Raw genomic sequence first — 57,542 nt, forward strand, 5'->3', positions numbered from 1 at the left:
GTATAACTAGGGAGTTACGTTCCAAAAAATTGCTGTGTTATGCAAATCCGTGTTATACGAAACAAAGAACTAGTGCGAAAAGGGGGGTTAGGTTCCAAAAATTAAAAAAACATGTTAAATCCTTATTTAAATTGGATTTATTATTAATTTTTTTCATAGGTAAAATACTTATTTATTATTTAAGTAAATATTTTACCAAAGGATTATTCATTTTATATGATCTCAGCATGAGCATCATCAACTGGTAACAGTTTGTGGGTGCATTCGTTAATAGCAGTCGCTCTGCAATGGGAGTGCACTGCTGTTTGTAAGCATTTAGGAACAATGGTGAAAGAAAGATGGCAGTGCCCGCACTATTGATACTATCATGTGGAGGAATCTATAATTCTAAAATGAGTTTTTAGAGGCAAAAGAAAGGTCTCGATTGTATAATTACAAGGAATATTATCATCTATATATTCAAAAATCAATGAATAATTACATGCTTATTATTCTCATGAAATAGTAAAGCAATAAATTAATAACCTTTATTTTATTGAATAAAATAAAACATGGAATTGTCTACAAATAAAGTAATATGTTATAGTGTATTGGATTAAATTTGCAATAAAGACTTCAAAATGTTTTTCATGGAATACTTGAGGCAACTTTTCAAACATCTGTGCTACACAGAACACTGGTTGAGAACCCATTCTAAAAAAAATTGTGAGCGTGGGATGTTAAGGTAGTAACTGATACTAACTAGGAAAATGGAAGGGAAAGAAGGTCGCGCGTCGCGTGGAGAGACAGCAGGAAGTGCTGTGGTAGGCGGACTTGGAGGCATGATTCCTCTCATACCCTCTTTTGCCGGAGATCCAGATGGCCTTAAGGTCACAGATTTTTTTGAGTCCTTAGATGAGATTGGTAAATTGACAAATTGGACCAAGGCGCAATGCTTAGGAGTAGCTAAATTGCAATTAATGGGGATAGCCTGAGATTTTGCATGGAAGGTTGCTATGATGAAAGATGTAACAACTTATGATGAGTTCAAAAAGCTTATGATCAAAAGATTTGAAAAGGAACCTATCTCTTTACAATTACAAAAGTTTCATGCTTACGTGCAAGCACTGGGAGAAGACGTGCAGACTTACACCGTCTGCTTGCAAACCTTAGTGGTAGAAGTTATTAAAGAGCAACCTAGTGATTATGCACAGGAATGGGAAGTTGTAAAACGGTGCCAGCAAAAAGAAAGAGACAAACAGTTATTAGTGCAGTTTATGAGTGGACTCAATGATCGAATAAAGTGACACGTGATGTCAAAGGAACCTGATACCTTCGATAAGGCAATGCGAATAGCTATTAGTGAAGAAAGTATAGAACAATTGACGGGAAGACCCTGGGGAATAATAAGAACTGTAGATAACACTAGCGAAAAGGATACTAACCATAACCCTTTAGAAGAAACATTGACGAAAATTCAGGAGCAACTTCAACGACTGACACCCTCGAACTATAGTAGAGGAGATCCTCGACATGGACCTCCCCATGGTTGGCGTCTGCAGGATTATCGAGACTTGCAACGACAATATCAATCTTCAGGGGGACTAGGCGATGACCCCTGAGGGCCCCGAGATACATACTTGGATAGAACAAGGAGGGAGAATCAGGACCTTACATATGCCCCTTGATATGGAACAAGGAATTTAATGAATAATCTTAGATGTCGAGGGATCAAACGAGCTTGATCAATATCGCCTAAGAGACAAGCATATGGGCGAATTAATAAAGTAAACTAGAGGAAGCTTAGAAGAGGGACCAATCAAGGATCTACTAAGGGTCCCCCGTATTCAAGGAGGGGCCACTTCCAGTCACCTGGAGAAACAAATCATTTCCGATCATCGACAAACAAATACCTAGCAGAAAGCGAGACGCAATTAATATATAGTAACCAAGGGAGAATTAAATCGCTGGGCCGTGATTTCGAACCAAATTTATCTTGTCATATCAATGGATATTCTGTTCGATTGGCCATAGATACCGGCTCTAAAGTAACGCTTCTTTCCTATGCTCTGGTTCAACGAATAGCTCGAGTACAACTTGATAGTACAACTTGATACCAGCCATGGAATCATAACCTATGGAGCCATAGACGTTTGTTTTGAAATTGGCCCTTTATGGTTCTCATACTCTTGCTATATAGTTGATAATTTGATTACCCAACCATTTGATAGATTATTCAGAAGAGATATCATTACCTCACAAAGATTAATGATTTGTTTAGCAAGAGAAATATTAATCCTCCCCGAGGGAGAGGAGATCCCTTTCCAAAAGGGGCCCGAAAGGAAGAGAACAGCAACATTAGCACAGGTGGATAGAAAACGAAATCGTAAGGGCGCCTATATAAATTTTGGAAAATGCACGAGCCCCAGGCAGTCTTCAATCCCAGATATTTATAAAAATAGACCTCCGGAACCAAGATCCACAGAGAATTCAGAACCAACTCGAGAGGTAGTTCTATTGACAGATTGTAATCTTTCCCCAAGAACAGAAGTAATTACAATGGGCCGAATCACCAGAGTGAAGAAAAAGGGCCAAGTTGGAATTATAGAAGCGGGGACACTGCAGCAAGACAGAGTTGTGAGAGCAGATATACTAGTTAAAACTAAGAAGGGAGGACAAGTGCCTATTCGCATAACCAATTTTTCCACTCAACCGAGGAAGATTCCTAAGGGAGAATGTATAGGGACCTTTCTTCGAGCTGAGGAGGACAAACCTTCCCCAAATTCGAAGCCTATCAACCTATCACCTAACCCAAACATTACCAAAGAGGAATTCAGTCGACTATTTGATTGGTCCCATATCAGAAAAAAAAAAAAGAAAAAACCATTACTAGATTTATTATATAAATATCACCATGTATTTGCTACCCACGGTTACGACTTAGGATATTGTCAGGTAGTTGAACATGAAATTAATACCAGAGATGCTTCTCCCATCTATCAACCTCCATATCAGATACCCTATGCTCAGAGGGAGAAAATGAAATCATTGATGAATTACTAGAGAATGATATAATAACCCATTCAAAATCACCATGGTCAGCGCCAGCATTATTGGTTAAAAAGAAGGACCCAGGACTATGGCGTCTCATCATAGACTATAGGAAATTAAATAAAGTGACTAAAAATGATCCATACCCCTTACCTTTGGTGCAGGAAGCTCTCAGCTTGATGGGACAAGCAAAATACTTCTCCACCATGGACACCCTTTCAGGGTTCTGGCAATTAGCCCTAAAGGATAAGGAGAAATCAGCATTTTCTAGTCCCGACCGACGACACTATCAGTGGAATCGTATGCTGATGGGTTTAGCAGGGAGCCCTGCCTCTTGGCAAAGAGCCGCAGACTTTATCCTTCATGGGTTAAAAGGAAAAACCTGCCTCGTCTATATGGACGATATCTTAACCTTCAGCTCAGACTTTCACAGCCATTTAACACGGAACAGATCTTTCAATGTCTGGCTGCTGCTGGCTTAAGATTAAAACCAAAAAAATGCCATTTTTTGCAAAGACAGATTAAATTTTTGGGACATGAGGTATCAGATGAGGGGATATGACCGGACCTGGATAAAATCAATTGTGTATTGACTTTTCCTAAACCTGTTAGCAAACATGATATCAAATCATTCTTAGGCTTAACCGGATATTACCGACGTCATATAAAATCTTATGCAGATATTGCTAAACCGTTAACGAACCTATTAAAGAATGATGCTCAGTTCCAGTGGGGGTAGGAGCAAGAACAAAGTTTTGAAAGACTAAAAAAGATAATCACTTTGGCAAGTATTATCACAGGAAGATGACAAAGGGGAAATGCCCATTGTAAGGAACCAAGTCTGAGCATTATTTTTATTTACTTTTATTTTTGCTTTTTATTATATTTTGTTTGGGGATTGTGTTTTGTTAGGATGAAGGTTTCCTCACTATTCACCTTAGAAACTTAAAAAATAAAGAGAAACCAGCTCACCAATGAGAGAAAAGCACTGTAGAAAAAACTCGCGCACACTTGCGCTCCCGAGCAGAAAAAAGTAAGTTCGCACCGAGAAAAGGGGGGAGACCCCACAAGCACAACTTAGGGACTCGCTAAACCTTAAAGAATAAAAACATCCCGAAAATTGTCAAAAAGAATAATGTAAAAGGTTAGCGAGTATTGTCAGAAAATAGGCTGCCAGACAAATAGAAAAAGTTTATTGTTAGCAAATAAGTATGTAAATGAGGGGAGTGATTGCATTCAGAGTTGTGATGTCACCTCACAGTATAAAATCCGAATCTCAAGTGAAGATGGACGAGGTGAGCTTCTGTTAGCAACGAGCTTGGTGAGCTTCGTAGCAGCAAACGAGAGAAAGGTGTCCGATAGGATAAAATAGTTCCAAGGCAATTTTGAAGTTATTCGATTTGTGGATTGACGATTAGAGAAAGTCTTGAGAATTGAGGAAAAAGGTTCCTAGTATATTGAGGCGATGATTAGGATCTTTAATTCATAAGAATTCTTTTACATAAATTAAGTCTTTGATTTTTGTCAAATTCCAAAGGGGAATAGAATTAAGTTAGAAAATAGATTGATTTGAGTTTTGTCAGGTTGATTCTTATTGATTTTCATTGAATAAATTGTTATTTGATTTTTACTCAATTTTGTATATAGTTATTACTAGAACTTTTATTAAATATTTGATTTGTTATTGACAAACTGTCATTATTTAATTTGGTACACGCTTAAAGTCCAGGCCTGGCACACTAACGCGAATCCGCGTAAAGTACCCGTTAGGGAACGGCTATTTCTGGCACGCAGTCGTGTCGATAATCGTCAGCACGCAGTCGTGTCGATAATCGTCGGAAAAATAATTTAGTACTTTACAACATTGCCTGTGCAAGTTGTATATTACAGAAGCCCGAAAAGAATTATAGCACTACGGAGAAGAAGTGCCTAGCAGTGGTATGAGTGACAAAATATTTTAAACCATATTTATACGGCAGGAAATTCACCATTATAACTGATCACCGCCCATTGAGGTGGCTTATGAGTAATAAGGACTCTAGTTCAAACTCTCACATCGCCCAATGGATTATATTTTTACAGGAATTTGACTTTACTATAGCCCATAAAGCAGGAGATTGCCATAAAAATACAGATGCATTAAGTTGTATTCAACAGATTACCCAGACGTAAGAACTTGTACCTATTTACTCCAAAACCCAAATTCAAGACGAGATCCAAAATGGAATTCCATCATCCAGAACTTAGAAAATATTATTACTGTTCATCCTAACCTTGAGAAATTTTTCTTGGATGAAGAGGAAACCCTCTATCATTTACAACTTACCCATCAGGGGGATACTTTGGAACAATTAGTTATACCATCCATCTTAATACCACATATCTTACATACCTATCATGACACTCCAATTGGCGGTCATTTGGGACCCCAGAAAATGCAACAAAAACTTCAACCCTTATTTTTTTGGCAAACTATGAACCAAGATATAAAGAACTATTGTCAAAATTGTCACAGAGAGTGGTAACGCAAATCCATAGAGTTTACCTTATCAACTGCACACGGGGAAAGCTAAAAGGGTTCAAACCCTAGGCTCGATTAGGACGGATACGTCTGAAGGCCTGGACTGGAGGCAAGCCACCTCCAACCTTATGAACTCGCTCTTTAAGCCAGATGATCCCGAACAAGACACATCAGAACAACGGGAGATTCGCCGGAGTGTTAATTACTACAGATGTGAGGAAAACAGCAACCCATTTAGTAACACAGAATTAAAGTGTGTGATTGGCAGGATGAAAAGGGGCAAAGCCCCAGGGAAAGACAACATAACTAAGGTGATAATATAAGAAGCATACGACATCATAGAGGAAGATCTTCTAAGAGGATTTAATGCCTGCCTAAAGTACGGTATATTTCCGACTGATTGGAAAGTGGGAAGGTTGGTCACTATTATCAAAAGTGAGGACAAGGATAGAGGAGATCCGAGATCGTACCGCCCAATTTGCCTCCTCCCACTTCTAGGGAAGGCGCTAGTAGGCCTTATAAGGCTTCGGCTAAAAATAGACGTGGTGGACAGGACAGAGGAATGTCAATATGGTTTCAGAACAGGTCGATTGACCACGGATGCAATCCAAAGATTAAGACAGGTAGTCGAAACCTCGGACTCTAAGTATGTGTTGGGAGTCTTCTTCGACATAGTTGGCGCTTTTGACCACCTATGGTGGCCGAACATTTTAGCTGAGTTGGCAAAACGGAAATGCCCACAGAACCTATATTGGCTATTAAAAGACTATCTGAATGATAGGAAAGTTACTATTATGGAAAACACTGTAACGAATACAAAACAAATATACAGAGGATGTCCCCAGGGCTCCCTTTTGGGCCTGGACGTATGGAACCTCGTTTTTGACTCAAACTTACGGAACTTAAATGAACAAGGATTCCATACTATCGCTTACGCCGATGATGAGGTGATAATCTTAGAGGCCAACAGCAGAAGAGAACTAGAAGCACAAGGACAACACCTAATGCAAGTCCAGGAAGAATGGGCCAAGGCCCACAAACTACAATTCTCAAAAGAGAAAACAGTTATGGTATTGTTAAAGCCCTGGTTAAAGGGAAGCATGAGTGCTCAAAGACCTCCAACTATCAAGCTTAGCAACAAGACAATCAAATTACAGGATACAGTTAAATATCTTGGTGTCACAATAGGAAAGAACCTTGATGTCACCGAACATATAAAGGCTATTAGTAGCAAAGCAGCTAAGCACTTTAACCGCCTAGGCAGAGTGGCGAAGGCGGAGTGGGGACTAGACCATAGAGCAATGATCACGATATATAAAGGACTTTTCGTCCCAATCTTAAGTTATGCGGCTGCAGCGTGGGTCGATAAAATCAAGGCCCACGGGAGAAGAAAATTGCAGAGTGCACAGCGAACAGCACTTCTGAGGGTTCTGAAAGCGTACAAGACCTGCTCCATGGCAGCATTGCAAGTGGTGGCCAATACGCCACCCATAGAGCACGAAATTTGGAGGGCAGCAGCCCGACACTACATAAGAAGAGGTGAGAACTTCAAAATTTATGATTGCCAATTCGGAAGTGCCAACACAGAGGAAGAAAGACGCGACAGAAGACAGGAAGTAGATAAATATTTACTGGAACTATGGAAGCACGAGTGGAATAACACCAATAAAGGAAGATACACTTTTCAACTTATCAACGATGTTTGCGAGAGACAAAAGATGAAATGGATTAAAAGTGACCACTACATAACACAGTTCATAACTGGACATGGAGACTTCAATAGCAAGCTTTATGGCTTCTCACTCGTGAATGATCCACTGTGTGAATGCGGACAAGAGGACACAGCGATGCGTGTACTATTATACTGTCCGATTTTTGACACCGAGCACCGTCAATCAGATGTACTTATGGAATTAGCATTGAACCAAGTAGAGACAGATGAAGACATAAGGAAGATCTTAAGCAAGAAAAATTTCAAAGAAGTCAGGAAGACAATGAGAACAATCCTCATCAAGAGAAAGAAAATAAGAAACCATTCGACCTAACGTGCACCCGTGGAATAAATAAATAAAATATTGAAGACATTAATTGTAGGTAGGGAATGCATCAAGAAAAGAGGATAGACCGCTGGTATACCTAGGGCAGGGTACAGCGGGGGTGGCCGGAGGGTGTCCTCCTACATGTCAAAATTGTCAATGATGTGCTCTACATAAACAAAAGGATAAATGAACTGAAGCTGAGTTACAGCTATTTCCTCCTTTAACACATTTATTTGAATGTACTGCTATGGATATAGTAGGTCCTTTACCCATTACCAATAACAGAAATAAATATATATTCGTCTTTGTCGATCATTTTAGCCGCTATGCCGAGGCTATACCTCTGCCTAACACCCTTAGTAAAACTATTGCTAAAGCCTTTGTTGTTAATATCATCTTGAGACATTCCACCCCAGTACAACTTCTTACTGATAGAGCTCCAAATTTAATTTCAAAAATGTTCAATGAGGTATGTGAATTACTTCAAATTAAACGACTGCTTACAACAGCTTATCACCTAGCCTGCAACAGAATAGTTGAAAGGTTTAATAGAACTCTCATTGACATTATATCACATTATGTTTCGAAGGATCAACAAGATTGAGACGAGTGGATTCCTTATGCTTTATTCGCCTATAATACCACAGTCCATGCTTCTACCAATGATAGCCTGTTTTTCTTGCTATATGGAAGGGACCCAACATACCCATTTAATCTCATTACCCGTCCTACACGAACGAGATATGATGTGGAAGAGAACTTTGCCGCAGAATTGCAACTACAAATGTCTAACGCACATCGGGTTGCTCAAGAGCACGCTGAGCAAGCTGCTAGAGAACGTCAGAAACAACACCGCCGTACCCATAAAATATCAACCTATCGAGTGGGGGATAGAGTTTTCCTTAACGAGATCGCTCTCTCTCCAGGTCTAAAGAAGCAACTGGCACCCAGATGGTCAGGTCCATTTCGCATTATAACTAAATTGAGCCCTGTTACTTTATAATCGAAATATCCATACCAAAACAACCCTCCATGTCCACGCTAACCGTTTAAAACATGGCACTGCCCAGCAAGAATTAGGAGAAATGAATGAATCTGAAACTCAACCAATCCTAACTTCAAATTCAGCAAAATCCAAAGAACCATTACCTTCCACTTCCATGTTCATAGATCCATGGGATGAAGTCATCCTCACCGAGATACAACAACAGACAGAATCGGAAAGAGGAGACGAAGAAGACGTAACTACCAACGAAGAAACGAGAAAATCTGAACTAACTCCTTCACCTCCTTATGCCTTGAGAAGTCAAGGACCGGTAGAGGAACAACCTTGAATCCTTCCCACTCCTCAACGAAGTCAAATTCCTAAACGAAAGGCTAGCCTGCCTAAGAATGGAGTCAACACTCAACCAAAGGTAACAAAACAAGGGACTTAACGTAAGTGAGAGAAAAAAAAATTGAAGCTACCCCTCCCACCAGTCATCCGGAAGTTATCCCACATGCAGCTCGTACTCCTATATTTCGTTCTCCTTCATCCCACTCCACTTCCCATCCTCCCCACCAGTCCAATCCTAGAAACTCAGCCTCATAACTTTTCTTCATCCCTTCATCTATATATCGTTTGTATTACCATACAAACCATGTTATAAATATTATATGTATTATATAACCAATATCTTTTTTTTTTGTAACCAAAGTTTATCTTTATTAAAACAACATTTATATTTACCTTTAACCACATGTCCGTGTGTTTTATTTTTAACTGCATAACACAAAACGAGAGAGAGAGTGTAAAACCAAATCTGTATACTAGTCATTAAATAAACAATAATAATCTTTGTTTTCATAACTTGTACTCCTATTACCAACATGTAAACAGTAAAAAGAGAGAGAGTAAAAGTCCAACTTATTGATGTTCTTATATCACCATATAAAATTGAATTTGCACCTTCACGAACAAGCCCGATTTTCAAAAGGCCAGAGTGATGTGAGATAGCAGAAATTCCTATATTAGAACTAGTCTTTAAAAGTAACGTTGCGCGAGTTACGCAACAATTGTTGGTCTTAGCTACCTGATAAAGTCTCCCATTACATTTTCTCGAAGGCAACATGATGCTTTCTCGTGAACTATTAACCTCTGCACGTCCGAAATCGTCCATGAATATCACCAGAGACGGCCGAAAAGAGTTAGTCGCCATTTTAGTCCTCGGAGAGGAAAGAAGTCATCGCCCATTTAATCGTCGTCCATTTAATCATCACCCATTTAATAGTCGCCTATAGGATAACCTTTTTTCTGTGTGTGTCAGTGCACGACAGAGCCTGGATAAATCAAAAGGGACATTTTGACTGGATATTTCACCCCTGGATACATCCTGAAAAAGCCCATAAGAAGAACTATTACCTTGTTCTCCGATTCAACACGACCCGACCGGGATATCTATTACTGAAGGTATTTATCACCACGCGAACCTTATGTGAACTCTCTCTCTCCGCAACAAAACTTTATCCAATTTATTTTTAAATAAATCCTTGTTAATTGTTAAGTTTATCTGAGTCACTTCCACATGTTGTCTCTCCATCGGTTAACCTTATGAATCCGTCTGTCCACGTACGGGTCTGCTCGTGCAACGGTGTGACGTAATCGCCATCTCGGTTTCCGTGTTCCGCTAAACACGGTGGTGTCAATCCTGACAGGGCACTAAGGAGGTGCCAACTCGAAAGGTCACAAAATACTGTTTTTCTAAAAGTATACAAATAGTGTGTTGTTAATCAAAAACACTTGTCTTGAAAGAAAAATTTTTTATATTTGTGTTTAATTTTTTCATTATATTTATTTATACAATAAATTAAATTTTGATAATGTTTTCATTTTTGTGTACAATAAATGTAATTTTTGACTAAATTTTTTTAAATGTTAAGGCATTTTACACATAAGAGATGGTAGTAAAAATAAATCAATCTTTGTGAATTCAATGTTCTGAAACATTGTTGTTCAAACTATGGCTCTCAGAACAAATCTGGCCTGTGAACACATATGGCACATCACTTGTAATAGGCTTACTTTATATATATTTATGGAATACATAGAATATTTGAGGAATCAATGACTTTTTTTGACATATAGTAGAGTCAAAATGACAACGTCCATGCTTCCTAATGCAACTGAGTATGCCTAACGGAATTTAGGGGAGAAAATAAAAAAACAGCATTGCATGTGCCTAATAGAAAATAGGCAGGCCCACCAGTGACCAATCGGTCTTCGAACCCATGACTGAACACTGGGAGTTCAGTCATGGGTTCATGCCTCACTCAGACAGGCTGGCCACATGGAGTTTTCCGGGTTCTCTCCAAGTCTGTAATGCCTAAATAGGGGCCAGTTTCCCTTAAAAATCCCTCCCGGAAGGCATCCCCCTAGGCAGATAGCCCAAGTGTTGTGTTGCCATAACTTAATAAACGAAACAAACAATAGAAAATAGGCACAAAAATGAACAGAACACAAAAACAAAGCAATCACCATTGATTGCTTTGTTCTTGGATGCCTTTCCATGTCAGCAAGTGCAAGGACACTCTCCATACCTGGCAGTGCAAGGATCACATCTCCCATGGCCAGCAGCTACAAGGATTGCCTTTCCTATGAGCAGCAGGATCATGGAAAGATTTGTCAGGTGCAGAGATGGCAGAGACAGAGGTGTGTCCTGGGTACCAAAATTTCAAAATCGTTGTGTGGGCAAACAATAAATTCATAAGAAAACTGTCACACACAAGTATGAAAAATCATATTATGAAATACAATATACATTATATTAATAAAAAAATCTAGCAATGAGTTGCATAACTTTCCCAGCTTTTATAAGATTTTATTTTTAAAATAACATCTGTATTATTAATCGAAATAAATAACTAAAATTGTATTTGGTGCCATCTGTTAAGATTTTCTTATAAAAACTTTATATACAGTAGAGCATCGATTATCCGAAAGTCAATCATCCGAAAGAATTCCAGTCGACAAATTTAAATTTTTGCCAGTGCTGTGGCACTGCAATCTTTGGCTATGTCTTGGGCTACTCAAATATTTTACGTTTTTGATACTAAACTAACTTCTGAAGTATAATTTTTTATTGTTTTTATATTTTTCAATATATTTATTTTGTTTGTATAAAATAAAAAAATAATTTTTAACAATACAATAGTCTTCATTAGGCTTAACATCGATGAAAATTCAACGCAAAGTGACACACAATGGAGAAAAATGTCAAGATGGGATAAATTAATATATTTTTTCGTATATAATTGGTTATCCAAAACATCAATCTTCCGAACAACCACAGTCCCCAATTGATTCAGATAATCGACGCTCTACTTATTTTTAATTATTATAAAATTGTAAAATACTTAATTTTTAGGGTAGAGACGAGTTTTATAAAACATTGCTCTACGTATTTTTAATTATTATAAAATTGCAAAATACTTAATTTTTAGGGTAGAGATGAGTTTTATAAAACATTGTAAATGCTAATAAGTAAAATCTTCATTAAGCCCAACAACTCCATCCTCTTGATCTTTCACAACCAAAATTTAATAGCATCAATGCTCCTTTATATACAAACTACCATGCTAAATTTCATTTCTTTATCTTATCCTAAGATATTAAGTGAAATAGACACAAACACACACATATATCCATAAACTGTTTTTGCCATTTTTTTTTTTTTTTACTTTTTTGGGTTCAGGGGTCTCAAAACATGGAGATTTGCAAAAAACTCAGAGGATCAAATTTGACATGATTCCATTACTTTCCCTTGTTATTTATATATAACAGGAAAGTAAAAGTGATTTCAGAATTTTTAAATTTGTAACAGACTAATGAGAAGCTTATCCAAAAGGCATCACATTTAAGTTTGTCCCTGGTGCCAAATGCTCCAGCAACTTATATAGGTATCGAAATAACTTCTTTTGCCGCAGCAAGTGAAAAGTTCACCGGTCTGAATCCGTCAGATACAAAGCTAGCCTCTTCTGTGCCTAATAACTACAATTACTAGAAATTCTGGTTTTACCAATTGACATTAAACATGTCAGACATGTTAAAACAATTAAGAAATATATAACTTAAAGGTCTATTAATTATTATTAATATTCAGTTTCCTTTCAGATATTTTGTATATTTATTCTATTTTCAGTCTGAAAATGTAATTAGCAGTGTGTTGTTATACAATTGGAACTAAGAATCTCTTACATTCTTCTCCATACAAATATACAGTATAATACAAAATGTTCTATTTTTGGCATGCTTTTTTAAATTTAGTCAAAACCTGGAGACAACCTATGGTAATAGGTTGAAAACGTTTGTTAAATAAAAATTTCTCTCTCAGCAAACCTGAAGTGTTGTAATAAGATTGTAGTCTCTATCTGCTTATTATTCATACCAAATACACTTGCACTTGGTATGAATAATGTTTTCTTATTTTGTGCACTTAAATATATTGTCATTTCGAATATTCCACATACACAAACAAATTGTGTAACGAAAATTCTAATTTAGTTATCTTTCTCTTAAAATTCTAAATACATTTAAAAGATTGACATCAATCATCTCTTTAAAATTTTCGTCGAATTTATTTATTAACAAAATATAAACAAACACATTTAATTCGAAAATAAATCAAAAATTTTATTTAAAATAAATCATTAGTAAACGGTATCTATTACCATAATCAAATAGAAAAGTATATCCAAAATCAAAACAGTTATTGCGTAATACGAAAACATTAGTAAACACGTTAGAGACAAGTAGCCTCATTGGACGGCGCATCAACTACGACATTTGTCTGACCAATCACCCGAAAGTACTCAAATCGATCTTAAGGCAATGTCCACCAATATATTCATTCATATAGCGTATATATATATAAAAATGGCTCAATTTGTTCAATTATTTTTATATATTTACAATAATTAACTTCGTTCTCTGAAGATAAACTTACCAAACATTCTAAGATGCATATTCGTTATAGGATTATACGAACCGCAAGCTAAGAGCACAACCCAACAGGGCGAAGACATGTTTACAAGTCAACTAACCCGCTCGATTTCAGCGACGACATGTGGTAGCAATTGCTTTAATTTTTTTTTTTTTTATCTGTTAAATTTATTAATAATAATAAAATTAAAATACCGTTTTAATTGTTTGTAAATAATTAATAGTTAACATTTATTTATTAGTTTCTATAATTAATAAAATGTTGCACGAATATAAATTTTAAATGTTTCTAAAAATAAATGATGGAGCTATTGACCTCAATATTCTTGAACATTAGCATTAAAATATAAATTACATTACTCTATTTATGTAATTTTCTCAGCTATTCAATTAATAAATTCAAAGAAAAATTTAAATTAGATAATTTTATTCTTTACACTTATATATATTTATTTTAAAAATTTATAAGAATAATTTCTACACTAAAGTTACTTCATAGAAAATTATTTAGTCTGCAATTTTGTTGATTTTTATTTTAAAATTTATAGAATCGTGTAAAATCCTAAAATGTAGTAGCAAAATGGCCATACTTTTACACTAAAAAAAATCTTAATGTAATTTTGTTTAGTGATGTAACGAATATTCGGTTACTATTCGGTATTCGGCCTATTTTTCGCTATTCGGCCGAATACCGAATACCTAAAAACAGGAGTAAGAAATAACAAAAACACAGTAAATTAATCATTTTGGTCAGTGGCGTAGCGTGGGTGTCAGCCGCTCGGGGCTGAGGAAAATTTCGCCGCCCCCTTATTTAGGTATCTCAATCTAAAAGACTAAAATTCAGTTTCGTCACAGGAAAAAGTAATGAAAAATTCCGTGCTAGTGTTGCCACCTTTTTAAAATCGCCGACCCTGACGGCAGGTGAGGTTTGTTCGAACAGAAGTTCCTGACGCATGCGTATATCATTTTGCAATGAAGAATAATTTGCAGTGCATGCTGGTTCTAAATCAGTTACAGTTAGGGACTAGGGAAACTTGGGCAGGAGTAACGTAAGTAATCTAGTTCAGTGTTTTTCAATCTTTTTGAATACGCGACCCCTTTACAAGTTAAAAAATTCTGGCGACTCTCCTAGGGCCATATTAAAACTATATCAGTGATTTTAAAAACTATGTATTTAATTTTCTTTCTGTTGAGACAAATTATTGTTGATTAAAATGAAAATTTCAGCAGAATCGACAATAATTTAACACACATAAAGTATGAAACTTCCTTTAATTATAACATCAGGCACAGGGAACTGTTGACCATTTTTTTAGGATCTGAATTTTCAGCTTCTATTTTTCTACTTTTTATTTCCTTTTGCAAATCAGCTCAACACTTTTTCCGCTATCATTTTCTGGGGTGGGCCGTAATTCTCGCTGAAATTGTAGTTTTTTTTTACTGTAGTGTAGGACCTACAAACACTTGTCTTTTTCTTCTACCCGTGACCCCCGTGTAAGGCTTCGCCACTCACAGGTTGAAAAACACTGATCCAGATGACTTAGCCCTATTGGATATTGGAGGTGTAGATGAGTACGAATGAATCGAACAAGTAAAAAAAAAAAAAAAAGGTCGGACGGCGAGTAGGATGGTAACACTATTCCCACTATTCCGTGCTCATTTCAATCGGTCCGAATCGTAGGTGGTCGAAAATATGAAATAAAATGGTTCAAATTCTTACAAGATATTATTATTATTTATTGTGAAATTTTGCCGCCCCTGCCGCCCCCCTACTGATTTTGGTATTTAGATTTAATGTTATCGGGTTAGTGTTGTTTGTTTATATTTATTTATAACTTATAACATGCACAAAATAAAAAAGAAAATAATATTAGTCACATGTATTCACAATTTATAATTACAAGGATCAGCACACGTACACACCTATTCGTTCGAGAATCGTCATACATCTGAGGGTCTGACCCTGCATATCCTTCTTTTTAAGCGCTCGTCTTTGCTCTTCCCTTTCTCTTTCCTCTATCGCTCTAGTCCACGTATGCCTATGCATAAATCATAATACGCGCTCACGATACTTTCGATTTGTCACTTTTCCGTCGTAGATTTCCCATTTTACAATTATGTGACTCATAGCCTGGTGATAAAGGAGAAAAGAGACAAATAGGACGTCAAATTAAGTCACAGTTATGATTTCACAGATTCGAGACAGCTTGGTAGCCCGAACAGCCCCAGGCTTTCGTCCGTGCACGCTAAGTGATTTTCATTACAAGCATTTAGTTTTCCGAAATCTATGACAACAATTGTTTGGCATTGACGGCCGCGAATTTCGCGCCAATAAGCTGCCTCGACTTGTTCGATTATGTTATTTACTGAATTTCATATTTATTTTCACATTTTCACGGTCCTTCTCTGTTCTTTTTCCGTTATTTACACGTGAAGGACTGTAAAAATGTGAAAATAAATATGAAATTCAGTAAATAACATAATCGAACAAGTCGAGGCAGCTTATTGTTATCCACACTTGATATCATCATTTATCACATACTGTCATGACGCTCTTGTCTGTCCGCTACAACTATCAAGAATTAACGCGATTGGCGAAACGTAGTGACAGCGGGCCAATAGAGAGCAGGGTCCTTGCCATAATGCGGTTTGCGCGCCAATTTTCGTACGTGCGTTAATCGAGCCGAATAGTTTGGCCGAATATTCGGTATTCGGCCTGAGGCCGAATATACTATTCGTTGCAACATTAATTTTGTTCTTTTTGTTCAGATTTAGTTAATATGTCCAGCAACGTACTGATTTTATTTTTAAACTAGCTGCAAGGACCCGCTTCGCTGGGCAAAAAGTAACGATAGTGAAGATTAAGATAATTACATTATAGCTAATCTTACCCGTTTTCACAGAATGCAAGAATTAGGTCCCCGTTTCCACACTAATTAGAGAATTTTTACGTTTAGTCAAACGAACTATTTTCAACGTTTCTGGAACGTTCACAATCGTTCTATAATCGAACCAATATTCGAATTTTATGTTCGAATTTAATTCGAACAAAACATTCGAAATAGAAAGCCACTTTCAGCCTCATATCTCCCGCACCCTTATAGTTATCGAGACGCAACCACCCCTATGCACGAATGGAGACTTGAGGCTACTACCACATACAAACACCATTCACGTGCTGTGTGTAGTTTTTGCGGAAAAGTGAAATATAGGGACATACATGTCCATTTATATATATATATAGATAGATATGAAAATGTTTGACAATCTCCAGGAATATTCCTTTATGCTCAGAGGAAATTGTGGCGCTGCAAGGATGACAATTTTAAGACAAGAGCACGAAATTTTATTAAAAGAATAAAATTACATTTTACACATTTACAGTAAATGTTCACTGTAAGATCCTTCTCGGTCGATCATATTTTGCAATCGTAAAATCGAGTAATCAACTGCCGCACGTAACGTTTCAGGACGAATCTTGGACACATGCACTACGGCTTCAGCTCCGATAGGAGTAAGTTACACATGCCCCTGATAAACACGATCTTTCAAATAACCCCACGCTACATTTCCCCTAAAGGTGAAAACCTCAACTAATTTACCCTCGTAAATCTTTTTCCGTGATCTGCATTGCATGTGTACAGAATTTCATTCGATTCGGTTCAGTAGAGTCGGCTCCACCCATGTCTAAGTACTGTCAGTTTAATTCTAACCACCCTGTATTTTTAAGAATTGATGTTTTAATTATTACGAAAGTTTGTTATAACTTTATTAAACATTTTATAATTAGTATGAAGAATTATGTACTACTGTGATCAAGAAGTATCGGAAATAATTCATTTAAATTGAACTCATGCAAGTGGGCGCTGTCGTCGTTTTGTACGACTTTCATAGATATCTAGCAGCAATCAATACGTCATCATCTGTTTTCGTTTGCAAATAAACGCTTGTTTTGAGTGTAAAGAATTTTTGCGCCAGCGATTTTTCAAAATGTCGAGTGTAACTGAACAAAGAATATCAATTAAATTTTTCTAATTTTCAATTAGAGATTCAGACTATGTACAAAAAATTATTTAATTTTTGAGTCTATCAATTAATCCTTTTTCACACACCATAGAAGTAGCCTTTACATTGGTTTGAAGAAATCACTTCATAAAACGAATAACAATAGGTAAAATTTACAATTAAAAACGATCAGACGTCAGCCTTTCATTTTAGGTATCTGACGCCTTAACATTAAAAATTTAGTAAATCTTCTCACCAACTGCCAAGTTTTATACCCTCTGTATCAGGTTCCTGATACAGAGTTCATCATGAAATTGTAACTATATGCAAATCAAAGATAACTCGTATCCACCAATAGAGGGCTTGAACCTGTTACAGAGGGTATAAAACTTGGCAGTTGGTGAGAAGATTTACTAAATATTTAATGTTAAGGCGTCAGATACCTAAAATGAAAGGCTGACGTCTGATCGTTTTTAATTGTAAATTTTACCTATTGTTATTCGTTTTATGAAGTGCTTTCTTCAAACCAATGTAAAGGCTACTTCTATGGTGTGTGAAAAAGGATTAATTGATAGACTCAAAAATTAAATAATTTTTTGTACATAGTCTGAATCTCTAATTGAAAATTAGAAGATAAATATCCTGAGTTCATCATGAAATTGTAACAATTAAATTTTGTTTTCGCAACGGAATTACTGCTACAAAAACGTTTGAAATGTTACAAAAAGTCTTTGGTGACGATAGTACAGTACATCAAAAACAAGAATTTTCGAGTGGTACAAAAAGTTCAAGGAAGGCAGCAAACGCGTAGAAGATAAACTACGCTCTGCTAGACCATCCACTTCAACTGATAAACAATACGTCGCTCGAATCAGAGATTTGGAGCTCGATGATCGTCGTTTAACAATTATGGATATTATTGACTATGTTCCAGTATCATTTGGATCTTGTCAAGCAATTTTATAACATCATTAGAGTTTGTGGCGCGTCATCCCAAAAACGTTGAATTTTTAATTATTTTGTCATTTTATAATAATTAAAATTATACAAAGTTTTTATAACAAAATCTCATAACAGATGGCGCCACACAAAATTTTATTTATTTATTATGATTAATAATATAAAAGTTATTTTTTAAATAAAATCTCATAACAGCCGGGAAAGTTGTGCAACTCGTTGCTAGATTTTTTAAAACTCTCCGTCCTGTAGGAAAAAGAAAACCTTTTTTTCAGGCCCCTCTGGAATCGCCTACATCTATAATGGAGCGGCTGAGTTGTGAGGAATGGGACTGGATATATGTACAGTACATGTACAGTATTGTACATCCGCTCGAGTGTACCTACCTTTTGTGCAACCTGTGGAATAGCAGAGGAGAATGGGGTAAAAGTGCGCAGTGGGGATATAATTAGTTGTATAAATGTCAGGTTGACATTACTGAATTAGTTTATAAGTTCTCTTGCTGAATTGTTTAAAACTTAATGATAACCGATTTGGCGTGAGTAGTTTTGAAATCATGACGTAAGATTCATTTTTTCTCTTTTTTGATATAATATTTTAATTGTTTACATACTATATTTCATAATTATGTATAAACTTAAGAAAATCATTTCTTAGATTTTTTGATAGACTCGTTTCTCGTGTGCATTACGGTGGAATAAACATTTAGAAATGTTCTCGGTGTAGATGGTAGTATCTGTTTTTGAAAAAAACGATGTGGGGCAAATGTTCGCATGCTAATGTGAGGCAAAAATGCACATGAGAACTTGTTTACAGATGAGGATTTTGCGCCTTGTGCAGTAAGATATACATGTTGATAAAGAAACAAATATCTGCAGTATTGGATAGATAAATAAAGAAACATCAACTGGAAGAGTAGTTGCAGATGCAAGGATTGGAGAATATACAAAAATTATTTGAATTTAATGAAAAGTTTTCATTTTTTAAATTAATGTTATTTTTTTATTAAATTCTGTTCATCAATACACACTTTGTATAGCTTTTCGTAAAAATCTTATCCTACAAACTTTTACCCTACCATGTACGCAGTTTTTCCCCACTGGGGAGCAAAAATGCTCTTTTGTAACCTTTTGAAAAATTAGTTTTTGCTCTGGGGACCTGGGATAGAATCCAGACGGGTCGAAAAATCCCCAGGAATTTTCCGGGGAGTGATCCGTCCGGATATGTCGGGCCCCATCTCTCATCACCCATCAGTTCCATTGTGGGCTTGGCCAAGCCCACAATGGGCTTGCTAAAAGAGGCCCACAGGGTGGAAAGTTAAAAAAACTTTTGAAAAGTTTCTTTAAATGACATATATTCAAAATATCGATAAAAGTCATACGGAATCTTAAAGAAGACAGTTTAAAAACTGTTATACATATATTTCAAGATTCTCACTCTTCTAAGAAAGAATTTATATTGTATAAAAAAACTAGTGCGTGCTATTTACTCATTCTCCTCTACAGAGGCCCTCTACCACTCACACTAGCCATAATAGCCAACACTATAAAGAACTATTTGAGGAATTCAATGGACGAAGAGAGACTAAATGTTTTAGTATTACTTTCCATAAAAAATTCAGAAGCGAGAAAACTGTATTTGTCAAAGGCAGAGGATATGCTGCACTTAGTGTAAGTCTATAAAAAATTTAAGAGGCTAGTGTTCATTATAAAGTAAGCAGGCTTACAGTGTACTAATGTAGCTACTTAATTTATTCATTTTGAAAGAGTAGTAATTACTTTATAATTTTGTGTATGTTGGGCTGTTGTGAAAAAATAAAGCCCAATGAGAGCTCGTTTTAGAAATGTTTCTCAGTGCTACCCATATGTATTTATACCACTGTCTGGACGGACCACCTCTAAGAAATTTCTGGGTTTTTATACCACTTGGATTCAATCTTGGATCCCCAGAGCGGTAAACTGGCACCTCGGACACACGACCAGCGTTGGTAATTTTTGCATACAATAAGATTGTGATTTCAAGTATACACACAGTATGTACTGTACTGTACTGTACAATAGACTTAAACTGAACATTTGTGATAAATTTTAGTTTTACAAGATTAATATTAATTATAACCAAGTAATTATTTTATTATAAGGTTAATAATCTTTTAAATGGTTATTAGTTTTTTTTTATTATTCTAGAAATGCAGGATAAAACAGAATGAATATGGTATGAATAAAAACAATGAAGTCGCTTGATTGGATATTGATTTTTGATAATTTATTTCACTTCTTAAAATAATAAATAATTCAAATTATCAACCAGTCCACTTTTAGTTCTTCTTGTTCCAGTTAATGATCGAGTCCCAGATAAAAATAAAATTCTAGATGAAAAACATTTAAAATGTTTAAGTGTCTTTAACTGCTGTAGTAGCCAAATGCTTCTTACATATCAACAGGAAATTGAGATTTTCCTTGAGTTTAGTGCAACCTCTCGGATTGATTATACTTTCGTGAATCATTTGTAGGACACTTCTTTCTTTTTCACAGTTCAGGTTTATGTAAATACGGCGATTGCAAATATGGACATAATGAAGGCGGACGATAAAGCGCAGGATTATTTTTTCATCGCGGAATCTGAAAAGATCTTTTTTTTTTTTTTAGTTTCTTCTTTTATCAGTTCTTTTAGTTTTGAATCTTGTATTAATATTTCTTCAGGAAATGTTTCATATGACAACTTAAATTTTCTTAACTTCATCTCAGATTGAGTCACACTCAGATTCAGCAATATACATTTCAGATGTAGGCCTATTCGATATCTTTATTTTCTTGAATTTGATTATTTTCTGTTCAAACATTTTGTTGAAACTGTTATATCATCAAACGAAATTAAATTAAATTTTCTCATTATACTAATCGAATGTGATTCTATGACGAGTATATTTAATCCATCAATCAATAAAGAATACAATGATATTTTGTTATCCAGTAACAATAGTTTTAATTTTAAAAAATAATTTCAATAAAATAAATTCTTATTGAATATTAATAAATTATATATATATATAATGTTTAATAACATAATGATATTAGATAACATTAAACATTCTTGAACAATTAAAATAAAAAAATATTCAAAATAGAACCGCAATTGAACCTGTATCTCAAACATATCTATCTTGAAAACCTCTTTGTGTCGAAATTTATCTTTTTCTCTGCATTTTCAGCCTAAATTCAATATATTTTCCACATTTATCTCAAATAATTTTCTCCCAAAACCTCTAATCTGAAATTATGGACTGAGGAGTCAAACAATATGAAGTTTGTATTCACAATTGATAAATACTAACTTGATAGCAATATGGGCATCATGCAATATCTGAAATACTTCTTCAATGCGAATGTAATATTTAAACTTACATCCTTTTGAAGACACGATTAATTTTTCTATTTCACTTAAGTTTTTGACTCTTACTTTTTGTATCATCGTCAAATATGCTGATTTTAAAATATATTGATTCCATTGTTTAAATTTTTACAAATACTTTTACATCGTATTTGTTAAATGTAACCATTTCAGGATAGAAGAGTTCAATCCACCAACTACCCAGTGAACCATATGCAACAGACCTTGGCAGACCAATGCCATGACAAGGGTACAACGCCATACAGAACCTACTGATCAAACTTCTATCCATCACCGAGCAATCTCTGGACAATGACCATATACTCCTACACCCACCAGGAAGATAGCATTCTCCTCCTGAGGTATTTCTGCTAGTCGGTGTTTGTAAACTCTCTCTTCGATTCAAGATGCGATCTCTCAGATAATCTCGGCACACACTCATGGCATAGGTAGTAGAATAGTTGCGATGCCTTATAATATTTGACAATATCCTCATGTAATCACCATATTCAGACATATAGCTTGTATTTTCTCATGTATCCTAGCTTAGATATATATATATATTAAACTTTTGTTGTTTGTTAAACCTGTTTGCCTGTCTCTCACTCAGGAAGTGGACACCCTCTCAACTTACCTGCGTGCACTCCCTACGTGACCCTCCTACTCATCATTTAAGAATCGAGAGTTATGATACAATTTAGCATTATCCTAACTGGTTTCAGTCCTGACGTCAGATGGATCCCTCAATCCCACCGACAATTTATCATAGAGCCATCCCACAGACATAGAGATCAAGTTTTACCAACCCATGCCAATTAAGTGGTCACTAAGGATAGCCTCCTTGGCCCCTGGCTAATCTCACACAATGTTGGCAATAGTTACCATAAACTCTGCTTTTGTTGTAGATTTTTATCATTGTATGTAATCCAATTAAAAAGAGCCAGTAAGGCCAAAATGCATTTTGGCCAGTAAAGTGTTAATTAAATACACTGGGAGTATAATAAACCTGGTTCATTGGTTCTAGTTAACTTTGTTGTTTTTTGTATTTGATGAGAGTTTGAATTGACATAAACTAAAATTAAAACTAATTACAACAAATAATAAAATTAAAATTTATTATTTACATTTTATATTAAATCTTTTTCATTCCTAATAAACCATGTGAGCCTGAAAAACAAAAAAAATATATTTTAATTATCAACTGCTACAAAAAGTATAAATTTGTAAAAATAACAATAATAATAATAATTTATTGCATTATGTAAAATACAATACTATAAAACCAATTTCACAAATAAAAACTTCTTATTAAAACATAAAAGAATAATTCATACTAAATCATAAAACAAGTTGTATATTAAATGTCTTTAAGAATTTAAAATGCTTGAAAATGTTGTAACAGTTATAAATAATCTAATGATAGAAGACATTAATTATCTAAGTTCCTAATCTAGTTTATAAACAGAAGAAAATAGCATTATTATTATTATTATTACTTTTTACATTTGACTGAAGTGTGTCTCATACTCTAACATAAGCACATGAAGCAGAGTTACCACTGTAAAAATGATCTTTAAAATAATCTCATAACAAATAATTAGTAAAAATAGATTTTCAAAGGTAAAAAAAGATTAATAAACTCTCTGTTGTTGTTAATCTGTTTTTTTCTGTGAATTTTGTATGAAATAGAGTAGCTATTGACATTATAATATAAACAGCTACATCATAAAATGAAAAAACTGTCTTAAATAAAATCAATGTAGACAGTATTTAACAGCCATAAACATAACTGTGTTAATACACTATTGGTTATGTAAAAGTTATAATTAAAGAATATTATAATTTCATTATAAAAAAAATTACACAAAAAAAAAAATAATAATAATACATTCATACAAAATTCAAATTTTGCATGCATGTATAAATATATTTCATTTATCAATAGTTAACATGTGTTACTATCAAACCTGTAAAAAATAATATAATTATATAAAAATATTGTCTAATATTCTGTAAATAGATATTTTCTTGAAACATAATTCATTTTATTGCATTTAGTGATGCAAAATTATAAAAAGATACTTTACTAATTGTTATTAGGCCATATTTATCCACATGAAACACAAAATGGAACACAATAGGAAATATGTTTTGTTAAATATACATTTAACAATTCAAATAAATAACAATTTATAAAATTGAAAGTTTTATCTCTAGCAGAAATTAGATATAGGAATAAATATCTATGAAGTGGTTACAAAATATAATTGAATTTTATATTCAGATAAGTTTGCTAAATATAATATTATGATATATTTATAATATTTAGTGTTTGTTTTAATAATGTAATTATACCTAAAAACTTAGAAAAGAATGATTTCATAAAGTGTGATTTATTTGAAAACTGAAAAACAATTCTAATTTTACAAACATGTTATTAATAAATATTACTAATACATAGATTAAAACAAAACAATTTTTAACAAAATGTAATATTAGAAGAATTTTAGATTTTCTGCAGATTAGTTTATTTAAAGTAAAAATAAGTCATACTTATTTATACATTTACTTTTACATAGTACAAGTTATGTTATATTACTATGAAGAATTTATTAATATAAATTCTTGCATAATATATATTATAAAAAATTGTCATATCAAAAATCTTAAAATATTAAAATATCTATTTTTCAACACAAAATTTAATCATAACATTACCTGGCAACATTGAAAAACATTTAAAAAAAATCATTCACTTACTTGCTTAAAATTCTTCTTTCCTTTTTTTAATTTTTGTTTATGCAGCTTTGGCTTTCCTTTATTTTTTTTCATTTTAGTTTTTTCCTTTGAATGACTTGGCTTTTGAACTTTAATCCTGTTTATGTTTAAATTTGTAGATGATTCTTTTTTATTTGAAGAAAAAAACTAGTAATAAAAATATATGTATTAATTTCTAAATTTTTATTGAAAGGACATATTCTTTTTACATATTATTCTCTTAATGAAGTAGTAATTTTTGTTTAACTGTGTAATTGCATAAGGTTATATCTAAATTTAAATAAAACCGGAAGCAAGGGCTAGCTTTTGGTCCGAGTGGCGCAACTGGCAAGTGCACCACATGGCAAGTGGAGGTTGTGGGTTGAAGCCTTGCCCCAGGTCAGTTCTTTTCTTTCTTCCAAATTATTCTAAATTATTTATTAAAATATTAAAATTATAATTATTAATTTATNAAACAAGTTGTATATTAAATGTCTTTAAGAATTTAAAATGCTTGAAAATGTTGTAACAGTTATAAATAATCTAATGATAGAAGACATTAATTATCTAAGTTCCTAATCTAGTTTATAAACAGAAGAAAATAGCATTATTATTATTATTATTACTTTTTACATTTGACTGAAGTGTGTCTCATACTCTAACATAAGCACATGAAGCAGAGTTACCACTGTAAAAATGATCTTTAAAATAATCTCATAACAAATAATTAGTAAAAATAGATTTTCAAAGGTAAAAAAAGATTAATAAACTCTCTGTTGTTGTTAATCTGTTTTTTTCTGTGAATTTTGTATGAAATAGAGTAGCTATTGACATTATAATATAAACAGCTACATCATAAAATGAAAAAACTGTCTTAAATAAAATCAATGTAGACAGTATTTAACAGCCATAAACATAACTGTGTTAATACACTATTGGTTATGTAAAAGTTATAATTAAAGAATATTATAATTTCATTATAAAAAAAATTACACAAAAAAAAAAATAATAATAATACATTCATACAAAATTCAAATTTTGCATGCATGTATAAATATATTTCATTTATCAATAGTTAACATGTGTTACTATCAAACCTGTAAAAAATAATATAATTATATAAAAATATTGTCTAATATTCTGTAAATAGATATTTTCTTGAAACATAATTCATTTTATTGCATTTAGTGATGCAAAATTATAAAAAGATACTTTACTAATTGTTATTAGGCCATATTTATCCACATGAAACACAAAATGGAACACAATAGGAAATATGTTTTGTTAAATATACATTTAACAATTCAAATAAATAACAATTTATAAAATTGAAAGTTTTATCTCTAGCAGAAATTAGATATAGGAATAAATATCTATGAAGTGGTTACAAAATATAATTGAATTTTATATTCAGATAAGTTTGCTAAATATAATATTATGATATATTTATAATATTTAGTGTTTGTTTTAATAATGTAATTATACCTAAAAACTTAGAAAAGAATGATTTCATAAAGTGTGATTTATTTGAAAACTGAAAAACAATTCTAATTTTACAAACATGTTATTAATAAATATTACTAATACATAGATTAAAACAAAACAATTTTTAACAAAATGTAATATTAGAAGAATTTTAGATTTTCTGCAGATTAGTTTATTTAAAGTAAAAATAAGTCATACTTATTTATACATTTACTTTTACATAGTACAAGTTATGTTATATTACTATGAAGAATTTATTAATATAAATTCTTGCATAATATATATTATAAAAAATTGTCATATCAAAAATCTTAAAATATTAAAATATCTATTTTTCAACACAAAATTTAATCATAACATTACCTGGCAACATTGAAAAACATTTTAAAAAAATCATTCACTTACTTGCTTAAAATTCTTCTTTCCTTTTTTTAATTTNTCAATGACATACAGTGAAACCTCGGTATACGACCTTAATCCATTCCTGATGTTTGGACTTATACCGAATAGGACATATATCGAACCAACCTTTCCTATATGAAGTAATGTAAAAATGATTAATCCATTCTCATGTAAAAAAAATGACTGGCTTTAAACACCTCGCTTTCCTGGTTAGTTCCTACTTGATTTTTCATGAGATCAGCATGTATCTTTTTAGCTTTCTCGCAAATAATTGCTTCTGATATGCTGTCACCAGCACACTTTTATAAACATATATGAATAAAAATTTAAGGTAAAGTCAAATTTACTTCATAAAACAATCATTTTTGTAATCTTTTCAACTTTTAAAAGCATTATTAAAATCTCCAAACATCTTGAAATAATTTTTCCATAAGAAAAAGGTGAAACCCATTAAAAATAAACTTACCAAATGTCTTTTAAACAAGAAAATAACTTATTTTGAATGCAGTCATAATTTTCAAACTTTATTTAAGAAATCATAAATAAAGGTTTTGATTTCTTGAAGCAGCTTGAATGTTATAATTTCATTTGTCAAATGTAAAGAGTAGGGGAAGAGTCAAAAGCACCTAATTTATCAACTGACTCAAATTTGATTGGTATAAAATATCTACATCTTTTTGATTGTCTTTCTTCACTCTGGATTTTCAAAATATATAATTTAAATTCTTCAACTAGGCTTTTGAATATCATTCATTACCTAGCATTCTGATAATTAAGCTGCACTCAAGTAATTAAGATTTTTTTGCTGAAATTTAACTAATTTTTTATGATATACAATATATCAAATAATTTAAATTAACTTAATACTCAAAATGCATAATAATTTGCTAGCATGAATACTTCTTGCTTATCATTTTATTAAATAAATAAACTTATGACAGACTAGTAATTTTATTACCTCCAATCTTTTTTTCAAATCTGCTTGAGATACTCCCTTAGCAGCATCAGATCCAGCCCTTATTAATCCTTCTGTTAAGAGCTTCAAATTTCTGTTGTCTTTTCCTTTTTTCTGTTTTTCTTCTTTATTTTTTCTAATATCTTCAGGACTAATTGCCAGACTCACATTTAATCTTCTTCCATCCAAAATAATATTCTGAAATAAAAATATTTTTGTCACTAAAACTATTACTTATATAAATAACTATATTTCATATTGTATGTAAGCTATTAAATGTTCTTGTTAATCTTATCTTGTCTTTTGATTCGTTTGCAGTTACAAGAAATAACCACATAGAGTCTCTCAAGTCTTTGTAGATATAACAAACACAGAAATAAATAACACAAAATAAATTGTAGCTATGTGTCGATTCCGTGCGACACATCCGAACATGTAAGCTGAACAAGTGTGGGGGGGAGTGAGTAATCAAGAGTTGCATGGCACTCAAACAAAAGATGAATCGACGAGATTTGAAAATCGTGTAACTCCGGGGTAGCTTAAGTCAAGGTATTACTGTATTTTCGAAAAATAAGGTTTCCGTGCAAAACAGGTGATAGAAGTAAAAAAGTTTAATGAAAGACATTTATCATTTGACAGAGAATAAAAAAATGTTAATCTCTTCTCCAATGACTGAATGTGTGGTTTCAACATGATGGTTGCTCAACTCATTATTCTTCAAATTTTCAATGCAAATTTCCAACCTAACCTATCCTACAAATTCTAGGATGAATCTAGGAAAAAATTAAATATCAAGTTATCTACACAGATTTTTATGAACATTTAAAAAAGTTACCTTATTTGGAGTAAATATATCAGGATTATTATTCAGATTCCGTAATGCTTGAAGTGCATCTTCATGTCTGGTAAAACCAACAAAACCAAATCCTTTTGATATCCCAACACCTTTTTCATCCAGATTTTTAAGATTTCTCATAACTTTAGCCTAAAATTACACTTTGTTTTTAACATAATAGAGAAAGGAAACAAAACAGTACTAAATGAAAACTTACACTTATCACTTTTGCTTGAGGTCCAGCAGCTTTCAAAAATATTTTCTTGAGTTTGTTGTCATCCACATGTGAAGGAAGATTATGAACACATAATCTCACTGGTGAAATAAAATAGTGGAGATTTTTCAATAACCTTTTCTTGTAAGCTTCTAGCTAAAATATAACATAAAGAAAACATTATAAACAAATAAGTATGAAAAATTTAATTTAAAATATTATGTTTGAAAAGTAAAAAAAAATATAATTTGTTNTTTTTAAATTATTTTTTCACTCAAACATTGCTATCCTGCCTAGTTTAAAGACATTTATGCAAAATATCAGATCTCTTGGGATTAAGCTTCCTTTCTCTCATCTATCTGAAACTTAAACTATCAATTACAGTAATACCCCGACTTACGCAAACCCGGAGTTACACGATTTTCAAATCTCGTTGATTCGTCTTGTGTTTGAGCGCCACGCAACTCTCGATTACTCACTCCTCCCACACTATTGTTCAGCTTACATGTTCGGATGTGTCGCACAGAATCAACATATAGCTACAATTTATTTTGTGTTATTTATTTCTGTGTTTGTTATATCTACGGATACTCGAGAGACTACTATGTCATCCAAACGAAGTAGAATTGATTCTTCTGCATCAAACAAGAAAAGAAAAACTTTATCTTTGGAATGTAAAGTTAACATTATTAAAGACTTTGATACAAAAGTGAAAATTTGTGAATTGGCAAAGAAGTTTGATCTACCGGAATCGACGGTCAGAACAATTATAAAGGATAAAGAAAAAATTCACAAAGCGGTAAAAAATGCTCAATCTTTAAATTCAAGCATCATTCGTAAACGTCACGGTATTATCCCTGAGATGGAAACAATGTTAAAATTATGGTGTGATAATCAAGTAAATGTGAAAAATTGTATAATAATATAATTTGTTATACATATGTATTATCTAAGATTTTATTAAACATTTTTTTCTAAATTATTGTTGTCTTTAGTCTTCTGCCCCAATTAAAAATTATTTGTATGTATTTATATGCGAAATTATACCCCGACTTATGCGAATTCGACTTACGCGGTTATCGCTCGGTCCCACCTATCGCATAAGTTCGGGGTATTACTGTACTAATTCTCACCAAAAGCTGGATAACACTACTGATATCATTCACAATTTTGGCTAGAAACATCTTACTAATCAAATTAATCAACAAGGAGAAGTTATTATGAATATCTATCATCTCTAACTTCAAATATCTAAAACTTTTTGAATTTGCAGATACTATATTAGTCAGTGTTATTTCTAGTTATTCAATCACAATCATAACTGTATGCATCCCAATCATTACCAGGATAGATCCTTATACTTACAAAGATTTTTAAAATTCTTTTAGAAATTTGTGCTCTCATAAAATTATACTTTTAGGTGGTTTTAACTCCAAAAATATTCGATGGATAGCTGGTCTTGTAAAGTACTATATTATTTTTCCGACTTTCCAGCGATTATCGACACTACTGTGTGCCGGAAATAGCCGTTCCCTAACGGGTACTTTACGCGGATTCGCGTTAGTGTGCCAGGCCTGGACTTTAAGCGTGCACCGAATTAAATAATGACAAAGTTTGNATAGTATTGAATTAATACTCCATAAAACAAATCATTTAAATACTTTTGTACAAAAAATACATTGTTGTAATTGCTTTTCGTATGAAAATTATGACCATGTAATATGTAGAAAATTAAGTGATTTGGTAAGTGCAAAATAATAACATATATACCCAATAATAATATAGTAGAAAAAATAATACATATAAATATTGCAATCATTATTCATGTTTATTATTTATTTGAATATAAAACACAATCCTTTATCTCCTCATTATATCTTAATGCCGTATAACTTATAATATTCAATTGTGTAATTTATTTTCATATATTTATTTATTTTATTATAGCAATTTACTTTTGCTTTCTTTTAGTTTTTATCAATTCTAACACTATCTACATTTAATTCTCATTATTTTCACTTTCATTCTATTTAAATTTGATTTTACTGCTTTTGATTTTCAAAATCATTCAAGTTGCATCAATTAAATAAATATAGATGTACTGTATTCATAACAACAACAACTTTATTTTTTTTAAATATTGAATTTACAACAAAAAATTATTATTAAAGGTTCAGAAATTGGTATATTAAACATAATGATAGATAACATGATAATGCAATTTATATTAAGTGCTTTTTTTATTCTTTCAGACCTATGGGCACTAAGAAAGCTTTTCTCAGGTCCATTATGGGTTTTGGCCAGCCATAATGGGGTAGGTGGAAAAAACCACCCACAAGATTCCTGGAGTTTTTCGGCCCACAAAGATATTCCAGGTGCTCAGAACGATAAGGAGACCTGGGATACAGAAACTTTATTTTCTGACATCATAAAAATAAAAGATGTTGAATATGGTTATCAACAAAAAATAAAAAGAAAAGAATTTAGAATCATCAATAAGATATGATATTACAAGAATACAAATTATATTTTATGAAAAACTGGCATAATGCAATCCAATATGCAAAATACAAGTACAGTATGCAAGAACAGAGTAAACCAATTTTACTGTATTCTTGTTTAAAACTACTTACAGTTTTGTTTTCCCCTGAAATCTCTTTTTTTTAAAAATATGATATATGTGATTGGAATTTAAAATATTTAACTTTATGCATAAAAACAAAAATTGTAGTTTTAATGAAAAAAAAAAAGCTTGTAATGACTTTAAATGCAATTAAATAAAAGTAACAGATTTAAAGCATCATTCTCTAAATAAATGCTATCAGATTATATTTTATCATTATTTGTTTTAAAGAAATAATTGTTTGAAACAATATTATAAAAAAATCCACATTAAGAAAAATACATTAATTCAACCATCCTTTGATTTAGACATCAAATTTTTTAAATTTATTCAAATTTTTTTCAAAATCTCTTTCCCAACTTCAGAAATACATTAAAAATAAAAGTTAACATTGAAATATAAAAAAAAAAATAGTTTTATAAACATATATGAATAAAAATTTAAGGTAAAGTCAAATTTACTTCATAAAACAATCATTTTTGTAATCTTTTCAACTTTTAAAAGCATTATTAAAATCTCCAAACATCTTGAAATAATTTTTCCATAAGAAAAAGGTGAAACCCATTAAAAATAAACTTACCAAATGTCTTTTAAACAAGAAAATAACTTATTTTGAATGCAGTCATAATTTTCAAACTTTATTTAAGAAATCATAAATAAAGGTTTTGATTTCTTGAAGCAGCTTGAATGTTATAATTTCATTTGTCAAATGTAAAGAGTAGGGGAAGAGTCAAAAGCACCTAATTTATCAACTGACTCAAATTTGATTGGTATAAAATATCTACATCTTTTTGATTGTCTTTCTTCACTCTGGATTTTCAAAATATATAATTTAAATTCTTCAACTAGGCTTTTGAATATCATTCATTACCTAGCATTCTGATAATTAAGCTGCACTCAAGTAATTAAGATTTTTTTGCTGAAATTTAACTAATTTTTTATGATATACAATATATCAAATAATTTAAATTAACTTAATACTCAAAATGCATAATAATTTGCTAGCATGAATACTTCTTGCTTATCATTTTATTAAATAAATAAACTTATGACAGACTAGTAATTTTATTACCTCCAATCTTTTTTTCAAATCTGCTTGAGATACTCCCTTAGCAGCATCAGATCCAGCCCTTATTAATCCTTCTGTTAAGAGCTTCAAATTTCTGTTGTCTTTTCCTTTTTTCTGTTTTTCTTCTTTATTTTTTCTAATATCTTCAGGACTAATTGCCAGACTCACATTTAATCTTCTTCCATCCAAAATAATATTCTGAAATAAAAATATTTTTGTCACTAAAACTATTACTTATATAAATAACTATATTTCATATGTAAAGATTGAAAAATATTATAATTCCAAACTCAGTTATAACAAACTAAACAATTATAACAAATTGAAGCTTAATTATAACAAATATATGGAATTTTGGAACTAATTAAAGCATACCGTAATAATTCTGTTACATGTAGGGATAGTATTACCAGTAAATAGTTTACCAATAATCCAGTAAAAAAAAGTAGACATGTAACAATTTTTTGAAATCAAATATTTATTTGTAAACACTTTCACACATATTTACATTTCTATATATTAAAAACAGAAGCATCATATATTTTTATTCAAACCATAAAAGTAGTTTACATTATTTTCCTTTTTAAATTATTACTTTAAAGTTCTTTACAATTTTTAAGGTATATATTACAGCATCATGTTGAACAGTTTTGCTATTTGTTTCATAACCTTACTGTAAAATCCAGAGTGCAATAATGATTTTAGTTGACAAAATGGAATACATTTATTTAAACGTGAAAGTTCATACTGTCCACTTTTTCTCATGACAACTAAAAAATTACAAACAAAAAGAAACAGTACACCTTGTATAACTCCAGCAATATATTTAATTAACCAAAAACATTTTTGACCTACTTCCATAGGCCTTCTTCACTTGAAACATCAAACATAAATGAAAAAAGAACAAAAAGAACATTCCAATAACATATTAAACGCAATGGGAATAATTTAAATTAATGGAAAGAACATTCTAAAATCAATAGAACATTCATACAATTCAAATGCAAGGTACATAAGAAATAAATAAATAGATAATAGAGAAGTTGCGGCCAAAGTTTTCAATGCAAAAGCGTGTACGTCGGACATTCAGTGCGGCCTTCCTATAAGTCTAGAAGTTTGACAATGGCATTTGGAAAGTCAGTGGAATCATGCTGAATGTTCCAAATGCCATTATCAAACTTCTAGACTTACAGGAAGGTGGCGCTGAACATCCAACATACACATTTTCATGTTGAAAACGTCGGCTGAAACTTCTCTATTATAACCAAAACTTAAAAATATAAATATAAGCAAACATAAATGGTACAAAAATAAAATAAAAAATAAATAACAGGGGACCAAGCTCAAGTTAAAGCTTGTATAAAGATTTCCATGACATCAATAACATGTCAGCATTCTTATGATTGGTACAAAGTGTTTTCTATTAGCTTTAAAAATTTCTAACTCCCAAGAACTTGATAGAGTTAGAGCTGCTAACAGACCTAAAGATCTTAGCCTCATCTTACTTTATCCATACATGCTGCTAAGAGACATAAGCCACTAAAACCACGGTGTTGAGATTTTTTCAATGACATACAGTGAAACCTCGGTATACGACCTTAATCCATTCCTGATGTTTGGACTTATACCGAATAGGACATATATCGAACCAACCTTTCCCATATGAAGTAATGTAATAATGATTAATCCATTCTCATGTAAAAAAAATGACTGGCTTTAAACACCTCGCTTTCCTGGTTAGTTCCTACTTGATTTTTCATGAGATCAGCATGTATCTTTTTAGCTTTCTCGCAAATAATTGCTTCTGATATGCTGTCACCAGCACACTGTTTTTCAGTTATCCAAAGCAAAAGCAATTTCTCGACATGATCTAATGTCTTTGATCTCTGTTTAGAAATTGATTTAACCCCTTTCGCAATGTTAACAGATTCAATAATGTCTTTATTTTTCACAATTGTCAATATCGTCGTTCTCAGAATACGGTATGCAACAGTTAAAATCTCAAACACACATGCCACCTTCATATTTCTCAACAATCTCTTTTATCAGTTCCATTGTGATTCTAGTAATTTTTTTAGTTTTCTGTTGCTTTTTCATTTGCCTTTTTGCAATTCATGATTAATAAAAATAATAAAATTTTACTTACAAATTAAAATCAGAAGAAATTTAGCAAAGTTATAAACTGTGGCACTGCAAACATCTAGTCTGGTCAAGTACACCGATGGTGCTACTTGTTCATATATGGCGTGTATAATTGAATTAAGTTGTATACCAAACAAAAGTTGTTTATCTAGCAAAATTTCTTTCGTCCAAACAGGACGTATTCCAAATTTGACATATTCTAAAGCAGACATATACCAAAGTACCACTGTATTTGTATTCCTTAATTCTTTGTAGTAGAGTGCATCCAGTAGCTCCCACATATATTAATTGTGTGTTGAAGTGCTGGTCCTCAAGTGGAATGACAAACACCTGAGGAATTGGTGTAGTTAAGTACATCTTTATTGTTACAGAAAATTCCAAAAACCATTGAATTATGCTTATAGACAAGGTTTACATTTTTCATTTTATTCAGTTCCTTGTGTATTTGTCTTAATATGAAAACATAGTGTAAACATACCCTTTTCTTACAGGCTGGTTGTGAAGACAGTTCTTGGTGTTTCAAAAATGTTATTTAAGCTTTGTACCAAATCAGTAGAAAACCCTATTGTTTGGCAACCTTCCCAATATTACCCAGTTCAATGTAAGTGTGTAAGTGTCTATGACATTAGTGCAATAGGTATAATTTTACCATATTAATGACCTGAATGCCAAGAATTTGATGGAGAATGGATCAAACAAATTGTGCAAGAGGAAAACAGGTTGATAAGTAGGCTTATTGTACATATCACTGTAATCCCATCATTTCTGCAAGTGAGATATATATCCAATAAATGAACTGAGATGTTACTCTCTTGCTCTAAGCATACATTTCAGAACAAACATTGCTTGAACTATAACTTTTGTTCTTTTAACCATATTGGCAATCTCACAAAATCTTTGAATTTAGACCATTCTTAAAATCTTCTTGTTAAAATCAATGAAAAGGTTTTCCTTACTGTTGATAACAAGCTATGGAATAGTAATTTACTGGATATTGTCTACTAGCCCTTTTTCATTCATAAATTATAGAATATTTAACTTCACACCAGCTCTCTAGAACTTATACAGATCTCAAGATGTAGTTGAATAAATGTTACATCTCTTAACTTAAGAAGAAAGTTGTTTTATAAAAAAGAAAGAAAACCAAAATTAAATCCATACCAGGAGCAGAATCATTTCTCATACAATTTACAGCCTGATCTAATTCAAATAATATGCAGTAAACCATCCAAAACAATCCATTTCTGAGTTAAAATCAAAAATCATAATATTCTCATTTTTTTCAGTATATTTTTTAAAAATGGTCAACCATTCATCTTAGGACAAAATGAATTAACTCTTTTCCAAATGTTAAATCTGTAAAATTTAATAAATGGTTAACTAGCTTTCCAAAATTTTCTCTCTCTTTTTTCCATTTAAAATATTCACCTAAATTTTCTGAGAAATTTCTTTTAAAAAAATGGCTGACAAATTAACACATTAAAAAAATATTTTATAAAAGACTAAAATGTCTTTCATCATGTAGAATCACCAAGAAACAGTCTTCCATTGCAGGGACAACCTTTTATTAGAAAGAAATTGTTTCTCCCAATTCATATAGAGCTACATTATTTTGTTATTAATAACAAAATAATGTAGCTCTAAACAAATGCAATGTAGCTCTAAACAAAATAATTGCAATGTAGCTCTAAACAAAATAAAACAGTTTTATATTAATTAGGAGAAATAATTCCTCAGAAAACAAACTTGTGCATTGGTGTGCATCTGAACAAATTGTTTAACATTTGTTCTACTTTTACATTACAAAGCTGCTGTTTACCTTGATCCTGTCACATTCAAACTTCTTCATCCAGCTTTTACTCAGAGAAGATTTTCTGAATGATTTTGCCTTTAATTTTTTATCAAGAACATTTTGTATAAACTTTGCAATTCACAACAGCATGTAAATAGATTCATCCATATCCCTCACCTATCTTCATATAATGGAATACTATGGCATGATATAAAGTTAGTTATATTTGTGCTTTCTAACAGGGAGACTTATGTGCTAATGTGCTTCTGAACTTTTCACTTATCATTCATTCTACTTTTATATTACAGGTTAGTAACTTTTTAATACTATCTTGTTCTCATATATATATTTTTTTTTTATTTACACACCAACACACTTCACATTTTTGTCTTTCTTATTATCAACAATTACCAATAATTTTATTTTCTATCATTACCAATTTACAATATCAATAGAGTAGTTTTTAATTATACTAGTTATCATCTGCCATATTTTTATTTAATTTTATTTATAATCAATATTGTCATTTATATTATTGTTTTATCAACATATACTTATATTTATTGGGCTGCAATTTGAAAATTGCAGCCCAATAAATATAAGTAAATGTATTCCCACTGTTCTCTGACTGTCTGTCCTTTGTTAATCTAGAGAACTGAGTTAGATAGATAAAAATCAAGACCAGAAAGGAAAGCTTTGGGGCTGGAGACCTTGATTAACCTTATACAAATTTCTGATCTGGACTGAAGTCATGTGATTTTTTTAAAATTAAATGATGATTAAAAATTGCAGCCCAGCATTGTGACAATGTCACAATAAATAATTGATTGTTTATATTTAACAAATTTTATATCATTTTTATTGTTATAATTTTTTTTTTAATTATTTTTTCACTCAAACATTGCTATCCTGCCTAGTTTAAAGACATTTATGCAAAATATCAGATCTCTTGGGATTAAGCTTCCTTTCTCTCATCTATCTGAAACTTAAACTATCAATTACAGTAATACCCCGACTTACGCAAACCCGGAGTTACACGATTTTCAAATCTCGTTGATTCGTCTTGTGTTTGAGCGCCACGCAACTCTCGATTACTCACTCCCCCCACACTATTGTTCAGCTTACATGTTCGGATGTGTCGCACAGAATCAACATATAGCTACAATTTATTTTGTGTTATTTATTTCTGTGTTTGTTATATCTACGGATACTCGAGAGACTACTATGTCATCCAAACGAAGTAGAATTGATTCTTCTGCATCAAACAAGAAAAGAAAAACTTTATCTTTGGAATGTAAAGTTAACATTATTAAAGACTTCGATACAAAAGTGAAAATTTGTGAATTGGCAAAGAAGTTTGATCTACCGGAATCGACGGTCAGAACAATTATAAAGGATAAAGAAAAAATTCACAAAGCGGTAAAAAATGCTCAATCTTTAAATTCAAGCATCATTCGTAAACGTCACGGTATTATCCCTGAGATGGAAACAATGTTAAAATTATGGTGTGATAATCAAGTAAATGTGAAAAATTGTATAATAATATAATTTGTTATACATATGTATTATCTAAGATTTTATTAAACATTTTTTTCTAAATTATTGTTGTCTTTAGTCTTCTGCCCCAATTAAAAATTATTTGTATGTATTTATATGCGAAATTATACCCCGACTTATGCGAATTCGACTTACGCGGTTATCGCTCGGTCCCACCTATCGCATAAGTTCGGGGTATTACTGTACTAATTCTCACCAAAAGCTGGATAACACTACTGATATCATTCACAATTTTGGCTAGAAACATCTTACTAATCAAATTAATCAACAAGGAGAAGTTATTATGAATATCTATCATCTCTAACTTCAAATATCTAAAACTTTTTGAATTTGCAGATACTATATTAGTCAGTGTTATTTCTAGTTATTCAATCACAATCATAACTGTATGCATCCCAATCATTACCAGGATAGATCCTTATACTTACAAAGATTTTTAAAATTCTTTTAGAAATTTGTGCTCTCATAAAATTATACTTTTAGGTGGTTTTAACTCCAAAAATATTCGATGGATAGCTGGTCTTGTAAAGTACTATATTATTTTTCCGACTTTCCAGCGATTATCGACACTACTGTGTGCCGGAAATAGCCGTTCCCTAACGGGTACTTTACGCGGATTCGCGTTAGTGTGCCAGGCCTGGACTTTAAGCGTGCACCGAATTAAATAATGACAAAGTTTGTCAATAACAAAATCAAATATTTAATTAAACTTCTAGTAATAAACTATATACAGTATTTAGTAAAAATCAAACAATAATTTATTCAATGAAATTCAACAAGAATCAATCCGACAAACTCAAATCAATCTATTTCTAACTTAATTCTATTCCCCTTTGGAATTCGACAAAATCAAAGAATTAACTTATAAACAATAATTCTTATAAATTAAAGATCCTAATCGTCACCTCAATATACTAGGAACCTATTTCCTCAAACTCTCAAGACTTTCTATAATCGTCGATCCACAAATCGAATAACTTCAAAATCCTATCGGACACCTCTCTCGTTCACTGCTACGAAGCTCACCAAAGCTCGTTGCTATCAGGAATTCACCTCGTTCGTTTTCACTTGAGTTAGAGGCTTTATAGTGTGAGGTGACGTCACAATTCTGAATGAGCTCACTCTCCTCATTTACATACTTATCTGTAACATTAAATTTTTCTTGTTTATCTGGCAGATTATTTTCCGACAATACTTCGCTAACCTTTTACATTATTCTTTTTAACAATTATCGGGATGCTTTATTCTTTTAAGGTTTAGCGATTCCTAACTGGGTTGTGGGGTCTTCCCCCCCCTTTTTCTCGGTGCGGACTTACTTTTTTCTGCTTGGGAAGCGCAAGTGTGCGCGAGTTTTTCTACGGCGCTTTTCTTTCGTCGGTGAGTTGGTTTTTCTTCTATTTTTAAGTTACTAAGGTGAATGGTGAGGAAACCTTCGTTTTAACTAAACATAAGCCCCAAACAAAATATAATGAAAGCAAAATAAAAGTAAAATAAAAATAAAGCTCAGACTTGGTTCCTTACAGTCTCCCCTCTTACTCTCAATCTTAGTATTATGAACAAATTTTTTCTAAATGATATTTATTATTTTTTTGATTTCAAACAATTTGTGTTTTTCAACATGTGAGAAATCTTTTCTTAATCTAGTTTCTTTGTCTTAACATCCATATCATTATTAACCCAATTAGTAGTTTTAAATCCAATCATTCTATTGTTTTGCCAGATCTTTCTATTTCTCATTCCCTTAAAATACTCAGTAACTTTACTTTAATTCCAAAATAGAAGGATTTCCAATGGAAAGATACCTCAAAACAATTATGTTCCATACATTTGTCTTTTCTCATTTAGTCTAAATATACCTTACAACTAAAACGTACTGTTTATTTAAACAAGGTAAGTCCAGAAAGTAAGTTCCATTTGTAACTCTTGCTGTAGCAGTGCTGCAATTGCAATTATGTGCATCTGCACTGAGTTTGTTGATACATTAGCAAGATTTACACCACAGGTTCTCAAACTTATTTCAACCACCACCCACTTTGAGATTAAAAAATCTAGTGCCCCATATTTTTTAATTTACATTTTTACATTACCATTTGTTGTGTATCTTAAAAACAGTTATTGCAAATATAATGTTTAAACATGTATTATTATATGGATAGGATAAATAGGGTGTGACCAATATCCTATTTCTGAGATCAAAGAATGTTTCAATGAGAAGAAATAAAACTCATGTTTAATCACTGAGCCTTCTACTGCCCCCCTGAAAGTCTCCAGCACCCACAAGGGGGCGTTATCGCCCACTTTGAGAAAGGATGGTTTACACTATTTGTAGACAATAAGTTATTGCAGAAATTTCATAGTTTGTGTTTATAATGTTCAAGAAAATTGAGACAACTGTTGAATGTGAGATGCACACTGTGATTCACTTTTTAAATGCAAGAAACATTAAACCAGCAGACAAATTCACTGACAAATTTGTACGTGTATGGAGAATATGTAATGAGTACTTCAATGAGATGGAAATTCTGACAAATATCATGAAAACATGCATCATGATGAACAAAGTGGAAACCCATCTTTGGTGACTGAAGACTTACTGCATGAAATTGAAAAGAAGAATAAAGATAATAGATGATTCATCATGTCATCTGTCATTGCATTTTCTACAAATTTCATGTTCTTTATTTCATAAAATTGTATTGAAAAAAATTGCATTTCTGCAAACTGTGTGCCTGCCAGGTTCCAAAATGGCTTACAGAAGACCACAAAAAGAAATATCTACGCAGTACCTTAGAATTTTTAACATGGTATTATCATGTTAAAAATTGATGACTTTTTAAGCTCTATCACTGGGGATGAGACTTGCTTATGGTGCCTGAAACAAAATGACAGTTCATATAGTGGAGGCACACTTCATCACCAAGAAAGACAAAAGCAAAATCAATGCTGACCACTGAAGATCATGTGCACAATGTTTTGGGACTTATAAGGAGCATTGCATTTGGATTTTATGTTGCCAACAGAAAAAATAATGCCAGCAGCTATTGCAAAACACTTAGGAAATTGCATTGTGCAATACAGAATAAGCAAAATGCATGTTAAGCTAGGGTATTGTTTTCATTCATGATAATGACCAGTCTTCACACTGAGAATGCAATGCACCAACTCTTGACATCTTTCAGCTGGGAACAATTTCCTCATCCCTCTAGAGTCCAGACTTGACACCTAGTGACTTTCATCTCTTTTTGCACTTAAAATCTTTTTTCTTGATGGCCAGCAATACAAAACTATCAAAAAAGCCAAAGATACTGTTACCACATGGTTTGGCTTCTCAGGATAAAGATTTTTATGATCAGGAATATAACAACTTGTGTCCCACTGTAAGTGCCTCAATAGTGAAGGCAACTATGTTAAAAATTATTGTAAGGTGTGTACATAGTGTACATAATAAAAACTTACATTTATTTTATAATCCATGTGTGTGTTTTATTTATTACCTAATGGAACTTTCTGATCATCTTTGAATTTTTTACGCCACTCAAAAACATGCATTCTGGACATGGCTTCATCCTTGTAAGCCTCATGGATCATGTCCAAAGTCTCAATAGTGAATTTGTTCAATTAAGCGCAAAATTTGATGGCAAAACACTGCTCAATGGTTTGCTGCATCTTGACTCTTGACATGAGCATTAAACACACTTTCACTTCGGGTGCACTTCACTTTCACTTCCAAGCTTTTGGAGTGTGTAGATTACACACTCCAAAGGCTTGGAGACAACTGAGTTGGGTCTCATAGCTTATGTGACATCCCCACCACTGAACCCGCCCATAGAAACCATCCTCCATCCATTCCCATTAACAGGAAAAAATCAGTTCAGATACTTATTGGACAAACACTGTATAATAAAACAAAATTTTTAAATGAATATTTAAAATGGAAAAATGTTTATATTCAAAAAGATGGATAACCATTTATTAAATTGTACAAATTCAATATCATTTTGGAAATGAGTTAACTCAATTTGTCCTAAGATGAATGATGGTTGACCATTCATCTTAGGACAAAATGAGAATATCATAATTTTTTATTTTAACAAAGAAATGGATTGTTTTGGATGGTTTATTGCACATTATTTGAATTAGATCAAGCTGTAAATTGTATGAGAAAAGCTGCTACACCTGGTATGGATTTAATTTTGGGTTTTTTTTTTTTTTGGTTTATAAAACAACTTTCTTCTCAAGTTAAGAGATATACAGATCTCAAGATGTAGTTGAATAAATATTACAAGTTCTAGAGAGCTAGTAGTCTGTAGTTAAATATTCTATAATTTATAAATGAAAAAAGGGCTAGTAGATTTAAAAAATTTCAGGATTTCAGGAATAGGAAAACTTTCTAAATATTGATACAAAGATTTTCTTTCTTGTATACCATGGGAGATCAATTAAATACATTTTAAAAATAAAATTACTCTGATCTTTCAACAGTCCTTTTTATTAATATTGAAGAGATGTACTTACATCAGATGCACTTCAAACTATATTATCTAACAGTTCCTCTTCAGTGGTAAAAACACAAAGTAAACAACATTACTATGTTATTTACTTTGTAATATGTATATGAACACTCTGACATATAAGAGTGCCAAGATACCTATCCAGAGATAGGTATCTTGGCAACCTTTGTATTTAAAAAATTCAAATTCTTAAAGTAGTTATTCTGATTTATTTGTATATAATTATTATTATTATATTTCATATTAAATATATATATATATTTAATATGAAATATAATATACATAATGATGTATTTATTATGTATATTATATTTCATATTAAATATCATTTCCAATTTAAAATTTATTATTACATAATTAAAGATTATTATTTAAATAAAATAGTTATAATTTAACTGATTAAAAATTTAATACTTATAGATTAATATATAAATATTTGTTAAAATGAAAATATATTTTGTATTCTTCAATTAAATGGTTAGGTTAAGAGTAGATTATAAACAGACTTGAAAAATATACTAAAGAGCTTACTTTATCTGGTTGCATTACTTCAGCTAAACATTTTTCTGCATCTTCTTTATTTATGAATTGTACAAATGCAGTTCCTTTAGGATAATCAGTTAATTTATCAATGCAGAGAAGACAATATTTAATTTCACCAAATTTAGACATAGCTTCCTTCAGGCTATCTGCAGTGGTATCAAATGATAAATTTCTAATAAATAAAGTCTTTCCTTCATGAGCATCATTTGGTCTTTGTGGCTTTACTGTTTTTATTTTCTTCTTTGGTGGACTTTCTTCTACTTCCTCTGAAAACAATATAAATAAATGATCTAACAAACAGAATTTGAACTTAAACAGAAATCACAATCAGAATTTGTCATTCATCTTTTTTTAATCCATTCTGATGAAATTTTGTCAAATAATGATGAAACAAAACATGAATTTTTATGTACAGTACTTAAGATCTGCATGTATAAAAATAACAAGAAAAAAATAAAATTAAAACAATTATTTATTGTGATATCGTCACAATGCCAGGCTGCAATTTTTAATCATATTCTTAATTTATTTAATTTAAAACATACATTCTCCATCTCAAATTTATAGTGTCTTGCCCCTGTACATCAGGGATTGCACTTTTCCTGATAACAACAGTCATGCCAGCCATCTACATAACTCCATACAGGGGAAAATTTTTAAATTGAATTCATGTGATTTCCAGTCTAGACCAGAAGTTCATATATAGTTAATCAGGGCCTCCTGTCTCTAGCTTTCCATATCTGATCTTGACTTTCATCTATCTAGCACCATTCTCGAGATTAAGGAAGGATAGACAACAGTAGGAATTTACAAGTCTACAATTTTTTCAAATTGCAGCCCAACAATTATTTAAATAAAATATTGTAATAAAATAAATTTCAAAAAATTATAAAATGTAATTTTTGGAAATAAAAGCATTGATAAAATGCAAAATATGATCTATGCAATGACATCAACAGCCAAGTAAGATTTTAATATGATGAAAACAAAGAATTCCAAAGTACCAAACAATTAAATGTAACAGTGATATCAAAGTGTATTTTTTCTACATGAAATAAACACAGCTGAAAAAAACAAACAACAAGCAATTTTGAAAAGTAATTAAAAAGTAATTTTTCATATTGTTCTTTCTTCATAAAACAAGAATTTTGCTATAAGAAATCATCATAATATCCAAATTGTAATATATAAAAATTTACATTGCCCACTTTAGTGCTCCTTGCAAAATTTGGTCACAGGTATGAATTTCAAGTTATTCCATTTTATAATAAATTGCACAAAATTGACAATCTTCCCTCATATGCTAACTTCTTTAACCTAACATTTCTTCCAAGCTAGTGTTAAGTGTCCATTCACCCAAAAGTGAATTAATTAATCATTCTACATCAAAAGAACACAAATCCTAAGATCATTATTTATTATTTTTTAAAGTGGAGAGCTAGCACTAAGAATTAAAATAATTCTTATTTTTTTTTCTTTTATGCTTTAAAAACTTAAGTCTTCACTAACAAGATAAATATTGTTTTTCGTTCTGGTTTTAAACTATATAAATCACTGTAATGATTTTATTTTAATATAACATAACAAAGCATTGAATTTGTAAAAAACTTCTAAAAATACCATATTTACTTACATATAAGACAAGGTTTCTATTCATTTTTTACTGCTTCAAAAACCCTAGGTTGTCCTGTATACACGAGTGAAGAATTCTTTGCATTTTTGCAATAATTTTTATAAACCGTGTATTCACATTTTTTACTGGATATTCACCCTCTGGTATTTAAAAACAAAGCTATTTTATCTCAGTCATTTGAATAGTTCTTGTGTATTGTCAGGAGTAAAGATGAATAGCAATAAGAAAAGCAAAGCTTTCAAATTGAATTCCAAATTGAAATTCCAAAATCGGCCTATCAACGGCCAAAGAGTTCGTTCCCTGAATACTGGGAGTTCGTTCTTGGGTTCACGCCTCACTAGAACAAGCTGGCCACATGGTTTTCTGAGTTTTCTCCATGTTTGTAACATCTGAATAGTTATGCAGTTAACCTTAAAAAGACCACCTGGAAGGCATACTTCTAGGCAGATTGCATAAGTGTTGCATTGCCATAACTTAACAAAACAAACAAATGAAATTCCAAAATCACACAGAAGTCCAATATAAGTTTTAATCCATTTCCACGTGAAAACAGTTGATTATTCGGAAATCAAATTCGGAGAGACTCATATGTGTAATCGATGGAGAGTGTATTTGACTGTTAAGAATTGGCAAAAAAGGTTCCCGACTGTCCAATTTACATGAACAAATTATATTGCCGATTTTACAAGACTTTTCCTTAAAGTTTAAAATGCTAGTAATTTTTGTGGGACAATGCATGCATTTACAGGCATTTGATATTTTATTTGTGATTAAATGAAATAAAATTAGAATTGTATTAATATATCTAATTTTCTTTATTTCGATCTTTAAAGTCACACACTGTCCTATATGCAAGATCGTCTGATATGCAAGTAAATATGGTATTTAAATTAAATCCAAAATTTAGGTAGAAGATTTGTAATATTTTAATATTTCTTAGATATTAAAATATTACTAAAAGTTTATTTCTATCAACTAAATAATTTATAGATAAAAATAAATATTCATATCATAATAATATTCAAATTAGCATAATGGCATGCTTGCATACAATATAAAATTTAAACCAACAAGTATTAAGTTAAGTTCTACTAATAGATTAGAGATAAAAATACTATAGTCTTATGTTATAATTTCTGTAAGACTTTCTCTTTTGAGAATGCTTAGCATAGTCTGCATGAAAGAATCTATTAATTTTAAAAAATTAGCAATAAGAACATACATTGTTATCTTCAAAATAAAGTTTAGGAGATGCAAAATCATGTAAGATAGGTAGTGCTTGCGATATCATTTTCAGTACTTTAATTTTTTATTTACATTTCTAAAATTGTTTGACTGAAAGACATTTTCTTGTAATGTTTTATCATTTCTAAATTTCCATATCACTTTGTGCAACCTTACCATATATTTTGCAATCTAACTTTTGCATTTTAAATAGCTTTGCAAAAATTATTTTACCATCTTCTTGTGCAAAAATATTATAAACAATTCAAATTCATTATTAACATGTACATTTTACTCATCAACAAAAATTTTTAAGATATGAAAAGTCATTTTATAAAATTTAAAAATGAATTTTTGACATTTTAAAGTTTTAAAAATTGAATTTTTTCAAAAATTTCTTCATTTTTATTTATCATCATAAAGTTATGTATATTATATAACTACAATCAGATTTAATTTAATAAATATAAATATTATACAACATTAAATAATTAAAATTTCAGTTTTTATAATATTCTACTATATTCATAAATCACCTTTTAAAACTGAACTTTCATCATCATCTGAACTCTCATCTTCACTATCATTTCCTGATTTATCTTCATCTTCTGATTCATCTTCACTTTCCTCATTATCTGTAGAATCACTCTTATTTTTAAGGTCTCTTTCATGTAGCTTTCGTTTTTTCCTAACCAGCTTAGTTGATTGTTCTTCACTTTCTTCTTCTTCTGAGGATGTCTTTTCCTTTTCTACATTAAAATTACTGTGTGTTTGATTTTTCTGTGACATTAACTTCTGATATCTGTCCTTTGCTACTGCAAAATCAATTGCAACAGGTCTTCCTGATAAATGAAATAAAATTTGTTTTAACTGACAAGAAATGTAAAATAATTTTTGAAATATTTCAATTATTATAAAATTACAATATTTATCATTTACCTAATATTTCTTTTGCATTCAATCCATTAATAGCTTTGATGGCAGATGCTGTTTTCTCAAATTCAACAAATGCAAAGCCTCTCATTTTTCCATCTAAATAAAATATAAAATTAAGAGAAATATAGTTATAATATGAAATGTCAAAATATAAAAAACTTTAAAAGATAGTTATAATGTACAAAAACAACTGGGTAATGATTTTTCAGTAACTGATATTTATTCTAATTATCAAATACTTTAAAAACAACAATTAAAAAAGAACAGAATATAGAATTATTTGCATTATAACATCAACAATTGTGATTTATATACAATAACAATTTTTTGAATCATTAATGTTGTCAGTTGGATGATCATGAAGCAAAGATATTTGCCTGTCACTATGAGGAATGAAACAATTGTAAAGTTGAACCTTTACAATTGTTTCATTAGTTTGGGTCCGATATGTTAAGGCCTTACTCCTTACTACTCAATCATTCTAATGCAGTATTGGTCAAAACCATATCAGGTACAAAATAGAGATTCCCTTAATGCAGGGGTCACCAAACTACAGCCTGTGGGCTGAATCCGGCCCGTGAAGTCAGTTCATCGGACTGATTGCCACACTGTGCCACAAATGAGCTAAAATATAATTACATAGACGGTTTTTTTTCAACCTCTGATGGTCCATAAAACAAAGACAAGTGTAAATAACAAAATTAATTTATTAACAAAAGTTAGGTGCAAACATGGTTACTTTTTGACATAACCTCATGAAGATTGAGGCATTTGTCATATCTGTGGACAAGCTTTGCAATCCCCTCTTCATAGAATGTTGCTGCCAGCGACTTGAGATGGCCAGGAGAGGGACTTATGTCGCCTCTCCTGGAACCAATTACTGACGTAAGGCGAGGTATACCTGTACAGTAAATTAATTTTGTTATTTACACTTGTCTTTGTTTTATGGACCACTGGATGTTGAAAAAACCACCCTCGTATTTATATGGAAATATCATAGATTGTAGATAAACTTACTATGTAAATAAAATTAAAATAAGTGTAAGTAAAAATGCCAAAATTGGTCTAAACTGATTTTTTCATCTGACAGTAATATAATTTTTAGATAAATTGGTGAAATAAAAACTTCAACTTTTTGCAACTTTTAATATCAGAGTTTTTTTTTTGTATAAGTACCTGCAATGAAGTTTCTAAGGAAAGCAATTACAAGCTTGTTGCAGTGATCGTGTTTGTGTATTGGTAAATAAATATGTTGGTTTTCTTTATTTTTTGTGTATTCAGTGTGCTGTATTGAACAAAATGGTTATGGGGCCCATGCTCATCATTCTCTCAGTTATGTAGCCCACTATGAAAAAAGTTTGGTAACCCCTGTTTTAATGTATTGTAGATAAAGAGCTAAAAAATGAAATAATTTTAAAAATGAATTAACACAAGACAATATTTGATGAATAGTAGTCAAAAAAAAAAGAAAGAAAGAAAGAAATGAAAAGAAATAAACTATTTTAATACTAGTAATAAAATATTTCTTATGTTTCTTATAACAGATCTTTATATTATAGGATTATTATTCCTATTTTGATTTCTGTTAAGATGAATATTTGCTAAACTTTTAAGCAAATATTCATCCTAAATGTCATTAAAAGTTTTTCATTTAACATTAGTTAGTAAAAAATATAATATTAAAATTTTATACAACCAACCAAAAGCCAAATTAATCAAGCAAAAATTATACTACAAATATTAATTAAAAATTGCATGACAAGAACAACTAGAGGTAAATGTTAGGTGTCATCTATTAATGAAAGTAGTAACTATAATTTAATTTTAAATTTAGAATAGTCTGGAAGAAAAGAATTGGCCCAGAGCGGGAGTTGAACCCACAACCTCTGCATGCAGTGCATGGAGGTCTGGGTGGCATAACTGGTCAGTGCACCGCATGGTAAGCAGATGTTGTGAGTTCAACTCCCTCTCTGGACCAATTCTTTTCTTCCAGACTATTCTAAATTTAAATTTAAATTATAGTTACTACTTTCATTAAGAGATGGCACCTAACATTTACCTCTAGTTGTTCTTGTCATGTAATTTCTAATTAATATTTGTAGCATAATTTCTACCCGATTAATTTGGCTGTTGGTTGGTTGATTATTAAAACATCAGGTTCTTGGAATGTTTATATATTAAAATTTTACCAAAACCAGTCAATAATAATATTCAAATATAGTACACTCAACTCGCCTTAAAACAAACATTGATAAAGTGAATTCTTCTGCCATTGTGCCCTGGCAAAAATTTTTTATAGCCAATGCCATTGTCACAATGTTAGTTTTCATGCAATAAAGCAAATAAAAATTTTACCAGAATTCATTAAACCAAACAGTAAATTCCCTTCATAACCTCCAAGAAATAACCCTATTTTCAATAATGATTTTATTATTCATGTCAAAAAGTGTAAGAAGAAAAGCAGTACTGCAATAAATGTTATTTTGAATAAAAAAGATGATGTTCTAGTAAGCAAAGACTGCATTTGACCTCTAATTGTAGAGTAATTCAAGCATCTGGTTTTAGCAAACCATTCTATTGTACTCAGAAAATAGTTTAAGGACATCCAGATCACCTCTTTAAATAAATGTAGTCCCATGCAAACACATGCTAGTTTGCATATTAAAGGTGCATACATGATGATTTTGAGCCAAATTTGGCTCCTTTTCTTTTACTCTTTTGGCATCAAAAAAGTATTTTCTACATTTTTAATTTAATTTAATTAAACAATCTTCAACAGAAAAAAAATCACAATTTATTTTAGCTTTGTTTTGTTTAACCACTCTGATATACTGCTCCACACTTAAATGGCTAACACTGTTTCCTCCTCATTTTGTTTGATTTGAAAATAATTTATATTGTTAATTTATTTTCGTAAATAAATTTTATTTTATTTAACTTTAATTAATAGTAAATTAATTAAAAATATCATAATTTAAAAATTTTTATTGTTTATTAATTCTTAACTCCATAAATTATACAATTGTGACCTTAACCCTAAAAATCATTAATTTTGATAAAACAAACTAATTACAGTAGATCCCCCTATAAAACCGTTTCCTATAGTTATGATTCCTATAAATATTGTGGCAGTATCCGTAAACAACGGTAAAAATAACTCCTATAATACGTAAAACGTCATCGGGCAGCCGAACTACTTTCCCGCCGTCCGTAGCGCCACGCTACGGACGTTTAGGCGGATAAATTGAGTTTAGTATCGTCTGTTCATATAATTATATATAAATTAGGTACTGTACATATAATTATATATTAATTATATATAAATTAGGTACTGTATATATAATTATATATTAACTTAATTTATTGTAACTTTATTATAATTAAATATATATTTTTCGCCGTCTAGCGTCACGCTACGGCGAGTTAGGCGACCTATCGTCTGTCCAGTACTGTAATTTTATACATTTCTTGTGAAAGAAACATTTCTTATTTAACGGCCATAAAAATTATTTATATTAAGGATGTCTCCAAAGGTCAACGAAGTTTTCGCAGAAAAATAATATCAGAAATCGCGGCCGCGGTTTGATGCGCTGTTCCGCGACGAAACCAAGCTTTAGCAACGGGCGTAGTCGAACGGTACACACTCGGTAAGCAATCCTACAATTTTTTGTTTATAACGTAGTTTATACGGATTATTTTCAAAAAAATATACGTATTTTGGAAATGTTGAGTCGAATTAGTCTAGAATCGATTAATTTTATGAAAGAAAACCTTTCAAACAGCCGTAGTCCGTAAACTATGATTCCTACAAAATTGATTCATAAAGAACGGAACGTATCTACCGTCTTATAGGGAGATCTACTGTACTGTTTCCATAGAAATTTGTATTAATGCAAGTTGATTGTACTTTAGTATTATTAAAGAAGTTTGTAAATTATCAAAATTTCATTTTATTCTACAGGGTTTGTCCAATAAGTATCGGGACTAAAATCATAAAAATAAGTTTATTGAAGATATATATACAGTGAGTTAATTATCTTTAAAATATGACCCTCCTGCATCAACAGCTGCCAGTGCTTTTTCCAGTCTTCATACGCCCCTGGAAGCCTGCAACTGCAAGGCTGTTTAGGTACCCGTTGAAACCTCTTGGACTGCCTCAATTGTTCCAAAACAATGTCCTTTCAGACTCCTTTAGATCCAAGGGAACAAAAAAAGTTGGGGGCCACATATGGATTGTACGGTGGTTGAGACACATTGTGTTTGGCCAGTGCCTCCCTCACAATTAGCAACTTGTGACTGGGTGCATTGTTGTGATGGAACATTCATGTATCAGCAATCTCCCTTTGGACTTGGGGGACCCTAATCCTCAAACATCTGAGTACTTCTGCATAAAATTTACCATTCAATGTTTTGTCCAACAGGCACAAACTCCTTGTAGACCACACCTTTTGTATCAAAGAAGACAATGAGCATCGATTTCACTCTTGATTTACTCATGTGAGTCTTTTATGATCAAGAAGAGGTGCTTGTGTGCCACTCAGCCTTTTGGTATCTGGATCATACTTGAAAACCCAAGTTTCATCACTGGTTATCACTCTCAAAAAATCTGGATTAATCTCCAAACGTTCCAACAGTTCACAACAAATTGTCACTTGGTGTTTCTTCTGATAATACCTTCAGCACGAACTTTACGGACTCCTTCCACATTTGCAAATCATCAGTCACAATTGAATGCACAGTGGATTTCCCTAAATTTAACTCCTATACTATCAAATGAACACCTAACTGGTGATAAAAGTTCTTGCACTTTGGCCATGTTTTCATCGGTTCAAGTCACTGTTGAATGTCCAGCACATTGTTCATCTTTGATATCTTCCTGACCATCTTTGAATTTTTTATGCCACTCAAAAACACGTGTTCTGGACATGGCTTTGTCCTTGTAAGCTTTACAAATATCATCAAAAGTCTCCATACAAAGTCAAACACTGTGATGTGGGCTCCCTTATGTTAGATGCACTTGTCTTAAGAGCTCTATTAGTTCTATGGGGTTCTTGACGCTTAAATTGTAATCCCTCAGATGGTCCAATGCAATGTTGTGGACCGCTTTTTGTACTGTTATATCCCTCGATAAGATTATAACTATGCTTCTGCACTCTGAGGGATCTCTTATTCACCAATTGCAGAATGCCAATACATCGCAAACAGGTCTTAAAGATGGTACATCTCATGTGTTACAACTCCATATTCCAGTTTGACAACAGGACCTACCTACAAAAACATGGGGTACCCATGGGCAGCCTACTGTCTGGCAACTTATGTGAGTTAGTATTACGTAGACTAGAACAAAGAGTCATACCTGAGTATAGGTCCAATATAATTATATATAAGAGATATGTAGACAATGTATTTATCCTATGGAAAACAGAACCAAATGTCAATGATTTGTTAAGTCAAATGAACGACAATCCATATGGGCTGACCCTAAACTCGACCAATTAACCATCACCAACGCCTGCTTCCTAGACATACACCAGGCTCAATGGAGGAGTGGTCGATACCGGTATATACTATAAACCAGGCTATGTCCCATGGTTTATACCAGCAAACTCAGCTGACCCTTACTTGTATAAAATCGCAGCATTCAGAGCGTTAGTTAGGAAAGCATATACACACCCTTCCAATTGGAGGGACACAGCAATTGAACTACAGAATCTAAAGTGCATCACGATAACACATGGTTACAAAAAAGAAATAATACAGGGGGTTAGTGTGTGCCTATTCCAGACCATGTGATACACATGGTACACCCAACACTCAAAGAGCTTGCAACCAAGATTGGGATCGAAACCCAGCCAGCAGACGCACCACAGTTGAGTGCAACCAATGATTTCAAGCTTTATATAAAGAAATTGCAGTCAAAACTGGCACCAAATTAACATACTGAAGGTCCCCCACTATATATATATATATATATGTTATTACACAATGAAAAAGACAAACAGGATGATCTCAGGACTCTGGGAGTATACAGTATTCTGGTGTGAGATGACAAGTTTAGGTGAGAAATGGTGTATATCAGCTCCACTAAACGTTCCATCCAACAGAGAGTCAAGGAGCACAGATATGACAATAGACCATGCTCGTTACACCACTGCCTTATCCACTTATGCCACCAACCCAGAGGTTTATGCAGACCTATCCAGTGCCAAACTGATAAAATGACCACAGACCACACAGTGCCCTAGAAGCCCTTGAAATATACAGGGCCAGCCGGACAGGGAGATGTATAAACTCCAAAGATGGCAACATGCTTTCATACGCCTGGTGCTACTTATGAGAAGAGCAAGAAAGAGACAACACTCCATAGCATGTGCATATCTTCAAATTTATTTTATTTTAAAACTCAACATTCAAATTTATTTTAAAACTGAACATTGGAATGTGTTTCAAAAACCGTTATAAGTTTGGAATCTAATTTTCATTTAACCTGAAGCAGACCTCGGATGAGGCCGAAAATGTTTGTTCCAAAATCTAATATCAGTATTGGGGATAAAGGTTCAATGAGTATGTACAAGGGTGGTTTAATAATTTAATATTATTAATTTCCTACCTGGCTTTGTTGGAATTTTTATGTCTATAATATTCCCAAATTTTGAAAATTTTTGTTTCAGAGTATCTTCTGTAATCTGATTAAAAATAAAATTTATATTAATTAAATTTCTTTTGCATATTATCTACATTGTCTTTTCATGATTACAGTGCAGTCTTGCTAATCCAAGCTAACTATTGTATGGGGCTATTCAGATTAATAGGGTTAGAAACAAAATCAAAAAAAATTACACAGAAATATTGAAGCAGGTCCAGTAACAAATGTCAAGAGACATTTTTAATTTTTTTAATAAAATAAACAATATTAATTATATTTCATAATTATTGCCTTAAAGAAATGAAGTACAATGATATTTACTGTCATATTTTTTTTATGTCAATCAAAAATCTGAGGTTCTAGCAAATGTTTTAATAGTCATGCTCATTTTATAAGGAAAATGAATTCAAAAACTATAACATACTTATAAAGGAGATTCGTGTTTGCAATAAAAAATCTCATAGGAATTATTGTTCCATCACTGACCTTTGAATCCACTCCTGGACAAATGCATACTTACATATAAAATGTAATACTTTCAATTGAGTATTAAAAATTCACCAAAACAAGAAAAAACAGATTCAATTAGGCTTCAAGTATTTTCACTTGAAACGTGGCAACTTCTTCAGAAACTATGAAAATGGATTTTTTACACCCAATTCAAAGTATTGCACTTTATATTCAATAACTGTAGTGTATGCCTCCACAATTTTTTTTAATTATGCATATATGTATGTTAAAATATGTAGTATATATTAATTTTACAAATTTCTCATGTTTTAAAAAATAATCTATGTTTCTTTTTGTTTTTTGACTGTAACATTTAGTGGCAAGAGCAGATTTTAGATTAGTGCTAGTTTAGATTAGCAAAATTGCACTGTATTACATGTAATATTTATAATATATACGGTATGATCTAATGAAATCATTTGTTTCACATTATATTGGAATCAGTAATAACCAATTTAGGCTTGTTTGCAAGACATTTTCCAGTATGCTTTCTGTTTCTCATTGTTACAAATCTGGTATGACTACTGTGAGTAACTGTTTGTGAAACCACTTTTAAGCAATTTCTGAACATAGGAGTAATCATTCAATCTATAGAATTCAACAAGAATTATGGTGCTTTGCAGTCTCTGAATCAAAAAGTTGAATATATTAAGGGATTCTCAAATGCTTATGACAAACGTTAAGCAACAATAAATTACATGTTTCTTTAAATGCCTACAGAAGTATGCCAAAGGAAGAGAACTTTTTGTTTTAAATTGTGACAGGTAATGAAACACAATGGTACAGTACCACTTTAAACAAAAAGTCATTAACATAAAATAGCATCAGAGCTCACTTCCCCAAAAAAGTTCAAAGCACAGCTCATCCGCAAGGTGCCATGTTTATTTTCTTCTTTAATATGAAAGGTCACTATTGTTAAAATTCAAGGAATCATGATTAGAATCACAGAGTTGGAATTCAGAGTCACTATTAATTCAGAATGTTACAAATATACCATCCTTAACCTCTGCATCAAACAACAACAAAAGATCAAAAAAGATAACAGTATCTTGTTGCATGATAAATAGGCTTACCAGACGTCCCGCTTTGATGATGTATTCCCTGCATCCCAGCCAGTTTGTCATTTTGTCCCAGTTATTTGATAAGATTTTAAAAATGTTGAATATATAAGGAGTAAAAGTAGTGCAGCCTGGAGTAAAATGGCGATTTGACAACTAAAATGTCTCTTCTGTTAAAAAATATTTAGATTGGCAACAGTGAGTGTATCTAGATCTAAGTACTTTTAATGTTGTCTAGATGTTCCCCAAAATTTATAGCATGTGGTCTAATAAATTTAGATGTTTTATTTTTTCATCCAGAGATTTTTAAACAGAATTTAAAATAGCATGTAGCATATGACATCCAGATATTTTTATTTCATGTTTTAGATATCTCATTTCAATTAGAGTTGGCAAGACTGAAACTTATTCTGGCCACATCGTTGTTGCACACATTCTATCTTAGTTGAGTTCAAATTGCTAGTTGGCATTTGTGATTGTTTTGTACTGTACATTAAATTAATTTAATCTCCAAAATGCCAAAAAGAAACCATGTGTTTACTGATGAATTAAAAATAAATTTTCCATTTTTAAAAAAAGTTTGCGATTGTATCAACAAAGTAAACTGTGTCTTTCAAAATTTTCAGTAACAAGTGGACCTTCAGACATTAAAAATCACTTGAAATGTGAGAAACATAAGGCATGCCTAGTAGTGGCAGGAAGGAACGTCCTCAAATATATTGTCATATTTTTGAAGGTACCGATTTAAGTGACAAAGAATTTTTAAAGAGAGTTTACACTAGTGATAAATATTAATAACTTCTTAATAATAAGTCTGTTCAGTTAAGTTATTAAAAATTGCTTTTAACTCATTGTTTTTTGTTAACAACTTTTTATATAGCCTTTTCACAATATTAATTATATTTCATAATTATTGTCTTAAAGAAATGAAGTACAATGATATTTACTGTCATATTTTTTTATGTCAATCAAAAATCTGAGGTTCTAGCAAATGTTTTAATAGTCATGCTCATTTTATAAGGAAAATGAATTCAAAAACTATAACATACCTATAAGGGAGATTCATGTTTGCAATAAAAAATCTCAAAGGAGTTATTGCTCCATCACTGACCTTTGGATCCACTCCTGGACAAATGCATACATACATATAAAATGTAATACTTTCAATTAGTAGGCTTATCCTAGTAGGCTTTATTTTCTGTTGTCAGTATTTCCTCAAAATTGTCCCGGTTTGAGAAAAAAATATTATGGTAAGCCTAATGATAAAGTACAAGTGTACATTACCAAGATTACTGCTGGGTTTCTTGGGCAAAGGCAATGAGAGGTTTCACAGCATCTACCAAATTGCCATTTGATTTTTGTGTGTTTGCACCTTTCAGGAAAATTTTTAAAGTATGCAGATTTGCTACAAACAAGGAGGCTGCTACAAATGATTCAAAGAGTAGCCAAAAAAACTGTAAATGACAACAAAAAATTAGTCAAGCACAGGACTGACTGTCAGAGCTCTTTCTTTTAACATAAAAAAATCCCCATTTGTATCAACAGGTAACATTTTTTGAGTAAAATACACTCAAAATCTAAAAGGGGCATATACTGATTTCATTTGTTCATATCTTATATATTATTATATCATTAGTTATCAGTGTAAATAAACAACGTTAATTTAATTATAATTAATTTTAATATACCTAATCATACATGTAACTCATACTTTTTAAATTTTAATTTACTTTTAAAAGAACAGTGGCTAATCTCAATTATATTATTTTAATATCGATTTGTCAAATAATAACTACCTTAAATGATAAATTCCTGATTATAAGTCGTCCCTTTTTGTGTTTTTTTCTCATTTTTTTCTTTTCATCGTCGTCAATCATCTTTAAATAATAAATTTATTACAACAAATATTGATATTAGCTTTTTAGCTAACCCTAAATTGTCGAAAACAGCATGTTATCCACGTGACTAAAATTTAATATAGAAAACATTAAATTTATAAAAAAAAATACCAAAAAAATACTATTTCAGATAATTTTATACTAATTTATAAGTAATTAATAAAAATTATTAATTAATAAAAAATAATTTTTTAATTATAAATATTTGGTATTTTTGCCACTGTTAAATATTGGCGCTACTAGTCTTTTAATTTTTTAAATTCTTTTATGTGNAAAAAAAAAAAAAAAAAAAGTATATTCTTACACCTGCTGCCATCTATATGTGCTAAATAAAACTTTTTTGAATAATCATTCTCACTTAAAATATTTTAAAATTTTAAACCTTAATAAGTTGTGGAAAATTTTAAATATATAATAATTTTAAATGACTTTATTTAGACTTACTTTAATATATAAATTTATACATATATCTACATTATAACGAATTTTAATACTAAATAATTTTATTAATTTTATTATATTTTTTTAATTTTATCTAGAAAAGTTACAATAAAACTTATCTAATTTATATTATATATTTATATGGCTACAAAATTTTCAGAATGGAAAAGCAAGTTTCGCCATCTCGTAATGAAAAAAGGAATTAACTATTCAAAAATTTAAATTCTCTTTTCCGATTGGCTGTGTATTTCAAATACGACCAATGACGTTACGCTATTAATCATCTTGACTGCGCTCGTGCCGGGTTTGTACCGCTTTCTCCCCAGTCTTTTTTCAAGGTCATATGATTGATAATGTCCAAGGACGGGACCCTCGATCAGAAAATAGGTCAG

At 31.5% G+C, this 57,542-nt stretch overlaps 2 protein-coding genes across 2 annotated transcripts in view; both read right to left on the reverse strand.

The window, feature by feature from the left end:
* LOC111639993 (nicotinamide/nicotinic acid mononucleotide adenylyltransferase 1-like) overlaps positions 1-13,689 on the reverse strand; it is a 25,501-nt gene extending 11,812 nt beyond the window's left edge. The window contains exon 1 of the mRNA XM_023385986.1: positions 13,572-13,689. Within this exon, the coding sequence (XP_023241754.1) occupies positions 13,572-13,650 (79 nt within the window). The 5' untranslated portion in view covers positions 13,651-13,689. The remainder of the gene's footprint in view (positions 1-13,571) is intronic.
* A 9,360-nt stretch (positions 13,690-23,049) lies between these two features.
* LOC111639997 (RNA-binding protein 28-like) lies at positions 23,050-56,783 on the reverse strand. The gene is made up of 11 exons (XM_023385990.1): positions 56,608-56,783; positions 53,208-53,283; positions 46,601-46,693; positions 46,198-46,503; positions 42,793-43,070; positions 32,263-32,457; positions 28,571-28,723; positions 28,354-28,503; positions 27,522-27,716; positions 24,680-24,841; positions 23,050-23,086 (listed from the first exon to the last, which is right to left on the reverse strand). The coding sequence occupies exons 1-11, from the start codon at positions 56,686-56,688 to the stop codon at positions 23,069-23,071; spliced, it is 1,707 nt and encodes a 568-aa protein (XP_023241758.1). The 5' UTR covers positions 56,689-56,783; the 3' UTR covers positions 23,050-23,068.
* Between the last annotated feature and the right edge of the window lie 759 nt (positions 56,784-57,542).

Source organism: Centruroides sculpturatus, unplaced genomic scaffold, assembly GCF_000671375.1.
Source record: "Centruroides sculpturatus isolate CEXI.00-Female unplaced genomic scaffold, Cexi_2.0 scaffold1385, whole genome shotgun sequence".
In the NCBI taxonomy this organism is placed as follows: Eukaryota; Metazoa; Arthropoda; class Arachnida; order Scorpiones; family Buthidae; genus Centruroides; species Centruroides sculpturatus.

Bases quoted from the DNA above. Each gene is read 5' to 3' on its own strand.
- LOC111639997 (XM_023385990.1), bottom strand. From the start codon at position 56,688: ATGATTGACGACGATGAAAAGAAAAAAATGAGAAAAAAACACAAAAAG. The intron at 43,071-46,197 runs GTGATTTATGAA...TATTGTTTTCAG, and splicing joins TGAAAGTTCAGTTTTAAAAG to AGGAAGTAGAAGAAAGTCCA. The intron at 28,724-32,262 runs GTAATAAAATTA...GTTATATTTTAG, and splicing joins ATTTGAAAAAAAGATTGGAG to CTAGAAGCTTACAAGAAAAG.